At 38.5% G+C, this 72,089-nt stretch overlaps 3 protein-coding genes across 3 annotated transcripts; all 3 read right to left on the bottom strand.

The window, feature by feature from the left end:
• Nucleotides 1-15,906: 15,906 nt before the first annotated feature.
• LOC122032663 (germin-like protein 9-3) lies at nucleotides 15,907-16,703 on the bottom strand. The gene has a single exon (XM_042591981.1). It carries the CDS (start codon nucleotides 16,678-16,680, stop codon nucleotides 16,063-16,065), a length of 618 nt encoding a protein of 205 aa, XP_042447915.1. The 5' UTR covers nucleotides 16,681-16,703; the 3' UTR covers nucleotides 15,907-16,062.
• Nucleotides 16,704-45,631: 28,928 nt separating this feature from the next.
• On the bottom strand, nucleotides 45,632-48,831 carry LOC122032627 (uncharacterized protein At2g27730, mitochondrial-like). The gene is made up of 3 exons (XM_042591937.1): nucleotides 48,649-48,831; nucleotides 46,575-46,613; nucleotides 45,632-46,065 (listed from the first exon to the last, which is right to left on the bottom strand). Exons 1-3 carry the CDS (start codon nucleotides 48,748-48,750, stop codon nucleotides 45,856-45,858), a joined length of 351 nt encoding a protein of 116 aa, XP_042447871.1. The 5' UTR covers nucleotides 48,751-48,831; the 3' UTR covers nucleotides 45,632-45,855.
• Nucleotides 48,832-49,359: 528 nt separating this feature from the next.
• Nucleotides 49,360-54,338, bottom strand: LOC122032626 (nucleobase-ascorbate transporter 12-like). Its single transcript, XM_042591935.1, has 10 exons — nucleotides 53,624-54,338; nucleotides 53,439-53,536; nucleotides 53,187-53,357; nucleotides 52,448-52,548; nucleotides 52,093-52,228; nucleotides 51,945-51,995; nucleotides 51,556-51,843; nucleotides 50,418-50,652; nucleotides 50,022-50,308; nucleotides 49,360-49,780 (listed from the first exon to the last, which is right to left on the bottom strand). Exons 1-10 carry the CDS (start codon nucleotides 54,129-54,131, stop codon nucleotides 49,559-49,561), a joined length of 2,097 nt encoding a protein of 698 aa, XP_042447869.1. The 5' UTR covers nucleotides 54,132-54,338; the 3' UTR covers nucleotides 49,360-49,558.
• Nucleotides 54,339-72,089: the final 17,751 nt, after the last annotated feature.

The raw sequence follows: 72,089 nt of genomic DNA, 5'->3' as shown, positions 1-72,089 counted from the left end.
GTTCCATTAAAAGAGTTGAATCTCAAGTCCAACGCAAATAACCAATGACATTCTAATAATTCATAAGGCATTTACTACCACTTCTTCTTATACTTAGGGGAGGGAAAAAATACTAAAATTTTCATATACTGCACATATCGTACCGAAATTTACCGAACTATATCGATTTTATGGTATATCAAAAACTTTTGTATGGTATTATACTATACCAAAATTTTCGGTATCGGGATCAAAATATGATTTTTAGCGAAATTTTCAGTATAACATACTGATACCGAAAATTTACTCTAAACGGTATGAATATTAGAATTTTGGTATACCGAAAATTCGGTATAATGAAATTCTGATATGGTATCGGTATGAAAAAAATTTTATACCGTATTTTTTTGATACGGTAATGGTATACAGATTGGTGGTTTGGTATAGATAATTGCCTAACGTGCCTCTCCATCTGTCATTTCTTTATCAGATAAATGAAACTGTTATTTTTGTGTCTGATATTTCCACATATCTTCGGCTCTTTATTCTCTTTCCTTTGAATAAATCACTTGTTAAATTATGGGTTATGATTGAAAAATGGTATTTTTAGCACTTTCCATCACATTTCGGTTAATATTTGACAATGAACCACTAAAACCATTGTATGAAACATTGATTTGTATGAAAAATGTAAAATCACTCAATGGCATCAAACTCCCTATTAGATTGTTAATAGAAATATCAAAGCTCTGTAGTATATTCAAATTCTTCAACTCAAGTGGAAGTTGTCCTACTTATCCATAATCACTAAGGTTTAAGACTGCAATTATGTGTTGCAATGAACCCATTGATGATGGGATGCTGCGTCCCAACTTGTTTCTTCCCAACTACAACTGAAATCATTCTTTTGCAGTATCAACTAAGAGAGAGATGAGATAAATTTTCAAAGCTTGTCGGTATTGTTCCATTGAAAGAGTGTAATCTCAAGTCCAACGCAAATAACCAATGTCATTCTGATAATTCAAAAGACATTTACTACCACTTCTTCTTATAATTACGGGAGGGAAAAAATACTAAAATTTTCATATATTACACATATCGTACCGAAATATACCGAACTATACCTATTTTACGGTATATCAGAAATTTTTATATGGTATTATACTATATCGAAATTTTCGATATCAATATCAGAATACGAGTTTTAGCGAAATTTCCAGTATACCATAGTGATACCAAAAAATTACTCTAAATGGTATGAATATCGGAATTTTGGTATGCTGAAAATTTGGTATACCAAAATTCCGATATGGTATCGGTATGAAAAAATTTTATACTGTATTTTTTAGTATGGTAACGGTATACGGGTTGGTGGTTCGGTATAGATAAGTGCCTAACGAGACTCTCCATCTATCATTTCTCTATCAGGTAAATGAAACTGTTATTTTTGTGTCTGATATTTTCACTTATCATTGGCTCTTTATTGTTTTTTCCTTTGAATAAATCACTTGTTAAACTTTGGGTTATGACTGAAAAATGGTATTTTTATCACTTTCCCTCATATTTCGGTTAATATTTGGCAATGAACAACTAAAGTCATTGTGTGAAACATTGATTTGTATGAATAATGTGAAATCACTTAAGGGCATCAAACTCCCTGTTAGATTCTTAAAAGAAATATCAAATCTCTGTAGTATATTCAAATTCCTCAACTCCAGTGGAAGTTGTCCTACTTATCCATTATCACTGAGGTTTAAGACTGCAATTAAGTGTTGCAACGAACCCGATGATGATGGGATGCTGCCTCCCAACTTGTTTCCTTCCATCTATAACTGAAATCATTCTCTTGTAGTATCAACTGAGAGAGATGAGATAAATTTTCAAAGGTTGTCGGTATTGTTCCAATAAAAGAGTTGAATCTCAAGTCCAACGCAAATAACCAATGACTTTCTAATAATTCAAAAGGCATTTACTACCACTTCTTCTTATACTCAGGGGTGGAAAAAAAATACTAAAATTTTCATATACTGCACAAATCATACCAAAATTTACCAAACTACACCGATTTTACGGTATATCAGAAATTTTGTTATGGTATTATATCATACCAAAATTTTCGGTATCGATATCAGTATACGATTTTTAGCCAAATTTTTAGTATACCGTATTGATACCGAAAATTTACTCTAAACGGTATGAATATCAGAATTTTGGTATAACGAAAATTCGGTATACCGTAATTCTGATATGGTATCGGTATGAAAAAATTATTTACCGTATTTTTTTGTACGGTAATGGTATACGGGCTGGTGGTTCGGTATAGATAAGTGCCTAACGAGGCTCCATTTGTCATTTCACTATCAGGTAAATGAAACTGTTATTTTTGTGTCTGATATTTCCACTTATCATCGACTCTTTCTTCTCTTTCCTTTGAATAAATCACTTGTTAAATTTTGGGTTATGACTGAAAATGATATTTTTAGCACTTTCCCTCACATTTCGGTTAATATTTGGCAATGAACTACTAAAGTCATTGTATGAAACATTGATTTGTATGAATAATGTGAAATCACTAAAGGGCATCAAACTCCCTATTAGATTATCAAAAGAAATATCAAAGCTCTGTTGTATATTCAAATTCCTCAACTCAAGTGGAAGTTTCCCTACTAATCCATTATCACTGAGGTTTAAGACTGCAATTAAGTGTTGCAACGAACCCAATGATGATGGGATGCTGCCTCCCAACTTGTTTCCTCCCAACTACAACTGACATGATTCTCTTGTAGTATCAACTGAGAGAGATGAGATAAATTTTCAAAGCTTGTCGGTATTGTTCCATTGAAATAGTTGAATCTCAAGTACAACGCAAATAACAAATGACATTCTGATAATTCAAAAGGCATTTCTACCCCTTCTTCTTATACTTAGGGGTGGGAAAAAATATTGAAATTTTCGTATACTGCATATATCGTACCAAAATTTACCGAACAATACTGATTTTCCTGTATATCAGAAATTTTGGTATGGTTTTATACCATACCGAAATTTTTGGTATCGGTATCAGTATACGTTTTTTAGCAAATTTTTCAATATACCATACTGATACAGAAAATTTACTTTAAACGGTATGAATATTAGAATTTTGGTATATCGAAAATTCGGTATACCAAAATTTCGATATGGTATCGGTATGAAAAAATTTTATATCATATTTTTTGGTATGGTAACGGTATATGGGTTGATGGTTCGGTATAGATAAGTGCCTAACGAGCCTCTCCATCTGTCATTTCTCTATCAGGTAAATGAAACTGTTATTTTTGTGTCTGATATTTCCACTTATCATCGGCGCTTTATTCTCTTTGTTTTAAATAAATCACTTGTTAAATTTTGGGTTATGACTGAAAAATGGTATTTTTAGCACTTTCCCTCACATTTCGGTTAATATTTGGCAATGAACCACAAAAGTCATTGTATGAAACATTGATTTGTATGAATAATGTGAAATCACTTAAGGGCATCAAACTCCCTATTAGATTGTTAAAAGAAATATCAATGCTCTATAGTATATTCAAATTCATCAACTCAAGTGGAAGTTGTCCTGCTAATCCATTATCACTGAGGTTTAAGACTTCAATTAAGTGTTGCAACGAACCCAATGATGATGTGATGCTGCCTCCCATCTTGTTTCCTCCCAACTACAACTGAAATCATTCTCTTTTAGTATCAACTGAGTGAGATAAGATAAATTTTCAAAGCTTGTCGATATTGTTCCATTGAAAGAGTTGAATCTCAAGTCCAACGCAAATAACCAATGACATTCTGATACTTCAAAAGGCAATGGACCATACAAATTGTTATTGGACTGATTCAGAAGTTGAAGTTTGGCTAGGTTTTCTATTTGCCGAGCTATCGGTCCATAGAGCTTATTCATTGACAAGTTGATAATGGTCAGATTCATAATGTTCCCTACAGCTTGAGGAATTTGTCCATTGAGTTTGTTGAAACTTAAATCAATTTTAGCAAATTTGATGCCACAAAGAATTTTGGAATTGAGCCACTAAGATTGTTGTGTGAAAGAACCAACCACTTCAAAATCGAACAGTTTACAAGGCCTGGAGGTATTGTCCCATTAAGCATATTATTGCCTAATAACAAAACCACCAATTGATTTCTAAAATAGATACCAAGAGGGATGCTGTCAACAACACTATTATTAAATAGGTTAAGAGTCTCAAGTTTTTCCAACATGCCAAGTTCTAATGGTATTCTTCTCAATAATTGATTATTAGAAGCAGAAAAGAACGTCAAGTTAGTGCAATTACCCAATGCCACTAGAAGTTCACTTTCAAATCTATTGCAAGAGAAAATTAATCTCTCTAACTTGCATGTTGTTTTTGACCTAAAAGAGATGTTCCCCTCTAGATCATTTTGACTAACATCCATTTCTGTGAGGTCATCTATGGTCATGGGAATAAGTTCTGTCAAATGGTTCGCGTATAGATAGAGTTATTGTAACTCACTGCACTTAACAATTGAATTAGGCAAAGTACCAAAAAGATTGTTTTGACCAAGCTGTAATAATTTAACCTTGCATGCATTTAAATTGAAAGAAGGAATTGAGCCATTGAGATTGTTATCCTTAAGGTAAATAATCTCAAGAGACGGTCTTTGGAACAAAAGACTCGGTTTATTGCCACTCAGTGAAGTATTATAAAGCGCCAAGTTTGATAACTTTTCTAAATTCTAAAGGGTCACTAGTATCTCACCTGAAAGAAAATTATTTGAGAGTTTCAAGTGTTCAAGAAGGGTGCAATTGCCCAATTCTGAGGGAATAAATCCAGAAAGATCATTGGCAACAAGATTTAGATTCTTCAGACGTCTAAGCAACCCAATTTCTTTGCCCAGAGACCCGAAATTTGTAGCACAGGAAGCTCAATTGAAGTGACATATCCACTTCTGTCGCAACTGATTCCCGCCCATCTACAGCGACTTGGGTCTGATGAATTCCGGGTAGAGTTCACTGACTGAGGAAGTATCAAGTTGCTGGAAAGGGCTAATAGTGCAATTCCATCAGAGTTCAAGGCATTGCTCAATTGAAAGATAGCCAAGAGCAACACCAACAAAAAATTTATTACCACTTCTTCTTATACTTAGGGGTGGGAAAAAATATTGAAATTTTTGTATACTGAACATATCGTACCAAAATTCACCGAACTATATCTATTTTACGGCATATCAGAAATTTTAGTACGGAATTATACCATACCAAAATTTTCGGTATCGGTATCAGTATACGATTTTTAGCAAAATTTTCAGTATACCGTACTGATACCGTAAATTTACTCTAAACGGTATGAATATCGAAATTTTGGTATACTGAAAATTTAGTATACCGAAATTACAGTATGGTATCGGTATGAAAAATTTGTATACGGTATTTTTTGGTATGGTAATGGATACGGATTGGTGGTTCGATATAGATAAGTGTCTAACGAGGCTCTCCATTTATCATTTCTCTATCAGGAAAATGAAACTGTTATTTTTGTGTCTGATATTTCTACTTATCATTGACGCTTTATTCTCTTTCTTTTGAATTAATCACTTGTTAAATTTTGGGTTATGATTGAAAAATGGTATTTTTAGTACTCCCTCACATTTCGGTTAATATTTGGCAATAAACCACTAAAGCCATTGTATGAAACATTGATTTTTATGAATAATGTGAAATCATTTAAGGGCATCAAACTCCCTGTTAGATTGTAAAAAGAGATATCAAAGCTATGTAGTATATCCAAATTCCTCAACTCAAGTGGAAGTTGTCCTACTAATCCATTATCACTGACGTTTAAGACTGCAATCAAGTGTTGCAACGAACCAAATGATGATGGGATGATGCCTCCCAACTTGTTTCCTCCCAACTACAACTGAAATCATTCTCTTGCAGTATCAACTGAGAGATATGAGATAAATTTTCAAAGCTTGTCGATATTGTTCCATTGAAAGAGTTGAATCTCAAGTCCAACGCAAATAACTAATGACATTCTGATAATTCAAAAGGCAATGGACCATACAAATTGTTATTGGACTGATTCAGAAGCTAAAGGTTGGCTAGGTTTTCTATTTGCCAAGGTATCGGTCCATCGAGCTTATTCATTGACAAGTTGATCATGGTCAGATTCACAATGTTCCCTACAGCTTGAGGAATTTGTCCATTGAGTTTGTTGAAACTTAAATCAATTTTAGCAAATTTGATGCCACAAAGAATTCTGGAATTGAGCCACTAAGATTGTTGTGTGAAAGAACCAACCACTTCAAAATCGAACAGTTTGCAAGGCCTGGAGGTATTGTCCCATTAAGCATATTATTGCCTAATAACAAAACCACCAATTGATTTCTAAAATAGATACCAAGAGGGATGCTGTCAACAACACTATTATTAAATAGGTTAAGAGTCTCAAGTTTTTCCAACATGCCAAGTTCTAATGGTATTCTTCTCGATAATTGATTATTAGAAGTAGAAAGAACGTCAAGTTAGTGCAATTACCCAATGCCACTAGAAGTTCACTGTCAAATATATTGCATGACAAAATTAATCTCTCCAACTTGCATTTTGTTTTTGACCTAAAAGAGATGTTCCCCACTAGATCATTTTGACTAACATGTCATGTAAACCCTGCAGGTGGACTTAGTCCAACATGACGATGAAGTTGAGTGGTACTACTCTTGGAGCTAGATATTAATTGAGTTGTTAGTAACTTATTTAATTAGTGGGCATTCTATATCTTAAACACAAGGAGACTAACACACTCATGATAAGAAGGAACCCATATAGTAATATGGGATTGGTGCGGTAGTTCAATAATAACTTTTTAGTGGAATGAGATATTATTGATGAACTCGAGTTGGGTGTTCGAGGCGAACATGGGAAGCTTAAGTTAATCGGGAGACCAAAACCAATTCCTCCTCTTGGTCTCTGTCATAGCCTCTTATTTATAAAGTATTATACCCACTCATACCCACCTTCTTACCCACCTTAAGGTGGTCGGCCAAGCCAAACTTGGAGCCCAAGCTAGGGTCGGCCAAACCAAGGTGAGTTGGTTTCATTAGGTGGTCGACCCTAGCTTGAACCCAAGCTTGGTGTGGCCGGCCACAATAAATTAAAAGGTTTTTTATTTTTTAAAATCTTTTTTATGTGGAAGTCATGGTTTTCAAAGAGAGTTTAAAATTTAAATCTTTCCTTTTATAGTTTTCTACAAAAGATTAAGTGAAAGGTTTGATATCTTTCCTTATTGGTAGTTAAAAGGAATATTTTAATTTTTTATAAAACTTTATTTTTTTGTAACCATCCTCATGATTTTAAAAGAGAGTTTTAAAATTAATATTTCCTTTTATAGTTTCTACAAAAGATTAAGAAAAGATTTGATATCTTTCCTTATTTGTAGATTGAAAGGAAGATTTTAATTTTAGAGAAAACTTTCCTTTTTGTAAATCATCCACATGTTTTAATAGAGAGATTTTAATTTATAAAACTTTCCTTTTATGACCAACCATGAAGGGAATTTTCAAAAGAGAAATTTTTATTTAAAAATTTTTGGAAACAAATTAGGAAGTTTTAATTTTATGTTTAAAACTTTCCTTGTTTGGAGGAATTAAGGTGGTCGGCCATATATAGTTTGAAAGGGAAATTTTATTAAACTTTCCTTTCATTGGCAAAGAAAATAAGGAAGTTTTAATAAACTTTCCTTATTTGTCAAGACCAAGGAATATAAAAGAGAGGGTAGAGGTGTCTCACCTCATAACAATATCTCTTCTATTATTTCCTCTCTTCCTTGGTTGGTGGCCGGCCCCTCTCTTCCTCTCCCTCTCCTATTCTTCTTCCATGGTCAGCGGCATCTTCATCTCAAGGAGCTTGGTTGGTGGCCGGATCTTGCTAAAGGAAGAAGGAGAGATAGGAGGTCTTGTTTCTTAGCATCCCTTGGAGCTTGGTGGTGGCCGAACCTCATCTTCTCTTGGAGTTCTTGTGGTGGCCGAAACTTGCTTGGAGAAGAAGGAATCTTGGGTGGTTCTCGTCTCGATAGATCGTCGCCCACACGACGTCCGAGATAAGAAGAGGAATATGATAGAAGATCAAGAGGTTTTTGCTTACAAAGAAAGATATAACTAGTAATTCTATTCCGTATCATACTAGTTTTCTTTGTATAGATTTTGAAATACCAAACACAAGAGACATATGATTCTAGGTTTCGAATTTGTGATTAGAGTTTGTGTTCTTTTGTTTTTTTTTTATCTTGTGATTCGATTGTTCCTTTTGGTTAAACCTAGGGCTACTATAAGAAAATTAAATATTAAATTTCGTTGAAAGGCTTTGTCTAGGAAGTGGTGGATGCTCTCATACCCAAGAAGGCCTAGTGCCTCGCCATGTTTAACCTGGAAGCCAATTTTTAAAATTAATATTTAATTGAATTTGTAACATGGGTGGATTTGGATCAATAATGTTAAGTATCATTTGCAATCCAAGTCTAAACCTCGAAAAACAGATAAGTTAAATTTGGAATCAATAATGTTAAGTTCCGCTTACGATTCCTAATTTAATTTCTAAAGAAAACAATAGGTTGTTAGGAATGATCTAGGACTTGTACAAAATTTTTATACAGGGGAACCAGTACGATATTCCGAGTATCAACCAATAATAATGACATGAATTGGATATTTGACATGAAAGACTTGAAGTCTACAAGTGGATATATATTCACTTTATGAGGTGCAACCATGTCATAAAAATCTTCTAAGCAAATTGTAATAACTAGATCCACGATGAAATCTGACTTTGTAGATCTTGATAAATGTGGTGAAAAGACTGAATGACTATGACAATTCTTAAATGATCCTAGATCGCCGAAACCTATGCTGACAATTTACATGCATTACGATAGTCAATCAACAATTGGTCGGACACATAGATATCTGTATAATGGTAAGTCTAGATATATTCATCGCAGACACAATACCATTAGATAACCACTCTCAACGAGAGTTATTACTGTTGACTACATGAAGTCAAAGGATAACATAGCAGATCCTCTAACCAAAGGATTAAACTAAAAGTTAGTTTCAAGCTCATTGCGAGAGATGTGTTTGATATTGTTTAGAAATGTTGGTTTAAAGAAAATCCACCCTTTACTGACTGGAGATCCCAAGAACTAGGTTCAAAGAGACAACTTAATTGCACCGATAAAGTTGCTCATTCTGGAGGAATGCCCCAATGGATCAGTGAAGAATGGAGGTTAAACACACGACTTTGAATAATCTAGTAAAGTAATATAGAATACTTTTGAAAATCACCTATGTAAGAAAGAAGTTGGACTATTTTGAAGAGAATTTGAGGCAGAATTCTTAGAACTTTTTACAAAATCATGTGTATATGACCAAGAATAAATACACTCATAAGAAATGAGATGTATCAGGGAAAGTCCTGGATGAGATATATTAATACTTACACAAATGATAAAACAGTTTAAGGAAATTGTGTCTACTATCAGCTAGTAAACAAATAAATCTTCACTAGTGAAGGTTCAAAGGATAAAATTTACCTATTCTATACTAAACTCAACTATTGAATGCTATCACATAACTTTTTCCATTCATGTGGAGGATTGTTGGATTTAGAAATGAAAATAAAGAGATGGATGGAGAGAATTCTATTGTGTATGAGAACTTTAGTTTTGCATTGAAAGTTTTAAAGTAAGATTGTTGATTTATATTGTATCACAAGCATTATAGTTGTGAATAAATGTATGAGGATATATGCTCTATCTCATGTGTGGGTTCGTATGGGGGTGCAAATCTAGGGTCATGATTACACTTAATCAAGTTGACTCATGTGCGAGTATGACCTGCACGCATCGAATGTCGAACCGATTAGGACAAAATTTGCCTAAGTGGAATAACCATTATTTTACCATGTGAATCATTTTTGCTACTGTTTAAGTGTGATAACGAAATCATTAATCAGTAGTTAATGACAATTTTGTAACCTCCCGAACAATAATAGTCGACCATTGATGGTTGGTTGTGGTCATTTAACTTAGGCGTTGAATAGCCATTAATCGGTCATTCAACGCAGCAGGGGCGTGATAACTTATATAAGAAGGCGAGATCTTAAGCAAGGAAAAGTAGCGAAAGCTATAACAAATAAGATAATATTTATCCACCTGCATTCCCTCTCATTCTCATCCTCTTTGTCGTGCAACTCTGGCTCTACAAAATACTCATGATAGTATTCGGGTATCTTTCAATTCGTCGCGACCACCAATGCTTGGTAGGGATCATGATTTACTCAGAAATCGACAGACTCTCCTGTCTTGACACTTGGCATACTCGGCCGACCCGACACTCAATGTACTCGGTCGACATCCCACTCAGACTAGGAAACATTGGAGTAGTAGACCTGTTGTACTCGGGAGAGCTTGACCGCGACCAAAGGGGCCCCACTTGTATGCGAAGAACCTAGCAGCTCCACTTAACCTTCAAGACCAACAATTTAAGATTATCGGCTCTGGCCATTCAACATATAAGTCTAATTTAATTTATAATTTTAATTCGGACGGCATATCTCCAGTCACAACGATTGTTTAATAGTTACAGCTAGATGTATGTAAATGCTAAACAACATTGACAGTAAGAATACTCTTAGGATAAAAATATATGGTGAGGTACTCATTTGAGGTTTCATTAAATATGGGATACTTTTGATTTTTTTTCAAGGATGAAAATATAAGGTGGTGCGGTGATTGAGACACGGGGTGTTACTATATACGGTCTTGGGATCGAAACTCGGTCTATATCTTGACGACTTGTACTAATAGTTAATAATAATCCATGATTTACTTTCTTCGTATAGATTTAGAAATACATTAATGGAAGTACTAGAGGTGAGTGAATCACCTTTTGTATTTTTTTTTTTTTTTTGCCAAATGACAGAAATATAAGAGATTGTATTTAGTAATATACGTTGTTTCTTGTGTTAATTAGCATGTTCGCTGTTGTATTATAATGATCATTCAATTATGGATGAACTTTTGGTTTTATAGCTGAAATTCTTCTCTTCCAAAAATTGTTTAAGGATTCTTTAGTACCAAACGTTAATTATGTGAATAGTTCACTTCTTACAAAAAAAAAAACATAGATGGGCCTCTTAATTATCCAAGAGCGAGCTTGCAAGCAACGATGCTAAATAAGTTGAGTCTAGTTAGAATTTTGAGATGTTCAATCTTGTTTAATAAAGTAATTGAGCTATGTTGAACCGAATTTAAAATGAGTTAAACTTTTGAAATGATTATTCAAGTTTGACTTGATTTATTTTTTATGAACTTGAGCTTATTTGAAGTTTGACTTAAGCTTGGTTCGTTTAGATGTTATCCAGCTCTCAATTCAAGTTTGGCTTGAGCTTAGTTCGAACCTGGTTCGTTTATATGTTATCGAATTCTAAATTTAAATTTATTTGATTATTTGATTGGTTATTGAGGTTTATAATTCAAATTTATTTATTTTATTTTATTATTTATTTAGTATATTTGTAAAATACCAGAAAATGGTGAATAATGATAAGGGAATTTTTTGAAATTTTTAGAAATTTTTCTGGAATTTTTCGGAGCTCGTATGGCTTAGGTTACGGGGATAAAAACGGGGTCCGGGAAAGCCTGTTTAGGCTACCCCATTTAAGTGAGGAAAAGTTATTTTTCTTTTCCTTTTTATTTTCTTTTTTCTTTTATTCTTATTTTCGTTTCTTCCTCAGATGCCTCCGCTCCTGTATTTCTTTTCTCAGGGCCCTCTTCCTTCTACTTCCTCTTCTGATCCTCCTCCCTCTTTGCTGCTCGTCGCCGTGCATGAAATCTCGGCCGAATGCCGGAGCCCTAGATTGGGAAGCAGCGACTCCTCCTTGACACGAGCCTCTCCCTCTCGTTGGAGTTCTTGCGCCATGGACGGACCTCACCATGCCCTAGTTGTGCCATGGTCTCATCTTCTTCCTCTGCCTCAAACCACTTGCAGGGTATCTCAGACGCGCGACCTTCTTCGCGTCGCGACATGTCCTCATGATGTCCCTCATGAACAGCTTGCTAGATCTGTCTCCATCCTCTCCCTATTACGTGGTGATTCATCATCCATCCTCCTCTTAGAGGTCTGGTGGTGGTGGTGGTAGGTAGCAGTTCACAGTAGTGATTTGGGTGTCGATGTCTTTTTGTTGCTATTGGGGTTGGTAGGGAGGCGGTAGGAGGTCAGTGGTTCGCCTTGGTTGTCGAGAGAGATATCTATCTTTCTTTAGATCTGGACATGAACAACAGGTGTGTGAAGCGGAAGAGGTAATGGAAACTATTTTGTTCTTTGGATTGTAATAGATTACTCTTCCTTCACTGTTTATTTATTCTAGAAGCAATCAGTTAGCCATGTGATGCACGGTAGTGAATTGAATTGAGGTAAGGTATATGGTTTGATGTTGTTGATGATTAATAGATAGGTTAATAACTAATGTTAACCTAGGTATATATATTGAATTAGAGATAAGTTGGATTACTAGATAGTCAAATTGATGGGGTTTTAATTTGTATGTTTTATTTAGCTATACATTTGAGTTAGCTAAATAAAATATATTTATTATATTAGGACTTTGTATCTTATCTCGGGATTTGGAGCTGGATTGGACTTTTCTGAAGGGGTACTTTGACTTTATGTCATTTGATATGCATAGTAATGTTTTTAAGCAAATAGTTCTTGTGTTTATTTTCTATTTGATCACCATGCATTGCTTGTTTGTTTATTTGTTATGCACATCATGTTAGTACTTATCTGATTATACATGCTTATAGGGGTAGTGACACAATCATGTTATATATTATGTTCAGGACCTAGGATTTTTGATACCTTATCGGATCTGTGTACCTTTGATTTGATTCATTATCTTATGGTACACATTTTATATTTATATATGGATATTGTTATGCTGTTCAGGATATTGCCATGTTTAGTGTCATGCATCATCTCGCATGATTGCATGCTGTGCGATAGTCTGCTCCATTATTGTCGAGCACATCGCCAGTTACATGTATCTGTACACACCACCACTCATGGGTTAGTGGTATATCAGACAGGTGTGTGGCAGTTCTGCTGTTTGGCTCCGTTGGTCTGGTGAGTCAGCGTGGTAGCCGGCAGACGATTCTGCTCTGTTTGGATCCGCTGGTTTAATTTAGCAATGTGGTAGCCGACAAGCGGTTGGACTCTGTTTGGCTCCGTTGGTCTGCTCATGGGTAGTTTGACGCAGCGTGGTAGCCGGCAGAGATTCCTCCCCGTCATCGTGTACCGGGAGATGAGAATATTGAGCTTCCCCATTTATGATTTGGGGTAGGAGGATAGGTGTACTCCGATAGCATCCCGTCCACTCGGTCACTCATCAGGAGCAGTGATGGCAAAGTGCACGGTTGTCACAGCCCTACCCACTCGGTCTCACCATTGTGTGTGAGATGGCTGACTGGCGTCAGGGGTGACCATGTCATTGGCATCATATGCATGATGCATTTATTGCTTGTGTTTATTGCATTTACTTGCTGCATTTATATGGATGCATATGGTTGACATGCATACAGGATTTATGACACTCTTGGTCTGACAACCCTGTTGTACTTATACCCTGGTCCTGGTTAGTACAGTTTTCTCCTGCTTATTTCAGTTGTATTTACCCTTCTTGTATCAGGAGACTGTACGCATGATTAGTGTTGGTTGTTATTTTCTTTATTATGCATATCAGTTGTTACCTGCTGAGTTGTTAAACTCACCCCCGTGGATATTATTTTTTTTCAGGTACCAGGTTGTTTATGGAGTCGCTTGGAGTATCCTACCTGTCGGTCCCCACGTCACATTAGAAGACTAGTCTCCGCATTTTTGTTTATTTTTATCTTGGTATATGATATGTGTGTATTTGGCTTTGTGTTCCGGTTTTATTTTCGGAGTGTTGTGTTGTTGTGTGGTGTAAGTCTAGCCGGCTAGCAGTTTTCGTTTATAGTTGTATTTGTTGTTTATTGGATTTCCGCTGTGTTTGGTTTTGGTACAGCCGAGTGGGCTGTTAGTTTTACATATAATTGCGTGGTTGTGTTTTTATTGTATCAGCCGAGTAGGCTGCATATAAACTGCGTGGTTGTGTGTATATTCCAGCCGCCTGTAGCTGAGGATATTATGCATGTAGAAATCATTCAGATTGTCAGCCGTACAGGGGAGGTGTTGTCTAAATTTCTTCAGACAGGGACTCCCCCGGGGCGTGACAATTTAGTGGTATCAAAGCAGGTATACGATACTTGCTATGTGTTCTGGATTTTCGAGATTTATATGATACCAACTTATTGGTATCATAGCACGGTTTACGAGTCTTATATCCCGTGTTTTGGATTTCGTGTTTTAGTTTTCTCGATGTGACATTTCGGGTTTTGGGACCTGGCAGCAACAGGATATCTCCAAGCTATAGGAGGTATGTTGGTATATTGTTATCATATACTTCTGTTAGTGTATGAATTGTTGACTATGATAGTTATGACATGTATTAGCACGTTGTATTTGGTATCTGTCTGATGTTCTAGCCCATATTACATGTGATGGGTTAGCCACTGATGATGATCGACCCTATTAGATATCAAGGATTACAGTTTCTGGTGATTTTTCATATCATACCCTAGTAGTTTTAGCTTCTGTTACTACTAGTTGGTTAGCAGATTGAGGCACATACCAGCCTCTGCTATTATCAGCTGGGTAGTGAATAGTATCTATATTTTCATGTTGACCTAGCCAGTAGTATACCATTTTATCTTAGTTAAATTCATCAGTAAATATTGATTTACTCTTATTAGATCGGTTAGTAGAAGACTGATTTACATTTGTCGACTTGGGTAGTCGTAGATCGATATACCTTTGTGATTGCGGAGGATTAACGTACATTTGTTAGATTTAGATAGTCGATCACCGATTCATTGTTTTGGTTGGTCCGATCAGCAGGGGATCTACTTACTCTATTTTATAAAAATGCTGATCTTTGGGTGATTCATGCTTAGTTGGATATCTTGAGTATATTGGATACATGACTTGTACTGACGGGGAGAAGACTGAATTAGCGGTATACCATTATCGGTTTGGTCAGTTTATAGAGGATCGATGTATCCTATTCCATGTGGACTTTCATTTTTGACTGTATGTACCTAGTTGGATAACATAGAAGGTAGCATGGGGAATGCCAGGGTGATTGGATTAAATATGCTGATTCTGTATATCTATGTGGTGTGTACATATGATTATTATGTGTTGTAGGAGTGTTATGATGGACGGTCTATCAAGATTCATAAACTCTAGTATTTAACCTGGAGATCGAGAGTTCGAATCCTGGGGAAGGCAAAAATCCACTCGCCAGGAGTGGGAAGACCTTGTGAGTAACGACATGGCCGAGGGTCGTCGGTTAATGACATAAGGGGTCGCCAGTTGGGCCGCCATTGTGGCTGCCCAAGGGACCGCCAAGGGGCCGCTAGTGTGGCCGCCCAAGGGGTCGAGGGGCCGTGACGTTACAATATTGATAATAATTTTATTAATAAATGTTGTTCATAAATATTTTTCATGAACGTTGTTCATGAACATTGTTAATAAATATTATTCACAAATATTGTTCAAGAATGTTGTTTACGAATGTTAACGAGCTGAGTATATATATGTTTAAGTTTGTTTGTTTAATTTAACGAGTTGTTCAAATTTATTTATTTAATTAATCTTATGTACACTCTAAACATCAAATTTATTCAGAGTTCATTTACCATTCTTCTCACAAGGAAATATAATTCAAAAAAAAATTAAACATGTATATAATTTTTCAGACTCCACTAGCAATAAAAAAAAATCCTTTATTGCATAAAATTCTTCGAACAACAATCATGAAATATTTTCGTGCTAAACAAATTAAAATTCGATCGAGAACATCTTCCACAAAATCAAATTAGGGACAAATCGGAGCCAGAAAACGTATAATTCGAAGGTGAAAATAAAGACGTCGGACAACGAGTGCTAGTTTGCGAGACCAGCCTTGAGCTTCTGGATGGTGGCGACGTCGGTCTTGAACGACTTCGCTAGCACCTCATCGTCGACGCCGCTGGCAAACACGGTCTTAGGAACCGACACGGTGCCGGCGTTGGCGCTCCCGAAGGCAGAGACGGCGACGGCGGCGCTCCCGGAGTTGCAGTACTGGTAGTGGATTAGCCCCTTTGGGAACACGAAAACGTCGCCGGGCTGCAGCGCCTGCGTGTAGAGATTGTTGCCGGTGTCGACGAAGCCCACCTCCAGGTAGCCCTGCACCAGGAAGAGCAGCTCGGCGGAGCGCGGGTGGGTGTGCGGCGGGTTGACGGAGCCGGCCGGGTATTTGAGCACCGCCAAGGACACGCTCTGCCCGAGCACGGCCGGGAACTCGGCCGCTGCCGCCTTGGAGACGCTGAAGCTGGCGCCGGGCGGGGAGTTGACCACAGGGCGCAGGCCGGTGTAGGTGAAGAAGCTGCCGTCGACGGCGGTGACGTTTGGAGGGAGGATGAAGTCGGAGATGATGTCGGGGTCGCCGGCGGTGGCGACGTGGGAGGCGGAGAAGGAGAGCAGCAGGAAGAACAGTAGTTTGTGAAGCGCCATTAATTGCATGCGTATGGAGTTCAAAATATTGAACTGCGTTTGGGTGAAGATGAATTTTGCAGTTGCCATGGAGATCAATTTAAAGACGTTGCACCTCAAATTGTCTGACGATATGGATGGAAGAAACGAGGAGGAAGATTTGTGCTCTTGTGTTTGACTCAATCAAATGATAGCTTTTGAGCGATACGACCAAGAGATAGTATGTAATAGAGTAGTATAGAACTAAGCCAGCTAGTGCTAGATCATTACGAAAACAAAATTATGCAGGCATCATAGAAAAGCAGATGTCTGGAATGTCAAACCAAGATTAGAAATTGAAGAAGATGAGAGGCACTCATTGGAATTAACACTCAGAAGCAGCATTTTAGAAGGACCAAAAAAGCACTAAAAAACATTCTAAAATCAAGTAAAGTAAAGTGCAAACCTACTTCAAATATATGCATGTCCAAGTGCGAGTCAGACAGGGGAATGATTTATTTCCGATTGCATCTCTAAGTATACTAGAGTAGTGCAAGTTTGATGGAAAAGCAAGGCATGCTATAAAACCCAATTCCCCATGGGCTCGGCCTTTTGAATCAAGTTGGAGCCTCAATCAACCATGAAAGATGATATGAACTAGTTGAGGTTGAGTTCAAACTAAATAAAAAAAAACGGGTGGAAAAATCTTAGGGAATGAATTTTATCACTTTTATATTGGAAAGTGAGCTCCAAAGTTATTCAAAAATAGTTATAACTAAGATACACTCTATCTTGTAAATCACACTTAAAAACTAATAGATCTTTCTCAAGAAAGTAAACTAATAGGTTGTAAGTGGATCGAGAAGCGCTAGAGAAGGGGGATGAATAGTGCTCGTGACTTTCACACTTTTTGTATTCGGAAATTTAAGTAACGCAACGTGAAATAAAGAATACACACACAAGAAGACCAAGATTTACTTGGTTCGGAGCCTAGGGCGACTCCTACTCCAAGGCCCACGCTCTTTGAGCGTTTACTATGGGCAACAATTATAATTGCGTAAATCTTTTACAAAAGGAAATACAGATGCTTAATAAAAAATCACACTACTGACAATACAAGAGATGAGTGGAAATTAGTCGTCAGTTGTCGGAGCAGCAGAGTGTTGCTTGAGTATTCGGAGCAGTGTACGAGCGCACAGGATGTTCTGTTCGAGATGGATGTTAGGCTGCTTCCCGAGACTCCCTTTTATAGGCTCTGCAAGACTGATCCAGATCCCCAAATCTCGGGATCAGGTTTGACCCAAGGAGGATCGGTCGACCGATCCCTTGGTTCGGTCGATCGATCAGGCGATCTCCTCCACATCCGATCTGCCTAATCCGCTCGCTTCGTTTCGATCTGGTCAAGTCTTATCCCAGGTTCGGTCGACTGATACCGCCGTTCGATCGACCGATCTGCTTCTCTGACCCGATCAACCTGGCCTGATCCAATCGTCGTTGATCCTTGGTTCGGTCGACCGATCCCATGGTTCGGTCGACCGATCCTCTAGTCGAGCCTGGTCCAATCTCTGGGATTCTGATCTGCTGGCTTGGGGGTTCAGTCGACCGATCCCAAGGTTCGATCGATCGATCTCGGTCAGTTCTAGCCTTGCAAAAAACTGTTAGTTTCTTGCAAAACAGAATTAGAACAAAATAGAATATATAAGAAGCTTAAGTTTGATAGTTTTTGGACTGTCCGGTTCTGATTTCGGATTTCCGACCGGAAACCCTAGGTCAAACCGACGCCTACTGTTTTCTCTTCCGGGGAACACGTCCTCACGTACTCCCCTCAGGAGAGATTATCTGATGCTAGTCCGGTCTTCCAAATCGACTGGACTTTTGCTTGGCGCTTGATGCTTCCGGACTTTCTGCTAGAGTAGTGCAAGTTCGATGGAAAAGTCAAGGCAAGTTATGAAACCCAATTCCCCATTGGCTCGGCCTCTTGAATCAAGCTGGAGCCTCAATCAACCACTTCAGCAACAGCGGTCCAAGCACAACATAGTTGAGGATCAGTCCAAGTAGGATTGTTCAAATTTTTTTAATTATTTTTAGTATATTATTTTTTAATTTAATTTTTAATTTTTATAATTTTTTATCTCTTATAATTTTTTTTTATCTTTTATTTAGGTGTTTTTGATAATTTTCATCTTTAGTATTTTTAGATTTTATGTCCATTTAGAAATTTTAGGATTATGAGTTAATTTTAAAAAAAAAAACAGAAATTAGAGTCTATATGTTAGGATTTTTTTTTCCTTTCTTGCATCTTAGGGTTTAGAGTATATATAAATAATCATTTGAGTTAATGTATGGGAGAAGTTTTTTTATTAATAATATTTTTTGACAGTGTCGTTATTTTCTATTTCTTGATATTTTTTTTGTATCAATAGGTTGTAGAAGATTGCTTCCGGTATTTATGATGGAATCAATAGATTCAATAATCCATAGAATAATCGCTATCCTATCCAGCGTTAGTTGATATCAGAGTTCTTTGAATCTCATGGATGGACGACATGGTCATGATCGTTGTCGTGAAATGTAAGTTCAAGCTGAGGAAGCCTTATACCATGGTTGTAGCACCCAAGAAAAAAATTCAAGATCTACAGAGACAAGTCACGGAGTTATCTCAGCATCTAGCTCTCCAAGATTTTATAGATTGTGAGGTACGTGGTCGAGGTCATGACAGGCAAGTCCAACTGAGGAAGTCTCACACTATGATCGTAGTATTGGGTGTGTCTCTGCACATTTTAAAATTTATTTTCAAAAATCATGCAGCACGCATCACACACATGCACAGAAACACACATGCATAGACATAACCATAGAGTAAAATCATTTAAAGATTATACCTATTGGATGACGTTTAGGGGAAACAACATCAACTAGCAATCCTAACAAGGATTGCCTCTATTTCTACTCACTCCGAGATACCTTCAAGACATCTTTGTGAGCAACAAGTCGTGTCTCCGTTTCGATACTAGCCAAAGGAAAGAGATGACTTCGATTCGAGAGAGAAACTCTGGCTTGACTTGGTTCCTAGCGGCACAAGGCAACCCGGCGACACCAAGTGAGGTGGATGACAGCCTCTTCGCTGCTATCCGACGCCACTAGAGTCTACTACCAGTGGCACAACAGGCCTTGGCTGCTATTTGGCAGCTAAACAACGACTATCTGATGGCTTGGAGGCCGACGGTAGGGGGTAAGCCGACAACAATCAAGGGGCAACAAGTCCCTAGCTGTTGTCCATCAACACAACAACCTCTTGGTTGCTGTACAGTGGCTGGGAAGCCGACGGGAGGAGGTTGGGGCTGAAAGGCCGGCAGCAAACGGTGGTCAACACTGGGCTTTTGCAACAGTAAAAGAGGTGGAGGCACCTCTTTGTTCACGACGGCACAAGAGAGGGAGAGGGAGAGGGAGAGGGAGAGGGAGAGTGTGAGAAAGAATAGAAAATCTAATCAAATTAAGTGCCCCTTAATTTTTATCCTCTTGTTCTACGAAGGAGTATTCATATACCTCTTTACAATGACTTGAGAAGCAAGTCATAACCCAAGCCCAAACTCAAAACCAAGCCCACATCATATGTGTTGGTTCAATTCATTAACAATAGGCTTGGTTTGAAGACCAAACCATCTTTGGTTCATAACTAAACCAAATTAATTTGGTTTATTATTAAACCATAATGAATCCAACTCGCCTATAATAGGCGTGAGCCACCATTGATTCCAGCCCAATAAGTACTTTTCATATTTGTCACTTCGTCTGATTCTACCAGACTTAATCTCTCTCAATATGAAAATCTAATTCTCAAACATATTTTATGTCTTTCAGATATACTTGTAGTGCATGTGACCCAATAGTTTCTCAGTTATCGACCATTAATTATGAGTCAGTCATGAATAACACAGTAATACATCATGATCCTCAATTCATAAAAAAATCATAGTTGTGTTGATGCAGGGTGCACCAGAATCGAACTTGAGTTTTGATATTGTCAAATGATCAAGTTAAGTCTTGTTATGATATGATAAATTGACTAAGTGTGTAGGATATTTACTCAACCGAGAAAGACCTAGTCACCACTAGGCAGGGAAGTCTTAGCAGATTATGGAAGCTAGGCAGAAAAGTCCAAGTGGATCAAGGACTTGACACTTGGTAGATGGCCTCAATAGACCTGGAGGACTTGATATCTAGTTAAAGCCCTAGTGAGCCAATCCGATGCTGAGCTGAAGTCCAAACAAGTATGGAGGATATTTGGTAAGTAGGTTAAGGTAAGCAATTGGAGTGGAGCGATGAGGAGGTCGTGCCCCAGGAAAGGATAAATCCTATGTCGCTAATCTAACTTAAGAAACCGAGAGGTTTCGAAGTTGATATCAAGATAAATTTTACTATCTATTCTTATTCATGCATCATATCTCTATGCTAACTTTGTGTTGTATGGATATTTTTTATACTGTGCAACTAACCCTATTTTGCATATTCTAAAGGAGCAGTCGAACGAATAGGAAGGTTCAGTCAACCGAACATAGCTAATGTGGCAGGGTTTAGATCACACAGAGCAAAGATAGAATTCAGGTGGATTGGTCGACCAAACACAGAGATCGGTCAACCGAACCTATTTTGGTATACACAGTGGTAGATTCAGATCTCAGTGAAGAAGAAAGTTTCAGGTATCGATCAACTGAAAAATAAATGCAATTAATGACCTAAAGATTGGATCTCAACAAAGAAGGTAGGGCGATCGATAGGGAGATCGGTCGACCAAATAGATCAATCGATCGAATAATTTTTTGGTCGATCGAACATGGCTTATAAAAGAACAGCTCGTGGTCCAAGCTAGAACAACTTTATTGATCAACTCTCTACTCATCATTTAATTTGTACTATTGCTGCTCACCTATGATTCAACTTTATGTGCAAGTTACGACACCGAAAAATCTCTAACGATCTACATCCTCTATTCTTTTGTTCATATATTTATATTTTAGCTTGCATCATTGTTATTATATGAAGATAGTAGTGTGTTATTATCGTCTTCCTTATTATACAAATTACCTCTTTATGAAGGATTAAGAAAGAGGAATTTCAATGGATTATCTTACAGTGCGATCATATACCCACTTGGTTTAGAACATGAACTATGTATTAGTCCCCACTAGACTAACTATGTTACACCTAGCATAAGTAATAGTTTCTTGTCCCGTGGATTCAAATTACTCAAGCATGTGTCCAAGAAGAATATTCTCTTGACGTGTAATGATTTGGTCAAAGACTTATGAGTAATAATCCTAATAATAGGCCTTAGGGTATACGTCTGCTTTATCAAAGGAGTGATGAATCCTCTATACGTTATTCAAATATCTTCGGGCATATTGACTTATACCCAATCATTCCAGATTTACACCTCTAACGAGATGTTTGCTAAAATATCAAAGTATAAGCGTTCATGACCAAGATAACTTGAATCCATCAAGTCTAAGAAAACTTATACTCGGGCTGCAATAAGATCTTCATTGACATGTATAGAACCACATGAGATCTCATAGCAGGTCATATCCAATGAAGTAGTTACCTTTAATTAGCATCCATATGCTAACTCTCAACATCCCAATGTTTCCAACCAATGAGAACAGATTGCTTGAATAAACCAAGGAGCATAACATATGTTAGTTTTATAGAATTGATGATGTTCAATCTTATCAATTCATTAATTATGAAATATTTTAATACGTACATAATTACACATGGAGATATATCCACTAATTGTGATTAAATCATAATTTATCTTATGCTATGCATTCTATTGTGGACTTCATTAATTAATTTTAAGATCAATATCATATACATATAGAATGCACACTCAAATAAGAAAATTTATTTATACAATAAATAATACAATATTTAAAATGATTGCCTTAGGGCACTCTCAAATATAACACGTAGTGTCCAAGATCTTAAAGGTCGTAAGTTCTCTTATCCCAATTCTGATTTTGCTTTAAAAAATTCACATCATTGTTATGCCCAATTCTGAGAAAGTCATGGTCGAGAGGAACGATTTGGAGATATCAGATTTCTAGTTGATCTTCCTGAGTTTTCTAGTATGTCATAGACAGAGAATTTTATTGATTAGATTAACAAAATGAAGAGAATTTTTTATTACAAGAAAGTATCAGATCATATGAAAGTGAAATTGGTTGTTGTCAAACTCAAGGGCCTAACATCGACGTGGTTGGAGTAGTTGCTGTCACGCCCCGGGGAAGTCCATGTCCGAAGAAATTTTGGCAACACCTCCCCTGTACGGGTGATAATCTGAAGCATTTCTACAGACATAATATACATCAGCCACAGGTGGCTGGAATATACACACAACCACGCAGTTTATAATACAGCCTACTCGGCTGATACAATAAAAACACAACCACGCAGTTATATGTAAAGCAACCTACTCGGCTGTACCAAAACCAAAACATAACGGAAAATGACAGAAACAAAATACAAACCAAACACAAAACTGCTAGACGGCTAGGCTTACACAACCAACAATAATACAAAATACCACATAACAACTTCAAAACTCCAGAAACAAAACCGGAGCACAAATTAAACACACTGACACATAAAACACATAAAACAAACAAAATATAAATGAAACCGATAGATCTTCTGAGGTGACGTGGGGACCAGCAGACAGGATACTCCAAGCGACATCATAAACAACCTGGTACCTGAAAAAGATAGTGTCCATGGGGGTGAGTTCAACAACTCAGTGAATACCAATAGACATGCCTAATAAGATATATCTAACAGCAATAAACATGGAATATAACTTTCTAATCATATACAGGAAAAATACAAGACTGACAGGTAACTGAGGAAGCTGTGCTCACCAGGAACTCCTATCCAGAACAAAAGGGTCGTCAAACTAGATACACAATATGCCTCCTGTATGCATGTCAAACAAATGCATCCACCAAAATGCAGCATATAAGTGCAGCAAACACAAGCAAATAAATGCAATAAATGCATATGGTGTCAATGAAATGGTCACCCCTGACGCCAGTCAGTCATCTCACACACAATGGTGAGACTGAGTGGGTAGGGTTGTGACAACCGTGCACTCTGACATCACTACCCCTGATGAGTGACCGAGTGGACGGGATGCTGTCGGAGTACACGCATACTCCTACCCCAAATCATAAATGGGGGAGCACAATGATCTCATCTCCCGGTACACCATGACGGGGAGGGATCCCTAACGTGCTACCACGTTGCGTCACACTACCCATGAGCGAACCAACGGAGCACCGAAAGAGCAAAACTGACGTGCTACCACGCTACGTCACGCCACCCATGAGCGTCCCAGCGAAGCACCGAACAGTGATGAAACTGGCGATATGCTCTACAATAATGGAGCAGCCTATCACGCAGCATGCAATCATGCGAATGGTGCATGACACTAAGCATGACAATATCCTGAACCAAATCCACATATATATATAAAAATGTGTACCCTAGTACAAATAAGTCAAATCCACAGATCTAGGGTATACAGGTCCTCTATGGTATAACAACCTAGGTCTTGAACATTTCCACCTCCATAAAATATGTACCAACAATATACATGGACCAAAGCAAAAGGTTTAGGTACACAGATCAGATATAATATAAGAATATAGATACACATGCCAGATAATAAAAATCCAGAATCTAGTCCTAAACTCAATAAAGCATGGTATGTCACTTACTCTAGGAACTAAGGTACTCATGGCAATAATCGCGAGGTATAAACATGGATCCATAACAAGCGACAAAACAGAACATGCTATGGGTATCAAACCGTGACATACCAAAGGCAAACATGATCATTGCTTGTAGCTATAAAATACTATGCATATCCAATTGACAATATCATAAAAGATAAGTCAAGAGGTACTCGCCTCAAATAGCAGTGGTCCAATCCGAAATAGATCCCTCGTCGAGATACCGTCTCGAATAAAAATCCTGTAATAGCCATATTTAATTTAGCTACATATATATCACACAGCTAAAGAAATTTCTTATTTACCAGAACCCTAATTCGTTCCACTATACAATTTGATTTAGGTCTAAACCTAAATCAACTTGAACTCTTCCAAATACAAACTTAATACCAGAGCAAATTTATACACCTTACCTCTACCTCAGACCTAATTCAATATTTAGTTCAATAACAACTCAACACGAAACTTACCCAAATTCTGATGCCTCAACGCTGCTCAAATCCTGAGGAGTCTACTGCCAAATTTCTGGTCGCATCTACCTGGAATTACTGATCCCTACATCAAATACCCAAAATCAGCACTGATTGGATTTTGCAACCCAACCTCAGATTGAAAGATTACTACAACCAGTGATCAAATACAATCTAAGCAAAATCCCTAAATCCAAACTCTCTAGTTGTTACCTTGTTTATACCAGATGTTCACTGCTGGTGTCGATCTGACCAGATCCAAATCTGTGTTGGCAACCTTCCCTTCATCGAAGACTAAATAGACGGTGGCTGAGAGATCAGCAGCAGATCTGTGCCGGTGAGGGAACGAATAGGGATCCAACAGTAAAGGAAAAGATGGTCGGTCGATGGATGTCCAACCAGAGAGCTACTAGACTCAGATGGTGGCAAGCCGGCGTCGACGCCACTTCAAGGGGTAGCCAGTGGCTAGGGCACCGGCAACAGATCAACTCGGGTGCTCGGCTCCTGTCCCCGACCCGAAGAGGCGAAGGCTCGGGTGATACTCAGACGCCGACGGCGATGAAGACGCGAGGAAGGAAGAAGAAGAAGGGTTCGGCCGGCGGTGAGCGATCGGATTGTGGCAGTCGGCTAGGGCAAATTCGCCGTGCGGGCAGAGGGTGAACTAGGGCACAGCCGGACGGAGGAGGAGTGGCGCAATCTAGGGAAGAAGAAGAGGGGAAATCGGCTCGAGGAGGAAGTAGGGAACTGCCGAGTGGCAATTAGGGCACGGGAGGAGATGGCGACTCGGCACGAGGAAGAAGAACTCGGCGCGCACGGTTTCGGCGAGGAAGTGAAGAAATAAAATAAAGAAAAGAAAATAGAAAAGGAAATTAAGAAAATAAACATTTCCTTGCTTAAGTGGGAAGCCTAAATAGGCTTTCCCGGGGCCCTGTTTTTATCCCCGTAAACTCGTTCATACGAGCTCCGAAAAATTCCCGAAAAATTTTTAAAAATTCTGAAAAATTCTCTTATTATTATTCGTCATTTTTCGGTATTTTACAGTTGCGACACTCATGAGATTTGGAGGAAAATTTAACCTAGAGGAGAATAATAAGAAGATGAATAGAATGTTCAGGAATGATTATTATGATGCTGAGGATATCAATCATGAATTTGGGAGTAAAGAAGAAGATTTAGAGAATTCAAATTTCAATAAGGAGGATGATGAGGACAATAATGACTTGGAGGAGGATGTAGTTCGTCAAACCTCTTATCCTGACACAGATCATTAGAGTATAAGTATTGAGACAAAACAAGAAATGGAATCCAAAACATCAGTTCTAGATAGTGATCGACAAGTAGATGAAATAGAGATCATGTTATATTTGACAAATGTCTTAAAACAATCGCCTTATGGAATGTACTATTTATTTGATAAATAAATATTCACTATTTGAGTGCACATTATTTATGTATATGATTGGATCTTAAACTCATTTACTGAATATCTATAATACGATCCATAGCATGAAAGAACTTGTGATTGGATTACAACTAGTGAGTATCTCTACATGTGTAATTCTGAATGTATTAAATATTCCCTAGTCAATGAATTGATGAATTTGGATATCATCGATTCTTAGATATTAGCATGTGTTATACTCCTTGATTTATCCAAAAAGCTGCTCCTCATTGACTGAGACATTGGGATGTGTAGAGTTAAACATGGATATTAGTTAAGGGTAACTAGTTCATTAAAGTGACCTGCCATGAGACTATTGTTGGAACCCCAAGGTTGTTTTGATGTTATCAACAAGTTAAGTTAGGTCCTGTGGTGTTTTAACCTTGTGTCTAAGTGTTCAGAAGCTTAGGAGAACAGGGAGTCGAGCAAAAGACGTAGCTAGCAAGAAGGATGGCACGTGAGAGAGTCGATAGGTTCGGTGCGTCCGAGGGACGAGGTGCTGCAGAAGAGTACGCGGGCGGACGAGAAGGAGGCGTGCGGCGTTTCTGAGGGACGAGAAACCAGAGCGGAAGGTTGCTCGAGAAGGCCGAAATTGGGTTCGGGTGAGTCTTATTTCGGTTGGCTGAAATCACCCAAGCGAGCGGAGCCGGAGCGGAAGACCCGGACCGAGGCCAGCAGCACTGGAGCAGAGGGACCAAACCAAAAGTCAACTCTATTGACTATTGCGGTCCGGGGCGCCCGAAACCCTTCCGGGCGTCCGGACCTAGAGTTTTATCCTGATTGTCGTCAAACACGATCTATGCGAGCAGGGATAAAGTTTTATCCCCTCCCAGACGCCTGAAACCCTTCCAGGCGTCCCGACTAAGGCTATAAATATAGCATTGGTCCAAGAAGCTCAATCAACTCAAGCAATTAGCATTTCTAACACTTGTATGCTTTCTTTAGAGTTTAGCTTCTATTTTTCTGTGCGACATTGCTGTAAGAGGCTTCTCTGCCTGAAGGAGATACTAATGCAACACATTCCTTGGATTAACAACCTCTCCGGTTGTAACCAAGTAAAAATCCCTTTACCTCTTCTTTCAGTTTTAGTTTATTACTTTTATTTATTTTATGCAAGTGTTATTCTGAGAGTTCGAAAGAGTAGTTTTCTTTTACTTTTTCAAGGCTATTCAACCCCTCCTTCTAACCGGCTGACGCGACCCAACAAGTGGTATCAGAGCCAAGTACTCTTTAGGAGGACTAACCGCCGAACGAAGCACCGAATCAATGGTCGGACCAAGCATCTACCCGTCAAAATTTGAAGGGGAATTCGCTAGCTGGAAAAAGCGAATGCAGGTATTTTTCAAGACTGGCTTTGATTTAATTTTAATTATGGAATTCGGTTTTGTAGCACTGGAGGGCAAAAAAAATACCAGTGGACGAAAAAGGAGCAGACCAACTACGTGGCAAACGACAAGGTAGAATTCCATCTGCTGAGCGTTCTTTGTTGGTTGCTACTCGGAAAACCTAGAGGTTCCACTGTACAAAAATTTTGTACAAAGGTCTGAACCTTTTCCTAGCTACCATGTGTTCTTTTAAATTAAATTTTGGATCGCCTGTGGAACTTAACACGTTTGATCCAAAACTTAATCTATTCGTTCTTTTAGGTTTTGACTTGGGTCTCCTGCGGAACTTAACACGTTCGACCCAAATCACCTTAAGTTATTAATTCCATTAAATATTAATTTCCATAATTGGTTCCCAGTACTGACGTGGCGAGGTACATGGCCTTCTTGGATATGGGAGCAACCACCACCGACTAGACAAAACCTTTTATGGAAAGCTAATATTTAATTTCCTAAAATAACTTTAGGTTAACCGAAAAGAACAATCAAATCACAAGGAAAAGAAAAACAAAAGAACACTATATCGAAAACAAATTTGAAACTCTAGAATCGTATGCCTCTTGTATTTAGTATTATTTCCAAAAATAACTAGTATGATGCGGAAACAAAAATTACTAGTTATACCTTTTAGAAAGACCTCTTGATCTTCTACCGTATTCCTCTTCTAACCTCGGACGTTGTGTGGGCAACGATCTTCCGAGATGAGAACCACCTAGCACCTTCTTCTTCCTTACAAGTTTCGGCCACCACCACCATGCTCCAAGGGATGCTAGAAAAGAGGCTTCTTTTCTCTCATTCTTCTCCTTCTTAGATCCGGCCACCAAAGCTATCTCCACCATGAGAAGGTTTCGGCCACACAAAGGAGAGGAGAGGAAAGAAAGGGCCGGCCACACCCAAGGAGAAAAGAGAGGAAAAATAGAATAGAGTTGTTAGCCTTGAAGCCTCCTCTACCCCCTCTTTTATAATCCTTGGTCTTGGCAAATAAGGAAAATTTAATAAAAACTTCCTTAATTCTTTTGCCATTGAAAAGGAAAATTTATTTAATTAAAATAATTTTCTCTTTTCAAATTATAATGGCCTGCCTTTCCCCAAAACAAGGAGAGTTTTAATTAAAACAAAATTAAAACTTCCTAATTTGTTTCTAGAAATTTATAAAAATTTCTCCAATAATTTTAATCCCTTCATGATTGGTTAATAAAAAGAAATTTTATAAATTAAAATCTTTCTTTTAAACATGTGGATAATTTCCAAAAAGGAAAGTTATCTCTAAAAATTAAAATCTCCTTTCAATCTACAAATAAGGAAAGATATTAAATCTTTTCTTAATCTTTTGTAGAAACTAATAAAAGAGAATTTTTAAACTTTCTTTTAAATCATGAATATAATTAAAAGGAAAGTTTTTACCAAAATTAAAATCAACCTTTTAATCTACAAATAAGGAAAGAGATTTTAACTCTTCTCTTAATCTTTTGTAGAATCTTATAAAATGAAGGATTTAAATTTTTAAACTCTCTTTTAAATTATATTATCCACATAAGAAAATTTTAAAATTAAAATTCCGGCCACATGAATTCACCCATGAACATAACCATGGCCGGCCCTAGCTTGGTCTCCAAGCTAGCTTAGCCGGCCCCTATAAGATGGGTAAGAAGGTGGGTATAGTACTCTATAATTAAGAGGCTACGATAGGGACCGAGAGGAGGAATTGGTTTTAGTCTCCCGATAAAATTAAGCATCTCGTGTTCGCCCCGAACACACAACTTAATTTTATCAATAATAATTTATTCCACTAGAGAATTATTATTGAACTACCGCACCAATCCCAAATTACATTTTTGGGCTCCTTCTTATTATGAGTGTGTTAGTCTCCCTATGTTTAAGATAACAAATGTCCACTAATTAAGTAAGTTACTAACAACTCGCTTAATTAATATCTAGCTCCAAGAGTAGTACCACTCAACTTCATCGTCATGTCGGACTAAGTCCACCTGCAGGGTTTAACATGACAATCCTTATGAGCTCCTCTTGGGGACATTCTCAACCTAGATTACTAGGACACAGTTTCCTTCTATAATCAACAACACACACTATAAGTGATATCATTTCCCAACTTATCGGGCTTATTGATTCATCGAACTAAATCTCACCCATTGATAAATTAAAGAAATAAATATCAAATATATGTGATTGTTATTATATTAGGATTAAGAGCACACACTTCCATAATAACTGAGGTCTTTGTTCCTTTATAAAGTCAGTATAAAAGGAACGACCTCAAATGGTCCTACTCAATACACTCTAAGTGTACTAGTGTAATTATATAGTTAAGATAAACTAATACCTAATTACACTACGACCTTCCAATGGTTTGTTCCTTTCCATCTTGGTCGTGAGCTACTGTTTATAATTTATAAGGAACCGATAACATGATCTTCTGTATGTGACACCACACACTATGTTATCTATAATATAAATTAATTGAGCAACTACATTTATCATAAATGTAGACATTTGACCAATGTGATTCTTATTTCTAGATAAATGTTTATACCAAAAGCTAGGCTTTTAGTATACACTCTAACAATCTCCCACTTATACTAAAAGACTAAGCTGCCATATCTACTGTCATACATCTGATTCCCAGCCCTTCAACATGTCCATCAAAAGCTCTCGCCTTAAGGACCTTAGTGAAAAGATCTATAGGTCATCATCTGATGCATTCTAGGCAGCAACAACTTCTCCTCGTTTATACAATTTCTCATATTGGGTGGTACTTGCGCTCTATTGTGTTTACTTATCTTTATAGACTTATGATTTCTTCGAGTTTGCTACTGCACCAATATTATTACAATAAATTGTAATAATCTTTGGACAAACCAGAAATCATATCTAAGTCTATCTTGAGGTTATTGAGTCATTCAGCTTTTATGGCTACCTCAGAGGCTTGCCATATACTAAACTTCTATGGTGGAGTCCAGAAAAACACCTATGCTTATCACTCTTCCATAGTTATGACTTTACCTCCTAAAGTAAACACAAAACCCCGAGGTTGACTTATTATTGTCCCTATCCGATTGGAAGTCAAAATCCATGCAACCCACAAGGACCAAATTAACTGCCTTGTAAGCTAGCATATATTCTCTAGTGCCTCTAAGGTACTTCAATATATGCTTTACTGCAATCCACTGTCCTTGTCCAGGGTTACTTTGATATCTGCTAACTATGCCCTTGGCAAAACAGATTTCTGATCTCGTGCATAGCATACATTAGGCTTCCGACAGCCGAAGCATAAAGAACTGCCTTTATTTCCTTTATCTCCTTTGATGTCTACAGAGACATATCTTTAGATAAAGTTACTCCATCCTGAAAAGTTAAGAAACCTTTCTTGGAGTTTTGCATGCTTAAAACGAGCAAGGATTTTTCTGATATATGAAGCTTGGGATAAGTAAAATATTCTTTTCTTGCGATTACTTATTACTTTGATCTCAAGAATATATACATTCTCCCAAGTCCTTTATATCGAATTATTTGGATAACCATACCCTTACTTCTGACAATATTTTGATATTGTTTCCAACTACCAAAATTGTTATCTACGTATAGTACAAGAAATATAACCACGCTTCCATCACACCTTTTGTATACACAAGACTTATCCGGTTACTAAATCCATAGACTTTGATAAACCGGATGTTCTAAGACCTTGAAGCTTTGCCTCAGTCCATAGACTGATTGAGCTTGCACACAAGATGCTCTTAGCCCTTTGCAATGAACCCTTCTGGTTGCTTTATATGGATGCTTTCTTCAAGACTTCCATTAAGGAATGCTATCTTGACATCCACTTGCCAAATAGATAAAAGAATCCGGATAGACTTAAGCATGACTACCAGTGAAAAAGTTTCCTTTTTCATCAAGCCTTGCTTTGAAAGTTACCACCTTCCTGTCTATCCCTCTTTTCTTATTATAGACCTTTTTACACTCAACGGCTTTTACACCATTTGGTGATTCTACAAGCTTCCAGATTTTATTAGAATACATATATTCTAATTCTGTTATTCATTACTCTTTGCCAAGATGCTGCATCTTTATCTTGGAGTGCTTCATTATATGACCGGAGATCAGGTTCATGTCCTCCAGGGATCGAGTCCAAAAACTCTCCCAAAACATGAACCTATTCAGGTTGCCTAACAACCCTCCCACTACAACAAGACACTTTCTGTAATTGTGTATCATTTGTGATACGTGTTGCAGTTTCCTTGTGGTATCTCATCTTGTACAGTTGGTACTAGATTAGACATATCTTTTATTATTTCCTTAAGAACAAATTTTCTTATGGGCACATGGTTTATTACATAGTCCTTTTCTAAAAACCGGTCATTGATGCTGACAATGACCTTCTGATTTTTAAGACTATAAACCTACTTTCATTCCTCTAGGATAACCCACAAACAAGTAAATTCCTGTCCAACTTATCATTGTCTCTCTTCTGCATATGTGCTGGACTACCCGAATCCGAATATGCTTCGAAATAGGCTTACGCCTATTCAGCAATTCTATATGAGTAGAGAGTTCTGTCTTTGGAATGTACTATATTCACTTCCGTTTCCAGAGTATATCCTTAAAATGATTTTGGTAATATTCTAAATAACTCATCAATCTACTTATTTCCATAAGAGTCCTATACCTTCCTTTTTCTACACCATTTTGTTGGGGTGTACCAGGTGCAGTTAGTTGGGATTGAATCCCTACTTTTGATAAGTGACTCCTAAATTCTCCCAAGAGGTACTTGCCACTACGATCTTACCATAGTGACTTTTACTTTAACATTTCTCCGCATCAGCCTTGTACTCTTTGAACTAATCAAAGTACTTAGTCTTGCGGTACATTAAGTAAATTTATTTGTATCTTGAATAGTTGTCTATAAAATAGACAAAATATTCAATACTACCTCTTGTCTGGATAGTCATAGGATCACACAAATCAGAATGAACCGATTTCAACATATCTTTGACTCCATACCCCTTGGACTTAAAAGCTTCTTGGTTATTTTCCTTCCAAGTAAGACTCGCAGGTTGGAAAGATTTCCACTACCAATGAACCCAAAAGGTCATCAGCTACCAATGAATCCTACTCAAGTATAACCTAGCTTTAGATGTCAAAGATATAATTGGTTCATTTCCGAAGGTTGCTTTCTCTTAAAATTAGAAGATGTGTTACTAATTTCCATTTGTTGCATTGTGGGAGTTATTGGATTATAAATTGTCAACCATCATACCAGAATAGATAACTTCCCTATTTTTCTTGATAACAACTTTGTTATCAAAATAGACACAATATCTATAATAGTTTAGAAACTGAAATCAGGATCTTTCTAAACTTGGTACGTAAAGACAATTACTTAAAATCCATATTTTATTCTTATCAAAGGATAAACATCTCCCACTACCACTTTTACAGTAGTGCCCATGTGGACGGTGATTTACCTTTCATTTAGTTGTCAGGTTTCCTGGAACCCTGCAATGAATTGCAGACATGATTAATGACATCTTGTATCTACACTCCAGGTTCTGGTAGATAACACCACTAGACATGTTTCAACTAATGAATTAAATACACCTAAATTGTTCTTAGTTCTAAGAAGACAGTCTACCTTAATGTCCAAGTCCTATTTTCAATCATTACAATTGGGACTACTAAGTCTTTTTCTATAGTATGACTACTAGGGATTGACAAACATCCTAAGAATCACAAAAATATTTGGTCAAGATCAACTCCTTAAAATCTCCATGAATTTTGTGTATACAAAATCGAAGAGGAGATTTTATTCATTAATTTTATTATCTCGTCAACTTTACTTTATGACGAATAAAATTAATAGTTGATCTGTTTTTGATCAAATATTTGGTCAAAACTCTTTGAATTTAAAATAACATTGATTCCTCAAACAATATTATTTAAATTCACCAACATCTCAAACACCGTGAATTTTGCATGCCACGTTAGTGTGGACGTATACAAATTCATCATTTGTAAGAGGAGGGTTTTACCCATTGACTATCTTGTCAATATAACTTTTTGACAAATAAAATTACCTCAAACATCATGAATCTTGTATGACACGTTAGTGTGGACGTATACAAATTCAAACATTTGTAAGAGGGGTTTATTAATTTTATTATGTTGCCAATCTAGTTTTATGACAAATCAATAGTTGGTTTCCCTTTGGTCACACAAGTGATAGTAGTGACTCCGTTGGGGAGGGTACTATTAAATGTGTCTAAGTGTATACCATTACTTGACACTAAGTCCATTAATAAGATTATGCCCCTTCCGTTGGGGAAGATCACACGCTTTTAATTAACTTCCTATAGTCATCCAAAAATGGAAGTCTGTTCTAGTGATCCACAAACAAGCTCATCCGTTATGGAGGAAGGCACTCAGAGCCAACGCGCAAACTTGTTTGCATTACATACAAATCAGTAATGGAGACCATGGGATTTACTAAAAAATCCCTCTCCCACTTAGTTATTTATAAATGAGGAATTTTAACTATCCTAGCCTACTAAATATGTAAACCAACATGCACACACAGCACAATATAAAAGCAATAAATAGAAAATCTAATTTTCAACTATTATGGCTTTTATCTCTAGTTGTCGTCCGTGTGTTGCCAACCCTAGCTGCTGCCATCTTTGGCCACCGCCACCGGGTCTAGTTGTCGCATCCATCTTGCTCCTTGTTCCGTTGCGCCTCTGGTCCTCAAAAGGTTCCACGCCTTGCAAGACTCGATCCGCGACATAAATAGAATTTTACATTTTTCGATCCTATATTTCTCGAAGGAATGTACATGTATCTAGATCAAAAAATAAAATCCTAATAAAACTAAATACAGCTCCTGCTGTATTTTATAATACAATCATACACACACAATAAAATGCCCTTGACATGTCCAAGGGTCCAATCACACACATAATAACTATAAGCCATAATAGTTAGATCCTGCATCCACAAAGTTAGCACATCCTACTATTAACCTGCCTAAATTATGTATGACATTTGCATAATTAAACTAATACCAAATACACAGAGTCAATACCCTAGCTCTGATACCAATTGTTGGTTGCTACTCGGAAAACCTAGAGGTTCCACTGTACAAAAATTTTGTACAAAGGTCTGAACCTTTTCCTAGCTACCATGTGTTCTTTTAAATTAAATTTTGGATCGCCTGTGGAACTTAACACGTTTGATCCAAAACTTAATCTATTCGTTCTTTTAGGTTTTGACTTGGGTCTCCTGCGGAACTTAACACGTTCGACCCAAATCACCTTAAGTTATTAATTCCATTAAATATTTTTTTCCATAATTGGTTCCCAGTACTGACGTGGCGAGGCACATGGCCTTCTTGGATATGGGAGCAACCACCACCGACTAGACAAAACCTTTTATGGAAAGCTAATATTTAATTTCCTAAAATAACTTTAGGTTAACCGAAAAGAACAATCAAATCACAAGGGAAAGAAAAACAAAAGAACACTATATCGAAAACAAATTCGAAACTCTAGAATCGTATGCCTCTTGTATTTAGTATTATTTCCAAAAATAACTAGTATGATGCGGAAACAAAAATTACTAGTTATACCTTTTAGAAAGACCTCTTGATCTTCTACCGTATTCCTCTTCTAACCTCGGACGTTGTGTGGGCAACGATCTTCCGAGATGAGAACCACCTAGCACCTTCTTCTTCCTTACAAGTTTCGGCCACCACCACCATGCTCCAAGGGATGCTAGAAAAGAGGCTTCTTTTCTCTCATTCTTCTCCTTCTTAGATCCGGCCACCAAAGCTATCTCCACCATGAGAAGGTTTCGGCCACACAAAGGAGAGGAAAGGGCCGGCCACACCCAAGGAGAAAAGAGAGGGAAAATAGAATAGAGTTGTTAGCCTTGAAGCCTCCTCTACCCCCTCTTTTATAATCCTTGGTCTTGGCAAATAAGGAAAATTTAATAAAAACTTTCTTAATTCTTTTGCCATTGAAAAGGAAAATTTATTTAATTAAAATAATTTTCTCTTTTCAAATTATAATGGCCGGCCACTCTTCTCCCCAAAACAAGGAGAGTTTTAATTAAAACAAAAATTAAAACTTCCTAATTTGTTTCTAGAAATTTATAAAAATTTCTCCAATAATTTTAATCCCTTCATGATTGGTTAATAAAAAGAAATTTTATAAATTAAAATCTTTCTTTTAAACATGTGGATAATTTCCAAAAAGGAAAGTTATCTCTAAAAATTAAAATCTCCTTTCAATCTACAAATAAGGAAAGATATTAAATCTTTTCTTAATCTTTTGAAGAAACTAATAAAGAATTTTTAATTTTTAAACTTTCTTTAAATCATGAATATAATTAAAAGGAAAGTTTTTACCAAAATTAAAATCAACCTTTAATCTACAAATAAGGAAAGAGATTTTAACTCTTCTCTTAATCTTTTGTAGAATCTTATAAAAGGAAGGATTTAAATTTTAAACTCTCTTTAAATTATATTATCCACATAAGAAAATTTTAAAATTAAAATTCCTTTTTATTTTAATAGGGACGACCACATGAATTCACCCATGAACATACCCATGGCGGCCCTAGCTTGGTCGGCCCCATAGGATGGGTAAGAAGGTGGGTATAGGTGGGTATAGTACTCTATAATTAAGAGGCTACGATAGGGACCGAGAGGAGGAATTGGTTTTGGTCTCCGATAAAATTAAGTGTTCGCCCCGAACACACAACTTAATTTTATCAATAATAATCATTCCACTAGAGAACTATTATTGAACTACCGCACCAATCCCAAATTACATTTTGGGCTCCTTTTTTCATGAGTGTGTCTCCCTGTGTTTAAGATAACAAATGTCCACTAATTAAGTAAGTTACTAACAACTCACTTAATTAATATCTAGCTCCAAGAGTAGTACCACTCAACTTCATCGTCATGTCGGACTAAGTCCACCTGCAGGGTTTAACATGACAATCCTTATGAGCTCCTCTTGGGGACATTCTCAACCTAGATTACTAGGGCACAGTTTCCTTGTATAATCAACAACACACACTATAAGTGATATCATTTCCCAACTTATCGGGCTTATTGATTCATCGAATTAAATCTCACTCATTGATAAATTAAAGAAATAAATATCAAATATATGTGATTGTTATTATATTAGGATTAAGAGCACACACTTCCATAATAACTGAGGTCTTTATTCCTTTATAAAGTCAGTATAAAAGGAACGACCTCAAATGGTCCTACTCAATACACTCTAAGTGTACTAGTGTAATTATATAGTTAAGATAAACTAATACCTAATTACACTACGACCTTCCAATGGTTTGTTCCTTTCCATCTTGGTCGTGAGCTACTGTTTATAATTTATAAGGAACCGATAACATGATCTTCTGTATGTGACACCACACACCATGTTATCTACAATATAAATTAATTGAGCAACTACATTTATCATAAATGTAGACATTTGACCAATGTGATTCTTATTTCTAGATAAATGTTTATACCAAAAGCTAGGCTTTTAGTATACACTCTAACATTCTTCCACCACAAGAAGTCAACCGGATCGGCAACTACGACTCAGCAAAGGAACTGTGGAAAAAGTTCCTTGAGCTGCATGAAGGAACGTCCGAAGCCAAGCTCGCAAGATGAGATTTACTTTGCAACCAGTTCACCAACCTGCGACTTAAAGAAAACGAAACAGTCGCACATCTGCACTTGAAGATTAAGGAAATCATCACCATACTTTCGAATCTTGGAGAAAAGGTAAGCAACCGAGATTTGCTAAGGTACGCACTTAATTCATTTCCTAGAAATTCAAAATGGGCATCACTAGTAGATGCCTTTTATATTTCGAAAGACTTAGAAAAAATTACATTAAAAGAATTATTTTCCACATTTGAAGTGCATGAATCAAGATGTGCAGGTACGAAGGAACCCAAGCAAAATATCACCCTCAAAGTATCGAGAGACGAACCTGAGTCAGAGACTTCCCTCGACGACGAGGAAATAGTTATGATGGTAAGACGCTTTAAGAAGTTATGTAATTATAGAAAAACTAACAATCCGCAGGGTAGAAAGAAAAGGACGATCTGCTGCTACCACTACAACGAAGAAGGGCACGTCAAGGACAACTGCCCCAAGCTAAAGAACAAGGACAAAGACAAAGACAAGAAGTATGTCCAAACAAACAAGCGCAAGGTCTTAAAGGCGACGTAGGACGATACGTCGTCTGAATCGGAAGTCGAAGCCTTCTCCGGACTTGCATTAATGGCAAGTCATTAAGACGAGGACTACGATTCAAGCTCGTCCGAAATGAGCATCGAGAGCATCAATGAAGGGGGAACTACTTTAGAAGAAAGCAGTAGTTCAGGGGGAGACACGGATAATGAGATCGACAAGGTAAGTCAGGCACGATCTCTTTCTCCTGATAAACTTTTTAAGTTTGTCCGAGACAAAGGGAGATGTTAATAGACACCTCTGTCCGAGACAGATGGAATTGGACACCTTCAATTGAGATAAAGGGAATTATTGATGGACACCTTTGTGTAAGACAAAGAGAATTGTCAATGGACTCCTTTGTCAAGGACTAAGGGAATATAAAGGATGTTTCTATCTGAGACAAAGGGAATTGGACCCCTTTTTCCGAGACAAAGGGAATTTCTAAAGAACACCACTTTCCGAGATAGAGGGAATTGAACGTGTTTGTCCGAGATAAAGGGAATTGGTGAAGGATGGCTCTGTCGAAGGCAAAGGGAATTAGATGCCTTTGTCCAAGACAAAGAGAATTGTTGATGAACACCTCCATCTGAGATAGAGGGAATTGTCAATGGCTGACTCTATTCTTAACAAAGGAAAGTTCAATAAATGCCTCTATCTGAGACAGGGGAAATTATAGATGGTCAACTCTGTCCTGACAAGGAAAAGTTGTAGGTGAAAAGTTGTAGGTGAACTACCTGGAGAACCTTTATAAATTGGAAACCTTCATATTAGAGAATGTTAAACCAATAAGATCCTATACTTTTAAGAGGAAAACATATATAATACTAAAAGTAAGAAAACTTGAGACCAAATTATGGAACATGATCTCTTCTAGGCAGTTCCTGGGATTGCCTAGTTGTCTCTGTTGCTCTCCATTCTTGGGTTGGACTCCTAGACTCAGTCAGGCAAGGATGCTTAGTATGGAACTGGTGAGTCAGTTTTGGATAAGGTCGGATCTCTTCCTATTGATGGTGTTGTACGAATTGACTAATTTCGTTAGCTAGCTTGTAACACGACTAAGTAGAATGGTCGTATACCTGATGGAAAGCCCATGAATGTACTGTCTTTTGACAAATTTTTGACTTGGACTTCTTTGGAGCATTAGATTTTCTTCTAATACCTAAATAATTTTATCCTCTTTATGGTCGAGGCATAGTCGAGGAGTGGTTTCGACACAATATTCCGAGGAGATGGAGGAGGAGCCCTCCTTTCTTGCCGAGTGTGAGGTGGTCCTAACGAATCTACATCACTTTTTTAGGCATGCTAAGCCCTTCCATATGAATATATTTTTCTCCCCGAGTTTCCTGAATTCATTACTTCATGGTGAAAAGATTCAAAGTACTCTTACGATATTCCTTACTACTAGTGAAATCATGCAGGAACATAATGATGAATTCCTCAAAAAATTGAATGAAATTGGGTGGCAATCCCCCCTGCGCCTTACGTTATCCGAGTATTGATGCAAAAGTGAGTCATTCTCAAAGTACCCCAAATGTTCCTCAAGACCATTCTGTCATATTCACTGACTTGGAGTGGTTGGAATCTACTTGGCAATTCTTCGTCTAAAATTTCTTGGGGAAAAGGGATAACATGCTTGGTTGTTTGCCTTGCCCAAGGTGTAACAAATCCTCTCTCCCCTTGATTTCTTGGAGGTGGTATGGTTGACTCTTGGGATTGTTCTTCTCGAGGAGATAATATCCTCTATGGAATCACCACAAGGGGCAAAGTCATAGTCAACTATTGACGCATATATTCCTAGATAATAGCAGCTATAAACCGATTCAACTCAAGAGTAGGTGTTCCTGACCTGAGCTATGGATTTCAACTCCCTTCTTCTGAAGTAGATCTTCTATGACTCTCATGTGTGTCGTTTATCTCTACATCTCATCTCGGAAGTGCCCAAGTGGGAGCCAAAATGTTCCAAATTGAAATCAAGAAATGGGTCAACTCCCATAGAACTTCCTTCTGTTGACTTGGGTCATATCAACTGCTGCTATATCTTCCTCTTTAATTGGGGCGTCCCTATGTAAATCGAGTTTATCCACAAAAGGTGGAACCGTCACCCTAGCAGCTCCCTAGCCCCGGTCCCACAAGATTTCAGAGGGAGTAAATCACGGTTAATGCTGGGTAGGATAGGTGATTGGGGGTCGAAGGAATTTTTGACGCAGCAGACCAGGATTTTATCCCTAAGTGTAATTGACGACCTTCGAACTATAGATCGAGTTTATGCTTTGTCAAGTGGGGGTTGATTGGACAAAACTCTGACGAATTGGCTTCTCCTTTCCTTGCTGAAAAAGAACAACAAGAGGTTAAAGAGGGTCAAGGCTCACCTTGACAAAAACCCCTCCAATGCTCAAATCAAAATTGGAAAAGAGAATGGATAAAATGAAGTGGATCTGATGAGGAGTTTGAGAATTGTTGTTATCGTACCTTCGACTGCTAGAGTGATTACCATTTATTGGGAGAGAAAGGTATTTGTTTTAGTGACGATCATGACTTTTCATTACCCAATGCCCTTTGTTTTCTGGTAGTTGCATGCCCTTTAATCCTGTCAATTGCGACTCTTCATTGCCTGCCACCATTAACTTCGAGCGATTTTGACTCTTCAGTAGACGTTGGCAACGGATGCAAACCTTGGTGTTGTCTCGAGTAGACGCACAACTCAAGCTTCAATAACCAATGTCCTTTCTATAACTACAGTTCAAGAAAAAAAAAAAAAAAAAAAAAAAAAAAAGTTAAAAGAAAACGCTTTTATGCATTGTCTATATAACTGAAAAATATTATTAAAAGTACTATTATTAAAAATCTGCTCAAAGATAATACTTAGAAAGCATTGTCATTTTTTGCAAAGACGTCTTTGCAACGCTTAAAAAACATTGTCATTTTTAACAAAGACTATTTTTTTAATAGATCAAAAATCATTATCTTTTTTAAAATATAACTTTTTAGTAAAAGATGAATCTATTTACAAAATTGTTGCCTATTATATTTACACCATGAATTACTTAATTAAACCCTTATAAATAACACCAATTATAATATCATGAAAGTACAACTGGTCAATTTTCTTACTATTAAACCAGAAATATGTCATACAATTCAAACAGAAAATATGTACACATAATCCACAAACTTTATATTCATGTTAAGTCTATACAAAACTAAAAAAAAACTTCTTGCATTGAATCTTTCTGATAATATTGCATCTTCTCGAAAAAATATAAATACCTTTCTTGGTAAAAATAAAACTTCACTTTCAACTTCTTTCCACGTTCACCTACAAGGAAGACAATTATTACATTACAATTAAAATGAAGCAGCTCACATAATCAATACATGAAATTCAATAAACAGATTTAACAAAATCAATAAACTAACAATAGATGCAACATATATATATTAAACTCAAAACAATAAGCAAGCTCACATAATTATATACTTTTTAATTAAAAATTAAACTCAATAAATAAATTAAAAATAAATGGATGTTATATGTATTTTGTAGTTGATTTCAATAAGATTGTCAGTAGTTAGGTTCTACTTGGATATATTGAATGAGGGGTTTGTCTGAATGAATTTAACATTGCAAGGTTGCGCATCTAGTCTCACATGGAGATGTGCAAAGATCATGGTGTTTGAAGGATATATAGTGTCTGAAGCAACTATAGATCAAGAAATAGAATGGATAGAAGAGATGATAGACTGGTTCCCTCATGTTGTTTCTTTTGTATAGAAAGAAACAGAAAAAAATTACAAAGAGTTCATTGTATGTAAACTGTAACTAAACCATAACTGGACCAACATGTGATAAATTTTTACCAGGCTAACTTGGAGTGGTGACAGAGTCGGCCCTAGGCCAGGGCCCCTGCCCAAGTAGCCGCCCTGGTAGCCCTAGCCCTAGCTCTCCTGATTCTTGCCCTCGCGATTCTCCTCGCCGTGTCCTCCCTCGGCGACGTCTACGAGCCCTATCTCAAAGGAGCCCTCCCTTGATGACCGCGAGATGAGCCCTCTCTGGCTCTCTCCCCGCCCTCTCGCGAACTAGGTTTTTTTCTGGCAATCTCTCACCGCGGATAACTTAATTCTTTTTCGTTTTATGTACTTTCCTTGTTTCCTATTGCTAGGGCTTCCTTGGTTTTGATTGCAATTTGGAATATCATTTTCGAGGAAATGAAGATTATTTGATCCCTATATAAATTGATTTTACTAAATAGATTAAAAGAGTTGAAATCAATTTAGTATAGTAGATTAGTCATATAATATTCTAACTAGTTTTGCTCTTACATTCTTCCCAAATTGATTTCCTTTCTTTTTAGATAAACATACACACAGATCAGGTGAAGGCTACCATTAAAGCAAAGCAAAACTAGCAAATTGATAAAGTGTGTATAGTTTCTTCTAAATTTGTTTTTTCTGCTAGATCTTTTGTTTATTATCTTGTTGAACTTAATTGTAGTTGTAAAATTTTCATAAACTGCTCTGACTTGCAAACTAGAAGTTAGCCTTTTCAAATGATAAGAACCATAATTATGTCTAACCATCAATTTTTGGCTGAATATCTAAATCTTTTGATGTTGATGTAATGTCATTTCACAGCATGCCTCACTTATTCACTAGTTGGTATTAATACAAATACCATGGTTGCTTCTTAAATCTTATTTTTATTTTCTGTTTCAATCAAGTTTTTACATGTGCCTTTGTAAACACCTTCCAGTTATAAAGGATTTGATTACATGTGCTTCGAATGCAAAAAAAAACATCCTAGGCAGTTAATTAGTGCATATTAAACTATTCTTGTCAGGTACTTGTGTAGAAATTAAATTTGTAGATCTAATTTGAACCCTTAAATTTTTATTAAATATCGGATGAATTTCTAATTTAAACCAGTGTAATTCAAGAAATTTGCAACCTCTTAAGTTATAGCAAACAGTGACTCCCCTCGTATCAAAGAACTTCAATATTTTCATAATCTTGAGCCCCCTTTGATTTACTGTAAAAAATTAACGTACTACATAAATACAATGGAATCTAATGAAATCTCAAATGTCTTCCAAAACTCATCTTTAGGGTAATTACATTGTAGATTATTAAAATTTGTTTAACTTGCCAATTAAATGTCCTAATATGGATAACTTAATTCTTTTCCTTTTTATGCACTTTCCTTATTTCCTAATGCTACGGCTTTCTTGGTTTTGATTGTAATTTGAATATCATTTTGGAGGAAATGAAGATTATTTGATCCCTGTATAAATTGATTTTACTGGAATAGATTAAAAGAGTTGAAATCCATTTAGTATCCTTATGTCCTATAATTTTCTTGGATCTGATTCTATTTCTCTCTTGATAAATGTGCAATTTAGTGATTTGTCCATTCTCACTTACTAGGAGTCACTTAAGAGATAGGTAGCACTGGTCTAGCAAGTATCTATTAATTTTTTTTCATCTTATCATTTTTTTTTGTGAGATATAAGAACTTTTTTATTGGTTTATTCTAAAAAGCCTTGGTTTCTAGTTGTTTAGTCTGTTCAGATGGATTCTTTTAGCTAGTAAATGAAATAAATAGATTAACTAAGTTTTTATATCGTTTAGCTAGTTAGATTAATGTACTTGTGTCTTTAACATTTTAGTTAAAAATCTTTTTGTTTGGTAGATGTGCAAGGGGAGCTTAACAAATGTAGAATGGCTCCAATATTAGTTCTTATCATCATACAAAGTGGTATGCCATTGCCTTTTGTTCTAGTGTACATTATCGACTTCTAGGATCAACTATGGATGCTTCACATGTAAATATTGAGTTATTGGTTCCAATGTAGGGTATTTATGGTGATCCTTTTTGCCCTAGTATTTGAAATGAGATAGTTACATAGGGAGCAGACTGTCATATATTGTTCAATGCAATGTTTTCAATTCATAAATTTTAGCTTAATTTGAGGATTCAATTTATGTTGGCAATTTAGTTACTCAAGTACTAAATCAAGAATCAGTTTGGTTGGTGCAGTATTTAAGATTCATAGATAGATTTATAGATTTGGTTTGATTTGATGATGATTTATGTTCTTCATTTGTTCTTTCGACGTGGATTTATATATTCTTCTTGGATGTTCTTGATTTTCAGTCATTTTATTTAAATGTAAACTACTTATACTTACATTGAGTGTCTAATCGTGGATCATATATGCTTTTCATAAGATTTCCCCTGTTAGGTAAAAAATTTAAAAAAAAATAGAATTTGAAAGTCAAGTAAATAAATAAATAACATTAGTTTTTTATATATATTTTAAAATTTATTGAATGTGAATAGTTTCATAAATATGTATTTTATTTTATTTTGGGATATGTTCCCTTATTCTAATTTTGAAAATAAAATTTTATAGATTAAAATAATTATTACTTATAAGCATTATGAAAATAGTATTAGATCATATGTAAATAATCACTAAATAGGGGTATCTAATTAATAATGCTGCTCTTTGATATTGCACCTTAATTAATTGAGTGCTCTATGTATTTGATGATCTAGGAGCAGTACTTGGAAGATAAAATTAAGACATAATTTATAATTTTGCATAGGAACTTTAAACAATCAGGACCGGCTATGAGGGGTGATAGTCGATTTCGATTATAAATAGGTCACCATATTCACACAACCAATTGAAACCTGTAAATTTAAAATAGCTACACATCAAATATTCAGAAGCCATCATTGAGAATGTTTACCTTTAGATAATAATTATCATGGTCAAACAGAGATGAAAAAATAACATAATTTAAAAAATTTCTAGTCATACAGACTTTGTGTAGAGTTTAAAAGGGAGATAGATTCATCAACTGACCCTAAATAGATAAGACCAATAGAGATTAATGATAATCATAATATGATATTCAGTTTGACAAAGTTTAACTTATCTTGCAACTAATTCTCTCTACCTTCTTATCAACTTATTTATGTTTCTCACTTTATCAATAACACCTTAATCTACTAGAGAATCAGGTTTTGCAATAAGTCTATCTGTTGAAATATCAGGCCGGGAACTCGGCGCCGCCGCCGCCTTGGAGATGCTGAAGCTAGCGCCGGGCAGGGAGTTGACCACAGGGTGCAGGCTGGTGTAGGTGCAGAAGTTGCTATCAACGGCGGTGACGTTTGTAGGGACAATGAAGTCAGGGCCGGCGGCAGTGGCAACATGGGAGGCGGCGAAGGAGAGAAGCAGGAAGAACAGTACCTTGTTAAGCGCCATTGCGTATCGTTCAAATACTAGACTGCGCGTTTGGGTGAAGACTTTCCGGATGATGAATTTTGCAGTTGCCTTGTAGATCAATTTAAAGATGCTGCACCTCGAATTGTTACGATATGGATGGACGAACGAGGATGAAGATTTGTGTTCTTTTGTTTGACTAAATCAATGATAGCATTTGATTGATATGACCAAGAGATAGTATAATTAAACTGAGCTTCATAGTAGAACTATGCCAACTAGTGCTAGATCATTACGAAAGCAAAATTGTGCATGCTTTATAAAAAAAAATGTAGGTGCATGTTGTGTCAAATAGAAGATTATAAATCGAAGAACAGAAGAGACACTCATTGGAATTAAGACTCAGAAGCAGCATTTTAGAAGGGGAAAAAACACAGTAATAAGCCATTCCGAAATCAACAAAGTAGCAGGCAACCCTACTTCAAATGCATGTTCAAGTGCAAGTCAAACAGGGAACGATTTATTTCCAATTGCATCTCTAAGTATATACTAGAGTAGTGCAAGTTTGATGGAAAAGTTAAGGCAAGTAATGAAACCCAATTCCCCATGGGCTCGGCCTCTTGAACCACGTTGGAGCCTCAATCAACTACTTCTTCTGTTTTACTTGGTTTCGAGAGGAGATACCAGCCCAGGCCACAAACAGCAGCAGCAGTCCCAGCAAGCACAGCATAGTTGCGGATCGGGTCGGTTGAAGTACCCGCTGTCGATGACCCTTGTGTAGCAGTGGACTTCACCTCAGTGGATGAGGGTTCTGGTTTGACTGGGGCTTCCTCTGCAGGTTTTGGGCCCTGAAAATTTAACCCATCTGAACTTTAGCAACAAAAAATGTAAATAAAAGATGTACCATTATTGTTTGTGTAATTCAACTTTTAATCACAAGAATTAGGACCATTGGTATCCAACAAGTTAGTATCTCAAATATACGATGTTGGGTACATAAATCTTTGTTGTTGAGCCCCATATAAGGTCACTCCTTGATCGTTGTTTTTTTTTTTTATTAAAAAATATCTCTTCGCATTTTGCCATTAGTATCATAGAAACAAAAAGATTGACACGTTTGACAGATTGTACACAGAACCAAGAGCATTTAACAACCTACAATTTTTAGTTTATTGAAAGAAAATTCTGCTCTAATCCTTAGTAGAAAAAATAAGAATGCAATGAAATAGTTTTAGGTGAAACGAATATTTACTAAACACGAAAACAAAAACAAACAAAAATGAGGATGGAAACATAAAATCAGAAATATTGAATTCCTTCTCGAAGAGTTACTGTAAAGAATAACATGAATACATACCTTCTGCGCAAGCTTCTCTAACTTTTCTTTCTCAATTTTCTGCAGCAAAAGGCAATCTGTTAGTATTTACTCTTGATGCATATTCTTTTGCTAAAAGAGTAATTTATGATACTGGTACTTAGTCTAAAAAGAATAAAGGTTAAATCATATGAAATCACAGTAGTAAAAAGCTTGTTTTCTGGGAAAAAGTTCGAGTTAGCCAACATAACTACTTCATGCTTTAGAACATCAAGCATGTATAGCAAGGAAAGAGGTTAAGAGAGGCAAATATTGTCCTAGGTTTCTCAATTATATTAACAATAGAATTTATCATCCGAGGAACAGCAATGATGATGTTGAAAGACTGAGATACTGAGCACAAGATTGAATCATGCAGACAGTTCCCAAAGGAACAGCCTTTCAATCACAAGATGGTGAAAAACCATTGCTGTGGCATTTAGAGAAACCATAAATCTGGGAATCAAACCATCATCATTTCAGTAATAGTCTTATGATTGGAATATAGTAGTTTCTAATTCAGTTGAACAAAGTAGGCCAAAGCCTCAAGATTTCTAAGGCTCTCCTAATCCATGAACTATGAACTTATTCCAGAAATAGCAATATTCCGATATGAATATCTGTACCATTCTTATACTTAGAAGTCATGATGTAGAGATATGGCAAACACTATCAGGTATAAGTGCAGAATTCCAGCTATGCATTTTACTTTAACCCAAAAAGTGCTTTCTATTCGGATACTATATCTTAATTGATTTGAGAGGAAGTGATAGGCATAGGGAAAAATTTGTAAATGTGTTTAAAAAACTCTATATTACTCTATAGTTAGCAATTATTTTACTGCAATATCAATGGCAAACTTACTTTAATCCAAAAAATTGCTTTATGTTCCATTTTTAAATGTGTCAAAAAAACTCTATCGTAACTGGATCATTACTGCAACATCAATAACAAAACCTGTTGTTCCATTCATGAACCATGAGCCTTGGATATAATACATGCGTACAATTTAGAAAAAAGATTGTTTTTTGTAGCACATCTAATACTATCAGACAAATAGGTAAAGACAAACCACTTCAAACCAGAGCCTTTACTTTTTATGTAACTATAACAAGCCCAACTGAAAGCATTCAGTTTCCGAAGATACTTTCACAGGATATTATAAGATGCTGTAAAGTGTATCATCCAAATGAGAATTTTACCATTGAGGCAATACTTTATACTGGTGAGTGCACTGAATCACTTTACAAAATAAATTAGCAACTTCATACACTCAAGAAATATCTCCCTCTACAAATATAATATGAGAATGATGTTGCATTTATGTTCTTTAATTGGAATGTCATGTTCTAGGGGGAAAAGAACCACCTTGAAAGTTTGTACACATGGAATATCAGAAAAGTCTGCACAAAACATTGATGTAAGGTATAGAGGGGATGCAGACACACAAAAATGACATAGATTACCAATCATAAATTAACTAAGTTTTCATTTCTCCAAAAGAACACTGATGAAAATGTATGCCATTAAAAATACCAACTTAAAATATAATGCAAGATCACCAGTATGAGAATGAAAACCTGTAACCATTGGAAAGATGAACTTGAATAAAGCTAGCAATTAGCATTAGTGGATGCTATGATGTTAATTGCAAACAATTATAACTACACAAAAAATTTATTATCCTATCCCAATCTCTCAATATTCCCGATATGACAATTTAGTATACTAATTATTCTTCCTTGTCAAAATTACTTCCCACTATTAAGGTTTCCAGACGTGCATACTTTACAGAAATCAGGACATGAAACCTAGTCTAATAGAAGATTTGCATCCATCAGAAGGTCATTCAAATGCAACTGCTCGATCACATCTGATTTGATAACACATTGACTCTACAAAGCACATGTGAACACATGCAACACAATGCATAGCCTCCCTCGTTCGCACAGGTTTAGGTATCTTAGCCACAAGTTCTTCATGCATCACTCAATCATCATCGCAGACTATCTACATCAATGTAAACAAAATGCTTCCTCCGTAAATGAACCCTAAAAATCATGATATGGGGTAGAACCTTGATGAAAACGTTCTCCGCCGCTTTCTCCTCCTCGCTGAGAACCTTCCCACCGGAGGAGAGCCTGCGGGCGACGTACCTTGCTGCGATCTTGGCGGCCATGGCGATTTCGGATCCAAATCGAAGGGTTTCTCGAGATCAAACAGCGACTCTGCACGCTCGCATCTTCTCGCTTCTATTATAAATCACTCCCACCTCCGCCCTCCACTGTCCGTATGATTTCCATCGGACGTTCGATAATGACTTAGGTTTCTTTGCCGTAGATCCTTTCATCACAAGTCATAGGTGATCTAAACGACCCGTTATCATCGCTAGCCCAGGCAGACCCGGCCCATAACGGTCCAGATTCGTCATTGCGACTGTCAAAAAAAAAAAAATCGTTATTGCTTCAATTCAAATATTAAAACATCTAAAATCATATTTTCTAAAAAACAAACCTAATGGACCTTAATTATTTAATGTATTGCTAAACATACATTATAATTTTAAGCGCTAATTTATTTTTTTTTTTTCAAATTTATAGATCCTACTCATTCGATCTTGAAAATAATTGATGATAAAAAGAGTAAGTAGTGTATGTCCATAACTAGACAATTACGATTCATGGCCATATTAGCCCACCCATCCTCAGCATAGTTGCCCCATTTTATAATCTCAACCATATTTTTTGAGAATTCACACAGTCAAAGATGAAAAAGAAAACCACAAAAATAAGTGAATGTTTTCTCACTGACACCAGCAGTCTATACACAGGGAAGTAGAAAGGTCATAGCTCGTTCTACTATACATAAAATTCACTCGTGAAATCGCTAAACCTAGAACAAGATCCAATAGTAGACTAGTAGTGGCAGAAGGAAGAATGAAGTTAAAACTGTCAATTTGGTAATGGATCTTTTCCGTCAGCAATGTGCTATAAGCCAACCCATTTCACCCATGTGAACATACGTCCGATTCTGAAAGGCAAGCCGTAGTCTTTGGTAATGGCTGGTTCCCTTTTTGCTGCCTCTGGTTCAGACCAAACATATACTCCACGTTCTTGACGGCTCCCAGGAACAGTGTTGTCAAGAATAAATGCAACAATAAATGCAATCACCATGTGAAATGAAAACAAAGTATTCAGAACATAGTTCACCTGAAATTGTCACACATATCAGTAATCAGATCTATTCTAACTTCAAACTCCAGAAAGATCCTATGAACTAGATTATCTATCACTGATTTGTCAAAGGAAATACATTCAAGAGTATAATTATGTGGGCATCATACCCCACGTAACTTCTAAGTGCTAACTTGATATTTCAAGTCTAAACACTAATATAAGGTCACATGGGTAATAATCAGCATAAACATTGTAGGAGAAGAAGAAGACATACCCCTCGAGATCTTGTATGAATAGGTCCATGAGATGCAACAGCATATGGTTGGAAGTAACTTGGAACGGATGAATTTGAAGATGGAATAAGTCCATATTGTTGGAAGTAGGCAGGTACTGATAGTGAGAGAAACAATGAGAGGCCAATTATGATATTATTCCTGGAGCTTCCAGTCTCGCTGTATCGCAGGTTTGACAAGCCCAGAGCAGCAATCATGGCCCACATACAGCAAAGAAGACCAGCCACCATGACATCTGGGATAGAAGCTATAAATCCTCCTATTTTCCCTGATCAAAAATTGGGATGGCAACAATTGCTAGATAACAGGAAGGGGAAAAAAGTAACAAGAATTCTTTCTTTTGATGTATAGCGAGGACAAATAGCATTGGTGCTTACCAACAAAAGATAACAGAATGAGAATGACAGCACCGAGCTCAATAGCTCTCCGACTACCCATTTTAGTTGTAGCAATAGTGTGAATATTCTCAGTGAGAGTGGTTGAAGCGACTCCTGTGCCCCAAAGTGCAGCCAAGACACTAGAGATGCCTTCCATACCGATACCCCTGCTAACTACTCCAGGCGTAGGGGGTCTTGAGGCCACTAACAAAGCTGATGCATGGTATGTTCCCACCTTGAGCGAGAAACAAAGAATTACACATGGGAAGCAGGAAAAAAAGGAGGCTAAGGATTTAGGCAATACAAGAAAATGCAGGGTATTTATGGATATCAATAAATGGCATGTCAGGCATGTGCGTGACAGTGACAGTTACCCAATTTCAGTAACATAGGTGTCATTTGGCCAGCTGAAATTTGGTAGAGTGGCTGTGTAACCAATTGCAAATTGTCCTACCATTATTGTTGAATGATTTAGAAGTACAATCCTACGAGTTCTAGCATTAATTTAACTTGATTGATTTTTATGTTATAACATTTCAGTATTTGATAATAAATAGTGCTTCTCACGTGAACCATCACTGGCAAATCCCGATATGCAGAAACATTTTATCATATTTTCTTTCAGAAGATAACATAGCTAAGCAACTAAGCAAGTTAGTGGAAGCCAATGTGAATCCCGGGAATGACACTTGATTTATGCTTCAACATATATTTCTTTATTATTATTTTTTTTCAAATGTTTGCAACTCATTCTCACCTACACCAGAGGGAAACATGACATTAAGGTCTGAGGCATGATAGACTGCTAGTTAACAACACTCCTGGGTCCACCAGTGCACTTTTTATTCAAGCTGTGATCCACGATTAACACATACTCGTTCAACAAAATTAAAAAAGGCTCAAGAGAAAATAATACAGTGTTTACTACAAGATGAAACCTGGACTTCCATTTTCTAGATAACAATAAACGAAATTCTAGAACATAATAGTTATGCTAGAATTTCTTTTTTTTCATACATTTATATTATTGAGTATAGCAAATTTCTCAAATTTGTTAATTATGGCATTAGTGACAACATTAACCGAATAAAAAAACTATGTGAAAATCTTCAGCTAAATAAATGGGAAGAACACTCACAGAGTCAACTGATGCAATTATAGATACCACACACATCACTAGGGTCATCCTCCAATTGAAAATAGGTGTACCCCACTGCAGTGGGTATGGAAACCTAAACCAGGGAGCAGATCTTAAGGCGTGAGATGTATCAACATGGCAGTGTTTCATTCTTGGCACATGCTTCCTGCAGTAAGCTGTGACAGTATTTGAGACAGGTACATTTGCATCACAACCTTTATAACTGTAAACTCCAAGCTCTGTGAGAAGAAAAGCAATGAGCCATGTGAACCCCAGGCCTAATGGCACCTGTAACACAATACTTCTGAAATATGATATGAAGCCAAATCCAACATACAAAATAAAAGATCTAGCCAGAGATCAAATTTTTAGATAATTCGCAAGCTTACAGCATGTATCAAGAATATACGATGGCCATATATGCGTATCTTCCGAAAATACTGTGACATGGAAGTAAAGGTAGTGTAAATTAGCATTGTAGAAACTCCAGAGGTATCATGATATTGTAGAAAATATTGAAATCTTGTCTGTACTCACTAGTGAAAATATAACAACCAGTAGTATCTGCAACATGCCAATCTCTAAGCAGGTGGCTACTTGAGTGAAACCATAAGCAAAAAACGATAGGCCAATGGATGCAATTGTTGGGGATACAACAACAGGGTTGATGAACCTGGAGAAATATCCAATTGATGCATAAAAAAACATGCTTGGAAATACAAACCAAAGAGCTTTACTAATCAAATTTAGAATGAGTGTTACATATATGACACGTGTTATTTGTTCATAAAGTATAGTATTGAGTATAGCATATTCCTCAAATTTGTTAATTATGGCATTTGTCCAAGGTAACTAATGATACGAGTGCAATATAACAAGAAAGGATCCGCACCTTAATAGCAATGATGCAAGTCCAGTATATCCCACCATTGCTTGAAATACAGAAGATGCAATTAAAGCTCCTTGTAGTTCCTTCATGATGTGCCTAAAACTCTGCAATCAATGATGGAATGTCAGAACCAAATAAGATATAAAAAGAGCAACCCGGTGTACGAAACTCTTACCAATACAGGGTCATGGCGAGGGATCGGACCATATTAGATCTATTGTATGCAACCTTACTTGCATTGTAAGAGATTATTTCTGTGCTTCGAACTCGTGACCACAAGATCACACGGCAACAACTTTACCGTTGCACCAAAGCTCCCCTTAGAACCAGATAAGATATATTGTGAAAAAAAATTTAGCGATATAGCCTTATATATAGCTTAATTGAGGTTTATGTATCTGATGCCAAAGCTGCGATAAGACATGACTTGATGGTAGTGGTGTATCGTGAAAAATTGTACAAAAATATTTTTCATTTTTCTTACTTCGTGTTCCACAAACCATTCATTTGTAATTGTGATAGTTGAAGTACATGCAAAAGTAACGATACTTAACCTTGTTCTGCAATATCCTGCTGGTTTAAGTAGAAGTAGAAACAATTTTACAGCTGTTTTTGGCGCAGAATTCAAAATACATAAACAGGAACTGACCGTTTTAACAAACTCGTTTAGTAATACATGTACTATACAAACATTAGATGTAAGGATGGAGAGAAATTTACATTAGATGGTACAGAAGCATACATTTTCTTTAAGACCCTGGAACTCTGGAGAATTGATTATTGCCAGTGCAGGTGCCAGATAAACATAGGAAGGCCCCTGCACCAGTGGCAACCTTGTTCCAAAGAATGTATGTAGCAATGTTGTCAGCCCTGAAACCAAAAGCACCGTCGATACCACAGCTGAAGTATCCTCCTGTTAGAATTAGTATTGGAACATCTAATCGAGTTCACAGCAGAAGCTTAATAAGAAGGAAAAACAAGGACGGTTTCTCACATAAGTTCCCCCCATAGCTGGAACTATAACAAGCGGGATCAGAATCAAAGAACCCAGTATGGAAAGATAGTGTTGCAGACTATAAAATATGACCGGTACTGTAGAAGATTCACGTGACAATAAAAAGAATCAATATTTCAATACGAAAATAAGCACAGGAAGGAAACTTTTTGACAGCAGCTCACCAAGACCAGGACTGTCTCTCAGCTCATAGTTAATGTGCGATTGACGCATAGCAGGCCCTTCCTCTTCCTCTAGTTGAGGCAATGTAGCAGGTTCCTCTTCTCTTCTTTCCCTCGGTCGAGTATCGAACCGTACCACATGTCCATTAGGTCCCGAACCGGCGCTTCTCCTCCTCGCCGTCTGATGACTCTGATCTACAGGCGCTGGTACAATTGCGCCTCTCTCCTTGCTCTCCTGCTCCCCCACGGAAGGTACAGGCGGCGTAGGAAGCGCTGTGGAGGAACCTTCCCGAGTTCCTGCTTCCAGATCCACCTTGCTCCCTGATTCTGTCGGCTTGGGGAGCGCAATCTGGCCAGAATCGCTAGCGTCGGACTCGCCGGAGACCGTGCCCTTAAACCCTGTCCTCCTCGCCCAGGAGAGCTGCTGCGGCGGCGGCTGTTGCGCGGCGTCGGTGGCCGGAGGCCATGGCCCCGGTCGCTGGCGACGCGGCGGATGGTCCCTGCTCGCCATCGGCTCTCCCGCCGCGTTCGACTTGGAGATCGCCGGATCTCTCCCCGCCCCTCTTCCACCTTCAGATTTCGCCCTCCTCCAACGGAGTCCTTGATCGATCTCGCAGCCGTAGCAAATGAGGAAGCCTTACACGAGCTCGTAGTCTTCAGCTCACAGCCTCACAGAGGCAAGTGGCAGCGAAGTCCAAAAACGGACGAGGGTTTTAAATATCTATTTGCCCTTCTTTAAATTACTTTCCATAACTAAAAATGCAAATTCAAACATGTACCAGGTCTTATATGCAAATTACTACTCTGAAAAGTGAAAAAAAAAATACACCTCAGAACTCTCCCCACTTTTCTCAACTCGTTATGATTTGGTGCGTACAGTGGAGCCCAACAGGGTTACGACGTTTTTACCAAGTGAGTAACATTGGGGGGTGCTGCGAAGAGCATTTTGGACCTGCTTTTTCTAAGTAATTTGACGTTGCTGTGGGTCAAGTACCTGGCTTTTTAGTTCCCGTGTACCCAAAATGTCTCCCCTGGTACAATCTGACGTGGTTTCTTTTCTTTGCTGTTGGTGTGGTCCCCACTACTATTTGAGGACCCCACGTCTATGTGTGGGGTAAGAGTATGTCCCTTGATTAAACAAAGATAAGATAGGTTGTCTAAAATAGGATAAATATTTTAAAGATATTTTTAAATTTGCACGTCTAATTTTACCCACAAAAAATATTACATTTAAGATTTTTCAAATAAATAACAAAAGATTTTTTATGAAGATTATCTTGAAAATTCTTACCTGACTTCATCTATAAATGACATTTTTAAAATGCTATGAGATCCCCCAATCCAACCACATAAATTGAAAATCAAATAAATTTAATTGAAGAAAAAACTTAGAAATCATAATGGTTGGCCCTTCTACCTTCTAATATCTAGGGAGGGCAGATCCTCTGGACCACAAAAAGTGATCTAGGGGATGATCCCTTGATCTGGATTGGTGAAGATGAATGGTCCTCATCTATTTTATGAATGGGGACCATCCTTTGAACCAATTCAAATCAAGGGACCATTCCCTGGATCGTTTTTTACGGTCCAGAGGATCTGGGCTGATATCTATGTGGTCTTTAATTTAAGAGTTTAAAAATAAAAAAATAAATTTATTTTTAAATCATATGTTTGATTGATAGAAATAGAATTAAAATTTTAGAATGGTTGATCGAAATAAAATTAAAATTTTAGAATGAAATTTAAAATTTTGAATATTGATAAAACTCAACTTCCTCCTTAGATTATCAAGAATTGACGACTTAAGATTTATCTTATCATGCGTCTGACACTTGTGTACCACTTGTACCTCCCTCCATATTCGGGAGGTCGGCACTAGGGGTTGTTAATATAGTAAACCTATATTTTTTTTATGAGAATAAAAATGAGAATTAAGTTTTGGATAAAAATATTCTTAATATATTTATTTAAATATTCTTTTATATTACTTTCTCTCTCCTTATTCTACCATCACAAAAAATGATTTTTCGTCATTCTCTATTTTTTCAAAAAATGTTATCTATTTTTTCAGAAAATAGATATAAAAAAATATAAATTAAACATCATTTATCAGAAATATTTATTTTTTAAAAAATAAAAATAAAAAATATGTAAATCAAATACACTCATGGTGATTCTTTAATGACATGAAATCCTTTCAAGTTTGGATATTCTCTTACCAGAAAAGAATGCAGTAGAACTTTTTTATTTTTTTTATTTTTTTATTTTTGGATGAATGTAATATTATGGAGCAAACGTGGGGTAAGTGAGCAGTTTGGGTAACTGTCCACATGTCTCATTATTAACGTCTCTTAATTATTAATTTAAGTCAAGTCAAAAAGATCATATTAGAATAGTTGATTCATATATGAGAAAAAATAAATAGTAAGATAGTAAATATATTGAGCGACTAATGTTAAAAAAAAAATTGTTGCACATTATATATATGCTCTTCAAATTAAATTTGGAGTCATCAATATCTTACATTTATTCAAAATTAAATGATTTACATTAATATTTCTAATCTCTCATAATAACTATTCTATTGAGAGTATTTTCAATATCTCCAATTAATACAATTATTCACAATCACATTTTATATATTCAATAAAAAAATATAATTTTCAACTAATAAATAAATGTCAAAGATGTAAATATATTTTAATTTTCCTTTTTAGCTAGAATACATTCATTTTAATCAGTCATTTTCTTAATTATGTGATATAGACTGAATCATCCATAGTCAATAGGATACATACTAAAGTAGCAGACCCTGATTAAAACTTCAAGTAAACAGCTAAATAATAACTCGGGGTAAAATTAAGATTATTTTATAATCTCAATGGTCTCACATAGTAGAAAAGCATAGATTTATTCTTCTACTATCCTCATTGTTACTATACCACGTGTGGTATAAATCACATGTTATAATATTTTTCTCTTTACTAATAAAGAGTTCATGTTTTTCTCAATTTTAATATCGTACATATTTTGGTCTAGACATTCTCAATGTCTAATGTTGAATTCAACTCATGAATTCTAATCTGATTTCCAATAAATTAAGTAAATGATGAGTATATTTACTCCGATCATTATCAATTCATAAATGATCTCATTTTAATACAACTATCAAGGTGACCTAACTTACAGATATGTCTCCATTTAAATATTCATAGTTGTCCCATAAGTAATAGTCTTACATTTGTTTATACTTAATAAATAAAGATGATTATCCATATGAGTGGACCAATCTCAACACGCTAACATGCTCACTGATACTTTATCCAAATGTAATATTGACATATAAACTGAATAAATCATGACATTTCACATATCTGATTATTTTTACAATATGTTACATTATACAAAATTCCAAAAACTTCACATGTCCTTAAATGACTCATTAGTCAATGACTTAGTAAAATGATCTGCAAACATAACACATATAGGGATATACTCAAGAATTATCTTTTTTTCTTATCAACAATATCTTATATAAAATTATACTTAATAACTATGTGCTTGTCCTTTCTGGGATATTTGGGATTCTTAGAAAAAACTATAACAGCTTGATTGTCATAATACACTGTAATAGGGCTCTCACTATCCTCGACAATTTTTAAATACTTCAAGAACCTTCTCAACCAAACAGTTTCTTACATAACCGTTGAACAAGCCACATACTCAGCTTCTATTGTTGACAATGCTACACAAACTTATTTCTTGTTGTTCTATGAGATGACCACCATTCAGCAATAAGATATAGTTAAATGTGGATTTTCTATCATCAAGGTCCCCTATCTAATCTACATCTGTGTAGCCCTTCAAGTTCATCCTAAATCCAAAAAAATAAAGACAATAATTCGTTATCCCTTTAAGATATCTGAATATCCTCTTCACCATTTTTTAGTATCTCGATCTTGGGCTTAACTAAGAAACAATATAGTTAATATCAAGATATGTACACAATATAGTATATATTAAACTACCAATAACACTGATATATGACTTTTTCTTCATCTCGACTATTTCCTCAGGAATCTTGGGATACATACTTTTACTTAGAACTATACCTTTCGCTATAAGTGTTTGTTCAATGTTGCAATCTGACATATTAAAGTGTTATAACATTTTAGTGATATAAGCCTCTTGAGACAAACCCAAAAATCTTTTTAATCAATCTCTTATGATCTTTATGTAAGTACCTCATGGTAGTTTTGATGTAATTAACAGAGGCAATTTAGGTCCTATTGTGATTTGATACCTTGTGTCTAAGTGTGCAGGAACTTAGAAGCATAAGAATTTAAGCGAAACACGCAGCTAGCGAGAAGGATGACACGGGAGAGAGTCGACAGGCTCGGTGCACCCGAAGGATGAGGTGCTACGGAAGAGTACATTGGCGAATGAAAAGGAAGCGCATGACATTTCTGAGGGACGAGAAGTCAAAGCAGAAGACTGCTCGAGAAGGACGAAAAATGGGTTCGGGTGAGTCTTATTCTGGATGGCCGAAATCACCCAAGCGAGCAGAGCCGGAGTGGAAGACCCGGACTAAAAGTCAACTCGAAGTTGATTATAATCCGAGCGCCCGGATCCCTCGGGGCAACCAGAGGGCGCCTCGACCTACTCAGTAATGCGGATAAGATTTATAAGGGCCCAAGCGCCTAGAGCTGGTCTAGGCGCCCAAACCAGAGAGTTTATACAAACCCATTGTGATGCGGTCCGTTGTGATGTGGATAAAGTTGTTGGAACTCCAAGGTTGTTTTGATGTGATCAAACAAGTTAAGTTATGTCCTGTTTGTTGGGGATCGGTCGGCCGGCTTGAAAGGGGGTTGGATAGACGGCACCCCCAAATACTCGCTTCTTTCTACAACGTTAGTGCGCAAGCGGAAATGCAAAACAAACAAGCTAAACTAAAGACAAGAATAAGAAAGAATGCAAACCGCTAGCAAGCTCGTTTACGTGGTTCGGAGATAACTTGCTCCTACTCCACGGCTGTCCGTAAGGTGGACGATCCCTCAATCCGTCGGTGGATTAATCCTCGGAAACTCCGGCTAGCACAATCCTCCTTGTCGGTGGAGAAACCTCGCCACAACTCGATCAAGAGCACTTGGATTGCTAGGGCACTAGTTGACTACTAATTAGAGGTTACCCACCACTAATTTCGTCAACCTCAACCAAGCTCCCAAGGTTTGGTTATATAGGCCACGGGTTGGAAAACCCCGCCTACCAATCGACTGCTAAAACATGCAATCGACTGCTGTTCGCTGCCAGTCGACTGCCCCAGTCGACTGCTAAAACATGTAGTCGACTGCTACAGTACTGCTACAGTAGCGCTACAGTACTGCTACAGTAAAACCCTAAAACTAGAATTTTACTCCGAGTACAATCTCTCATGCACTCGTACCCTCACCCTTATGACTCATTTGATGCTTCATTTGCAGCTTTAACCTCTTGCCTTTAAGCCTACTTCCTTTGGCTCTCGTCCCTCGGATGCATTCAAGCTCACGGCTCGTCCCCAATGTCATCCTTCGCGTATGCCTCGAAGTCGCTTCCCTCGGCCCTTGTCCTCGCTACCTTGTCCACGGTCCCTCAGATGCTCCATCCTTCACCGGACCCGAAGCCATCAACCTGAGTCACATGTGTATCCTGCAAACCTGCACAACTCAAATACACATATCAAATACAAGGGTGAACCTAACTTAAACCCTTTGCCCAAACACCAAAACACATGGTCGCACGGACCATTGGGATTGCTCCAACAATCTCCCCCTTTTTGGTATTTGGCAATACGTTTAAGTTAGGGAAAACAAATAGCAAATAAACATGCTAATACATACAATGGACTTACGATGCCAAGGCTACACACTTGGACTTACTCCGCCGAATGGACTTACGATGCCAAGGCTACACACTTGGACTTACAACGCCGAATGGACTTACGATGCCAAGGCTGCACACTTGGACTTACAACGCCGAATGGAATGCTACATGCATTGGGACCTATCCCAAGGCTCCCCCTACACCTACGCTCCCCATGAGCTAGGATTTTTACAATGGACTTTTTAAGAACATATCCCAAGGCTCCCCCTACACAAAGGTACTTTCAGGTTTTCCCAACTAAACCTTAATTCTCCCCCTTTGTCTAACATCCAAAAAGTTCTCCAACAATATCCCAATTATTGAAAATTTGTCATCCAAATGGCCCTAAACTCATGTATGTATCCCCCATGGATTCCATACATCTATATGAGCTGACCCGGTCAAAATCCAGTGCTGAAAACACTTTCAGACTGGTATCAGTCGACTGCCCCCATGAAAACGAGCTTACATTCATGAAAAATCAACCTTTTCTGGCCAACTTCAGAAATGCGCCAGAAATTCCACAGACCTCCAAAAATCTCCAAATTTTGTGGAGAGGTCTATTATATCAATATCTGCTTGGGAAAAATATATATAAAAATATATCTATCACCAATCCCAAGATTGATACAAAACACAAAACTAGCTAAAAAGTTCAATTGAACCTTGACCTAAAGTCCTAGTTTTGGCTTCCTCTTGATGTATTTGCCCATACTAACCCACAATGCATTCCTAGCATTGGTTTATATGGCATCTATACATCCAAAACCAATTATCATGCTATGTGACCCCAATGTCATATTTTCAAGCATGAAACACAACCCATGTGTGCCAATTCCCTAGGTTTGAGACTCAAGTCCGTCTTCAAACCTCTTGGCACATTCCATGACCTAACCTAGACTCCCAAGTAAAACCCACTTGAGATCCATTGGCCATGGGTCCCAAATTGACTCTTTGAGCTCCCCCTAGAGCTCTTAGCCTTATCCACCTCCCTAGGTGACTCATCCACAATGGCTAGGCCATTCCGGTGCACCTCCGATGACACTTGGCCTACAAATCTAACTTTCTTAACCTTGGACACTTTGTCCTTGGTTAATTTCTCCTTACCATTTATTGACTTCCCCTTGCCATTTATTGACTTCTTCTTGTTATAGTCATATGCAACCCTAGCATAAGACTTTCCCTTAGCTTTGGAGGGCTCTCTCTTGCCATGATCATTTGCCACCCTAGCACATGATCTCTCATTAGCCTTGGAGGGACTAGATCGATATCCCAAACCCGATCTATCATGGTTGGGTCTTTGGCTACCCAACACCATATTTAATTCCTTAGATCCAACATTGAATCTCTTAAAGAATTGTTCTAACTTATCAAGCTTTCCCCTTAAGGCTTGATTCTCCTTCGCTAGGTTCCTAACCCTAGAGTTAATTTGTCCAAATTGGACATTCCTAGACCTACCCTTTCTAGGCATATGTCTCCCCTTCTTGGGATTAATGCCTTGGGTCTCCTTAGGTCTACCATTTCTAGATTTTTCATGAATGGGTCTCCTAGGGTTTTGATCTACAATTACCCTACTCCTATCATGATATTTGAAACCAAAATTTTGCATGAGCATGTAATGATTAACATTATTTTTCCTAACATGCATGGGAACATAAGAATTTGAATTTGAATTACACTTCAAATTAGGGTATACCTCCCTTACCCTTGAAGCTCCCCCTTGACTTGAGCTTTTCTTCTTCTTCTCTTTCTCCCATTTCTTTAATTGTGCAAGCTTCTTGATCTCCCTCTTCTTGGGGTATTTTGTGTGGTAATGTCCCTTCTCCCCACACGTGAAGCATATGACACGCATCCTTTTTCCTTGGGTTTCTTTATTCCTACAACCCTTGTTAGTGTTTAAATTAACTTGAACGGGTTTAGGATTTACCTTCTTCTTACCCATAGGACATCTATTCTTGTAGTGTCTCTTTTCATTGCACCCGAAGCATATTATATGGTCTTTTGACTTCACTTCGGTGGAGGTGCTTGCTAGGTTGATTTCCAAGACTTCTTCTTCTTCTTCGCTTGTCTTGGATTGTTCTTCAACCTTTGAGGATGTCTCCTCATCTACACTAGTGGATGACATTTCTTCATCCTTCTCCTCTTTCTCCTCGGAAGTTGAGTGCTCTTCACCTTCCGATTGCTCCTCCTCTACTTGAGCTTCTTCATCCGTTTCTTCGGATTTTTCTTCTTCTTGTGTAGGCATAGGTTCTTCCCATTGAGCCTTCTTTATCTTGCTCCACAAATCGTGAGCATTCTCGTATTTTCCTACAAGGCTCATTACGTCATTAGGCAAAATATCAATTAATATAGATATTACCTTGTCGTTTGCCTTTGACCGAGAGGTTTGCTCCTCCGTCTAATGTCGTGGTCGGAGCTTCTTCCCTTTCTTGTCTTTCGGGACTTCAAACGGCTCTTTGACCACTATCATGATGTTCCAATCCGTGTTGAAGAAGACCTCCATCTTCATCATCCAATATGTGATGCCCCATAAGCCTCTACCTTCAAGCTTTGGCGGTTCAATCAAATCGGTCATCTTTGCTTCCTTGGCGGTTAGTCCAATGGAGAGCGTCCACGCTCTGATACCACTTGTTGGGGATCGGTCGGCCGGCTTGAAGGGGGGTTGGATAGACGGCACCCCCAAATACTCGCTTCTTTCTACAACGTTAGTGCGCAAGCGGAAATGCAAAACAAACAAGCTAAACTAAAGACAAGAATAAGAAAGAATGCAAACCGCTAACAAGCTCATTTACGTGGTTCGGAGATAACTTGCTCCTACTCCACGGTTGTCCGTAAAGTGGACGATCCCTCAATCCATCGGTGGATTAATCCCTGGAAACTCTGGCTAGCACAATCCTCCTTGTCGGTGGAAAAACCTCGCCACAACTCGATCAAGAGCACTTGGATTGCTAGGGCACTAGTTGACTACTAAGTAGAGGTTACCCACCACTAATTTCGTCAACTTCAACCAAGCTCCCAAGGCTTGGTTATATAGGACATGGGTTGGAAAATCCCGCCTACCAGTCGACTGCTAAAACATGCAGTCGACTGCCCTCTATGGAAATTCGACCGTTACATCCCAACGGCTCGATTCCACACTAACCGAGCGAACAGAGACATTCTGCTCGCTGCCAGTCGACTGCTAAAACATGCAGTCGACTGCTACAGTACTGCTACAGTAAAACCCTAAAACTAGGATTTTACTCCGAGTACAATCTCTCATGCACTCGTACCCTCACCCTTATGACTCATTTGACGCTTCATTTGCAGCTTTAACCTCTTGCCTTTAAGCCTACTTCCTTTGGCTCTTGTCCCTCGGATGCATTCAAACCCGCGGCTCGTCCCCAATGCCATCCTTCGCGTATGCCTCGAAGTCGCTTCCCTCGGCTCTTGTCCTCGCTACCTTGTCCACGGTCCCTCAGATGCTTCATCCTTCACCGGACTCGAAGCCATCAACCTGAGTCACATGTGTATCCTGCAAACCTGCACAACTCAAATACACATATCAAATACAAGGGTGAACCTAACTTAAACCCTTTGTCCAAACACCAAAACACATGGTCGCATGGACCATTGGGATTGCTCCAACACTGTTGATTTTGAACCATGTGTTCAAGTGTGCAGAAACATAAGAGCACAGAAAGTCGAGAAAAAGATGCAAGTAGCGAGAAGGACGGCACGGGAGAGAGTTGATGGACTCGATGCGTCTGAGGGACGAGATGTTGCGGAAGAATACACCGGCGGACGAGAAGGGACTGTGCGATATTTTCGAGGGACGAGAAGCTGAGGCGAAAGATTGCTCGGGGAGCAAAAGACGCAACTAGCGAGAAGGTCGACACGGGAGAGAGTCGACGGGCTTGGTACGTCCGAGGGACGAAGCTACAGAAGAGTACGCTGGCAGACGAGAAGGAAGCATGCGATGATTCTGAGGTACGAGAAGCTGGAGCGAAAGCTTGCTCGAGGTGAAGGCCAGAAGTTGGGTTCGGGTGAGCCCTATTCCGGATGGCCGAAATCACCCAAACAAGCGGAGTCAGAACGGAAGACCTGGACCGAGGCGAGCAGCACCGGAGTAGAGAGTCCAGACCGAAAAAAGTCAATGTTGTTGACTTTAAGGGCCCGGGCGCCCGAAATGTGATATTGACCAGATCACGTTTGATCATGATCCGTCGCGAAGGGGATAAAGTTTTATCTCCTTCCAGACGCTTGGAACCCTTCCAAGCACCCCGACCAAGGCTATAAATATAGCCTTGGCCCAAGAAGCTATATAGAACAAGAAAGATCTAATACAACACTTGTGCTTGAGTTTGAGTTTGTAAGAATTTAGCTTCGTCATTTGTAAGCTTTGAATGTTGTAAGAGGCTTCTCCGCCCAGATGATATTTTTAGTGCACTTTTCATCTAGCTTGGATTAACAACCTCCCCAGTTGTAACCAAATAAATTTGTGAGCCTCATCTTTTTAGTTCTTTTATTTATTCTTATGCAAGTGTTACTTTAATCAAATTATTTGTTCGAGAAAGATTTTGGTTGCTTTTGTGCATGGGCTATTCAACCCCCTTCTAGTCGGCCAACCGATTCCAACAAGTGGTATCAGAGCCAGGATACTTCAGGAGGACTAACCGCCGATCGAAGCAAAGACAATGGCCGGAGCTAACATCTACCCACCAACATTCGAGGGGGAGTTCATGTTTTGGAAGCGTCGAATAGAGGTTTATTTTAAAACCAATTTTAATATTTATCTAACAATTAAGTATGGTTTTGAAATGCCCAAAAGCAAAGAAGGAGAAGAACTTGAGGAGCATCAATGGACTGAGGAACAACGTAATGATGTTATGGCAAATGGTAAGGTTGAGTACCGCCTTCTGAGCGTTCTACTTGCCCAGGACCTCGACAGAGTCGGCGAATACAAGAGTACAAAAGAACTTTGGGAAAAGTTCTTAAAGCTCTATGAAGAACCAATTGAAGATGAATCCAACTCCTCAATGGACACCAAGTCATCGTCAGAAGAATCCGAGACCGAAGAAATTGTCGAGACTACCCTTATAGTCGAATTCTTTCCTGAGGATATAGAAAGCTCATCCCAAATGAGCATCGATGAAGGGGGAGAGTCTTCGGAGGAAAATAGCTCTACAGAGGGAGCATCAGAAGTCGACAAGGTAAGTCAAGTACGGTCTCTACCTCCTAACCAAATGTTTAAACTTATAAAAATTTTGTCGGAAGATGCCTGTAAATTAGAAATTGAAAATAAAAAATTATTGATAGAGAATAATAAGTTAAAAGGAACTCTAGCAACAACTTGTCAATTAGAGGATTTCGACAAACTAAAAATAGAAAATGAAATGTTAAAGGAACAAATACAAACTTTAAAAGTTTCTGCATGTTCAAAATTCTCTGCTTCAGACTTTAAAAATTATAATATACTAAATTAGAAATTTAAATATCATAATGGATAGATTAAAAATTTGTCAAGAAAGCTTGTACCTAAAAAATTTCTTTTTAATCCGGTAGGAAGAAATATATTTTGGATTCCAAAATCATGCTTATATTAAATTTTCTTTCTTGCGATTGAATATTTTTTGGTTTTAACTTGTGTTCAAAATAAATTGGATTCAATTTTTTTTAAGGAAAAATCTCATTTTTTTTTGGATTCTTTTAAGTGTTGTCCTTGCTTATTTTTCCTCTAAGAATTTTTTTTCTAAAATGAATGCTAAGTGGACTTATTGATAAAACAGTTAATTGCTTTAAATAATTTCTAAAAAATCTATTAGATTTCTTTTTGGATAAATATAATTTCCTTATATAATTGCTTTATTGCTTTAAATGTTTATCTAAAAGCATTCTTTTATATAAATCTTGAAAATGTATTTTTTCTGTCAAAATACATATTTTTTAGAAAATATTTTCAAAGTTTCCAAAATTATCTTAAGGCTTCCAATTTCATTTTTTTTTTAATTATTCACTTAGACTTGAATATAAGATTCACAAATTTTTCAAGTCATTTTAACTTGATAAATTCAATGTTTCTTTTACAAACTAAGAACTTTCTTACTTTTTGAAAAAGTAACCCTTAGATCTCTTTTTTGGTATCCCATTTTTTATGTGATCAAAGGGGGAGAAGGGAAGATTAAGTCTAGGGGGAGGTGGCTTAATATTAAATTTCTTACTTTTTGCACTTTATTGTAAAATTTATTTATTTTACTTTATGTATGTTTACCCTAACTTAACTTGGGTTACTCACATCAAAGAGGAAGAGATTATTGGAACCCCAAGGTTGCTTTGTTGTGATCAAACAAGTTAAGTTAGGTTCTATTGATTTTGAACACTGTGTCTAAGTGTGCAAGAACTTATGAGCACAGGAAGTCGAGAAAAATACGCAACTAGCGAGAAGGACGGCACGGGAGAGAGCTGACGGGTTTGGTGTGTCTGAGGGACGAGGTGTTGCGGAAGAGTACATCGGCGGACGAGAAAGAACCGTGAGATGTTTCCGAGAGACGAGAAGTTGAGGCGGAAGATTGGTCGGGGAGCAAAAGACGCAGCTAGCGAGAAGGTCGGTACAGGAGAGAGCCGACGGGCTCGGTGCGTCCGAGGGGTGAAGCTGCGGAAGAGTACACTGGCAGATGAGAAGGAAGCATACGATGATTCTAAGGTACAAAAAGCCGGAGTGGAAGCTTGCTCGAGAAGAAGGCCAGAAGTTGGGTTCGGGTGAGCCCTATTCCGGATGGCCGAAATCACCCAAGCAAACGGAGCCAGAGCGGAAGATCCGGACCGAGACAAGCAGAATCGATGCAGAGAGCTCGGACCATAAAAATTCAATGTTGTTGACTTTAAGGGTCCGAGCGCACGGAATCAGTCCGGGCGCCCGGACCAGTCCTGGCGCCCAAACTAGTCCAAGCGCTCGGAATGCAATATTGACCAGATCATGTTTGACCATGATCTGTTACGAAGGGGATAAAGTTTTATCCCCTTCTAGGCGTCTGGAACCCTTCTAAGCGCCTGGAACCCTTCTAGGCACCCCAACCAAGGTTATAAATATAGCCTTAGTCCAAGAAGCTATATAGAACAAGAAAGATCCAATACAACACTTGTGCTTGAGTTTGTAAGAATTTAGCTTCGTCATTTGTGAGCTTTGAATGTTGTAAGAGGCTTCTCCGTCCAGAGGAGATTTTTAGTGCGCTTTTCATTTGTCTTGGATTAACAACCTCTTCGGTTGTAACCAAGTAAATCTGTGAGCCTCATCTTTTTAGTTCTTTTATTTATTCTTATGCAAGTGTTACTTTAATCAAGTTATTTGTCCGAAAAAGGTTTTGTTTACTTTTGTGCAGGGGATATTCAACCTCCCTTCTAGTCGACCAACCAGTCCCAACAAAAGTTTTATCCATGTCCAGGTTCTCGAAACCCTTTCAGCCGCCCAAATCAGGGCTATAAATGCATCCCTAATCTCAATAGTTCAAAAGAACACTTGTAAACGATTCTGTTTTTGTTCTACTACTTTGTTTATGAGATGCCAACATTGTAAGAGGCTACTCCGCCTAAAAAAGATTTTTAGTAAGCTTTAATTGCCTTGAATTAGCAATCCTCTGATTGCAAACTAAGTAAATCTTTCTATGCCTCTCTCTTTAATAAATTAGTTTCTTAATTCTTTTGTACAAGTGCTTGTCTTAATCAAGCTATAAAACCGAGAAAGGTATTTATTTTTTTTATAGGACGATTTACCCCCCCCCCCTCCTCTTGCTAACCGCCAGGGTCCAACACTTTACTCGTAAGATGTACTCAACTTCTCTCATATCTATTATGTCAATTTATAATGAAAGTCATGATTTGACTTTTATCACAAACTTATGTTACTTCTAGCTATTAGTATATTATCAATATTGATCCTGTCCGAATCACCGAACCAAAGGACGCTGGGCACGTGGTGCGCTCCTAGTCGAGGACGTAGACCTCCGTCTGGTCGCACGAATCTCCGGCGAACCTGCACAAAAGTCGGGCCGGGAAGGGTTCCCAGCGTCGACCCTCCGACGCTCAAGTCAGGCAAGGAAATATTGCAAAAGGTGGCTTCAGAGATCAATTTTCCGCCTCCCTGAGGCGAAGTAAGAGGCTCTATATATAGAGCGAGGAGAGAACTAATGCACGTTCACCGAGGTGCAGACGTGTCAGCCACCCATACCTCGGTATGTACTTGTCAGAGAGCTTACCTGACACCATACTGCTACAGTCCGAGCATGTCTTTGATGGGACAGCAAGGCACCACGTCGCCAGACTAGGGGTATGGCCACCGCCCGGCCGGGACGTCCGTCCGGCCGACCGGGCGAAGAACGTCGTCCGGACGGCCTTAATTCCCTGCGTCGGCCGGGCAGCCCGTCCCTCCGCTCGGTCATTATGTACTGTTTCATTAAGCGTCGAAACCCTGGTCCCTACCAGGGTGCCTTTTACTACCAGATGTCCCTTCCTTCTAAATCTGGTCGGCTCGTCCTTCTCCGGCGGGCCACTGGGCCCTTTAACCTTCCCGTGGTGTTGATCCCTCGTTATGGGGTTCCGGATTCTTACCACCGGATCACTTGCCTCCCCCTCGAGTCTAGTCGAAGGAGGCGAAGTCTGACTGACTGGACTGCCGATCTGACTGAGCAATGATCCTTGCATTAATCCGCTCGGCCGGGTATAAGGATGCTCATCCGTTCGGCAGTATCTTGTCCGTGCCTTGTGCTTCTCTCGGAATCCATGTCCAATGCTCCCCCCCACTGTTTATCACGTGCACTGCGATCGGACGGTGGAGGTTGCTTCCGGGCGGCAATATAAAGCTCGCGGCTCCGCTTCCGCCGCCGCCTCGCTGCTTCATTCTCCACCGGCACTTCTCTACTCGTTTTCTCTTCCGGCGACCTCGCCCCTCAACTCTTCGGCAAACCTCAGCCCTTCGTCGATCATCTTCTTTGTTTGTAAGGCCTTTTTTCTTGTTCCCAGCGCTTTCTTCTTTTTGTTACCCGTTTCCTTCAATCGGCTTTTCTCCATTCTTTGCTCACCCCTTCCCTCGGAATCCTATATTCTCGCCCCTTGACCATGACTAGCACTTCACAGTCGACTGGCGGCGCTCCAGGTCTATGGTACACGACCATGGAGAGTCGTTTCGACGAGGAAGACGCCTTGCGTCTCGTCCGGACTTATGACCTGCCGACCGACCACCAAATAGTGTTAGCCACAGCGGCCGATCGGCCTCATGAACCGCCGTCCGGCACAGTGCTTTTCTTCCGAGACCAATTTCTGGCCGGACTGCGTTTTCCACCTCACAGATTTTTCTTAGAAGTCTGCAACTATTTCCGCATTCCGCTCGGCCAGGTAGTTCCCAACTCTATTAGGCTGCTGAGCGGAGTGATAGTTCTGTTCAAGCTGAACAACATCCCCTTGGACCCTAAGATATTCCACTACTTTTACTATCCCAAGCAAGTCGAGTGGGGTACCTTTGTTTTCCAGTCTAGGATAGGCTTCGTGCTTTTTGATCATATGCCGAGCTCCAACAAACATTGGAAGGAGCATTTTTTCTATATACGCTTTCCCGAGCGGCCGACTTTCCGCACCAAGTGGCAGACGGCTATGCCCGCGCAACCGGAACTCGGCAAGTTTAGAGGTGACGCGGACTATCTCCATGCAGCCGAACGGCTAGTTGGTCAGCACTATCATATTGACGAGATGCTCCTTCCGGGAGTAATGCATATATTCGGCTTGTCTTCTATCCTAGCCGATCTGCCCTACAGCATGAGTAAGTTTCCTTATCTTCCCATTTGTTTTGTTCTAACTGATTTATTTTTTGCTTCTGCAGCTGAAGTCATGTGGCGTGCCAGGGCTACCGAGAAGCTCAAACTGAAAGCCTCTCAGATTGAGGAGGTGACAAACAAGGAGGCCACCGAGCGGGGCCTTGCTCCATCCGATCCGGCCGGTGGAGAAAGTGAGGGGGCACCAATTGTCCCCGAAACCTCAGACGTCCCTGCCTCTCACAATGAGGTCGCGGGCGACCTGGAACCTCCTACCGAGGCTGAGGTAGAGGGCCGTTCGGCCGATGATGTGCCGCTACGCACTCGGAAGCGCCGACGACCAGAATCTGCCCATGCCTCTACACTTGATGAGCCACAGCCCGAGCGGAGCGCGGGCACACCGGTGCTGTCCGGGACGGTTTCCCTCGAGAGTACCCCAACCCCTCAGGGTTCTCCGAGGGCCAGCTCTGAGGTGCCGCCGTCCAGTCAGAGCGAGCCGAGCGGCCAGAACTTGATAAAGACCGTTCTGCGCCTCCCCTCAGAGGCGTACATGGCTGCTGCTGATCGGCCAATGGTCCCCGAGCAGCAGATTACTCTGACGGGCCCTCTTGCCCAAGCTTGGATAGATGCTCGGCGTCGCATAGCCAAGATGACTCCCGGGCAGCTCGGCGATAGCAACCTTCAACAGGCCACCGGGGTATGCTCTCCTTTTCTTTATTTGCATATTCGAATTAGGTGTCCTCCAGTCGCTTGGAAACGTGAGGCCTTGCATCCGATCAACGTGAGCCACCAGCAGTACTTTTTCAATTGGTTGCTGAATGGCTACTGGTGTTATTGAACTCGCGAGTTTGGCTAACTCGTCTGCTGCCTGGTTCTCCGTTCGGGGGATCTTCTGTATAAGAACCTCTCGGAAAGTAGCTTTGAGTTTTTCAAAGCCCTCAACGTAGAGTTTAAGCTGAACATTGTTGATTTCAAAGGTGCCAGAAAGTTGTTGAGCAGCCAACTGTGAGTCCGAATAGAGAGTCACTCGACCGGCACCCACATGCCGGGCTGCCTGCAATCCGGCTATGAGGGCCTCATACTCTGCTTCATTGTTGGTAGCTTTGTAATCCAGCCGGACGGATAGGTGCATCTTCTCTTCTTGAGGCGAGAGCAACACTATTCCAATCCCACTTCCGAGCCGAGTGGAGGACCCATCCACATATATTCTCCACATAGCTTCCGGCTCTGGCCTTTGCACTTCGGTCACAAAATCAGCCAAGGATTGGGCTTTGATCGCCGAGCGGGGTTGATATTGGATGTCAAATTCACTTAATTCGGTTGTCCACTTGATGAGTCGTCCGGACGCTTCTGGATTCAACAGTACTCTTCCGAGTGGACTGTTCGTCCGGACAATGATGGTGTGAGCCAAGAAATACGGTCGAAGGCGCCGAGCGGCTAGAACCAAAGCAAAGGCTAACTTCTCGAGCCCGGTGTAACGAAATTCAGCATCTTTTAAAATATGGCTTAGAAAATACACCGGCTGCTCTTCGCCGCTCGCCCTCACAAGTGCTGAGCCTACAGCATGCTCAGTTGACGACAGACGGCTTGGCAAGTATAGGCAGGAATTAAGATATGTCTTCAATTATTCGAATGCTCGGTTACATTCTTCATCCCACTGGAACTTAGTAGCCTTACGTAGGATCTTGAAGAATGGTAGGCTCCACGGTTTTGGAGATGAATCGACAAAGCTTATCCGGCCAACCGCACTTCCCTTGTGTTTCGGGAGGAAGCATGTCTTGCGAGCTTTCACCTTGTTGGGGTTGGCTTCTTGGTCACTATATATCCCAAGAAACGCCTCCTTTGCTCCGAAGAGGCACTTTTGGGGATTTAGCTTGACTCCATATTTGCGTTCGGAAGGTTTCTTCCATGTCCTTGAAGAGATCGCCGCTCGGACGGATTTGATAAGAATGTCGTCCACATAGCGTCCAGATTACGCCCGATTTGCTCCTTGAACACCTTGTTCATCAAGCGTTGATAGGTGGCCCCGACATTCTTCAATCCGAACGGCATCACATTATAGCAATATGTGCCGTCTGCAGTCACGAAGCTTACTTTTTCTTGATCTTCCCGGGCGAGCTACACAGATTAATTCGCAGCCAGCCGTAGAGTCCACCAACTGATCTATCCGGGGCAAAGGATAGAAGTCCTTGGGGCATGCTTTGTTCAAGTCCCGAAAGTCGATGCAGATCCTCCACCCGGCTTGGAGACTAATACTACGTTAGCCACCACACTTCAGATGTGGCTCTCCATAAGTTTCTACTCGCCGGATGATGGCATTCCAAACCGAAATCCTTTTTCTCGCTTCATCGCCGAGTCCCGGACATGCACTTCGCGCCAGCTCGACGAAATTCGGCAACTCATGTGTCGCACGAAGACATCATGATTTCGTTGGAGGCATTGGATCAGCTCCTCTTTCTGCTTCCAGATCGGAGGCGATAAAAGTTGTTGCCTCCGATCGGGTCGGGTGAATCTGCACTTCCTCTTTTCTTAAATTAAAGGGGCGGCTTCAGTGATGACATTTACCTCGATTCGGGGTGCCTTCTTTGCTCGGACCATCTCGATATAGCATCGCCGAGTCGCTAACCATCTCCCGCATTTCTCCCACTTTGTCTTTGACGGGAACTTCATCTTCGATGGATGGTTGAGACCGCCGAGTGCCGCCGTCCCAAAATGATGTTATAGGACGAGGAGAGTCGACCACCACGAAATTTATTGTCTTGGTCCTCCCGAGCGGCTCCTCTCCCAGGGTA

Source organism: Zingiber officinale, chromosome 11A (genome assembly GCF_018446385.1).
Source record: "Zingiber officinale cultivar Zhangliang chromosome 11A, Zo_v1.1, whole genome shotgun sequence".
Taxonomy (NCBI): domain Eukaryota; kingdom Viridiplantae; phylum Streptophyta; class Magnoliopsida; order Zingiberales; family Zingiberaceae; genus Zingiber; species Zingiber officinale.
This window is presented reverse-complemented; position numbering and strand designations above follow the sequence as displayed.

Coding starts and splice junctions, on each gene's coding strand:
- LOC122032663 (XM_042591981.1), bottom strand. CDS start 16,680: ATGCAATTAATGGCGCTTCACAAACTACTGTTCTTCCTGCTGCTCTCC.
- LOC122032626 (XM_042591935.1), bottom strand. CDS start 54,131: ATGGCGAGCAGGGACCATCCGCCGCGTCGCCAGCGACCGGGGCCATGG. Junction 53,358..53,438: donor CAGCTATGGGGGGAACTTAT/GTGAGAAACCGT, acceptor TAATTCTAACAG/GAGGATACTTCAGCTGTGGT. Junction 50,653..51,555: donor TAATTGCATCAGTTGACTCT/GTGAGTGTTCTT, acceptor TTCTCGCTCAAG/GTGGGAACATACCATGCATC.
- LOC122032627 (XM_042591937.1), bottom strand. CDS start 48,750: ATGGCCGCCAAGATCGCAGCAAGGTACGTCGCCCGCAGGCTCTCCTCC. Junction 46,614..48,648: donor CGGAGAACGTTTTCATCAAG/GTTCTACCCCAT, acceptor CTTTTGCTGCAG/AAAATTGAGAAAGAAAAGTT. Junction 46,066..46,574: donor TAGAGAAGCTTGCGCAGAAG/GTATGTATTCAT, acceptor TTAAATTTTCAG/GGCCCAAAACCTGCAGAGGA.